At 37.0% G+C, this 72,089-nt stretch overlaps 1 protein-coding gene across 1 annotated transcript; it reads left to right on the top strand.

Moving 5' to 3' along the window:
* The first annotated feature begins 9,593 nt into the window (after positions 1 to 9,593).
* RORB (RAR related orphan receptor B) lies at positions 9,594 to 49,724 on the top strand. The gene is made up of 9 exons (XM_032213839.1): positions 9,594 to 9,707; positions 11,004 to 11,145; positions 16,713 to 17,114; positions 43,082 to 43,203; positions 45,146 to 45,278; positions 45,766 to 45,873; positions 47,069 to 47,179; positions 47,821 to 47,933; positions 49,569 to 49,724. The coding sequence occupies exons 1-9, from the start codon at positions 9,594 to 9,596 to the stop codon at positions 49,722 to 49,724; spliced, it is 1,401 nt and encodes a 466-aa protein (XP_032069730.1).
* The last annotated feature ends 22,365 nt before the right edge of the window (positions 49,725 to 72,089 follow it).

Consider the following 72,089-nt stretch of genomic DNA (forward strand, 5'->3'; position numbering starts at 1 on the left):
TAGATCTATTTCAAGCTATTTAGCTCTCATTAGCTAGCCATACCCTTACTGGGAATCGAACCTGGGCTGTATTACATATTAAGCAGTTATTGTATATTAGCCACTAAGCCACAGTTTCACATTTTTTTATGTTGCCTTGTTCAATTTGCTTTGCATTTGTGCTAATAAATAAATAAAGGGAGACTAGTATAGGTCTATTTCAAGCTATTTAGCTCTCATTAGCTAGCCGTACCCTTACTGGGAATCAGGAAAAAAATGGCTTTCTGCCTGGATGGCTCCCAGAGTGAGCCAATAGACAGAAAAGTGAAGCAGTATGCTCCCTCCCATATTAGGGCATACCAGGGGTTGTGACACAATACATACCTATTTCCCTGGCTTAGCTGATAAAAGAGGAGAGCTAGTGGCTAATATAACTGCCTAATATGTAATACAGCCCAGATTTGATTCCCAGTAAGGATATGGCTAGCTGATGAGAGCTAAATAGCTTGAAATAGATCTATACTAGTCTCCCTTTATTTATTTATCAGCAGAAATGAAACACAAATGTAACAAGGCAACATAAAAATAATGGCTTTCTGCCTGGATGGCTCCCAGAGTGAGCCAATAGACAGAAAAGTGAAGCAGTATGGTCCCTCCTATATTTGGGCATACCAGGGGTTGTGACACAATACATACATACATACATACATACATACAAACATACATGTTTGATATTATGTCTTTATTTTTCTATACAATATATACCATAGGTTTTATATTAAACTAGCCAGATTTTTTTTTCACACATTCTGAAAGGTATTAATTTTATCACCAGTATAATGCATGCTTTCCTTAAGGTTAAATTAAATTTATTCCAATTTGCTTTGCTTTTTTCTGGCTGAGCATTCTTTTTGGAGTGTGGCCCCTGGCCATTCAAAGGCTAAGCACAGCTTTGGTCTTAAGAAAACTGAACCCATGGTCTGGATCCAAAGAAATACAATAGACCCCAGTTTCAGATTGACAAGTTGCTTTAAAGCAATTTTAATGTGACTTGGACTATGTGCCATCCAAAGGAAGAAGAAACAGCTCTTTGAATTTTAGTCTTTTCTTCTTACCTGTCATATTTTATTTCAGCAGCACTTCACCAGCTGTCATTGTCTTATATTTTGATCTGCTTTTCAAAATAATGATATAAATAATGATCCTACAAGGTGCAGTTTTCCAATATGTTTATGTTGTGCACTGGATGCTACAAAGAAAGGGTTTTAATATGAGTTATGGATGCATTTTCAAAAGGATTTCAGTGGGACCCAAATATAACTATCATAGCATGGTAAAGATTCAACCTATGAAGTCTTGCTATATATTACTCCAAACACTTGAGACTAGATAGGGTTTTATAAATAAATAAGTTAATTCTCTATAGTTTTTGTCCAAGGGGATATATTCTCTTTCACACTGGAAGCTATTATTCAGTTTTACTTCCAAAAATAATATCCAATCCCAAACTAAAAACTGTATACAAAAGCTCTCCATAGACTGATTATGTTTATGATGGAAAAGTGAGCTGTTCTTTTTTTTAAAAAATAAAATAAAATAAGCAATTACTGGTAGTCTTCAATGTTACACTGCAGTTTAATTCTACCAATTGAATCCACAATGAAAAAATTTAAATACACAGATATTAGAATCCCTGCATTACATATTGTTAACTATTCTGTTTCCATTGTGCTTTATAAAATGTATTCATTTTACTTTATACAGAAATATATAAAGCCTTTTACAGACTTTTCCTAAAAATCAAATTGATACTTGGGATTTTTCCCCTTTTTCTTTCTTTCTATTTTCTTTACAGTTCTGTAAATTACATTTAACAATGGATTAATATGAAATATTGGAATTGTAAGCCATTATCAGATAAATTCCCAAAGAAGGCCTGATAATCAGTGACATGGATGATAATTACTGGTTCTGCAGTTATAACATCTAGTAATTTACTCAGTTCTGCCTATCCTGTAGAAAAAATTAAATAGCTTCACAATTCTGCAAAGTTTCGTGGGTTTCACTGGGTTAAAAACATAAAAAGAGCCCAGTGGATTAAAACACCAGCTACTAACCAAATGTCTACTCAAATAGACATATGAAATATGGTCTATGTTGCCTTTGAACCTATTGGTAACACCTTGATAAGATGTGGATAAGATTGTCCTCTGTAAATCTACCAAATATCATTTATTGCCCATCATGTACTTTGCCTCAGATTCTGGAATTCTGAGAAAGAAAGAAAAAACCCTTGCATTTTCCATTACCATGCATAATCTTATATATTTATTATATTAACTTTTAAAATGAAATTTTGCAACCTTTTCTTGTAGGGCAGATTTTCCAGTCCCCTGATAATCTGCCTTTTCTTGTATCTTTTCTAGTCTATGCTTTTCTTCCTGAGAGAAAGTGACTACAACTAAGCCTGCTACATAAAAAGACTTTGCAAGGAAGGCAGTCTCCCACAGTGATAACAAATGCTGAAGGAGAAGCATCCCATTACAAGCTAAATGTGGTATAAAGATGGTTCCTGGTGTGTGTATCAAAATACTATGTACTATCTTGTCATGATATTTTCAAAATCTGTATTTTTACCAAGCAATCAGTATTTCTGACAGGGAGACTTGAACTAACAGGGCTTGTATTCTCTTGAATCTTATTTTTTAAGGACTTCACCAGTAGATACCCTAAGAATTGATTAGAAGGCCCACTGATGCTATCATCATATCCAAACCTTGCCCATTTTGCTAGGGCAAAAGATGATGTTATTTTAAACCTTCTGATGGGTCATAAATGGGTGAAAATGAATGGAATTATTAAGTCTCTTGCTAAATGCAGCTATCTGTCGATATCCTTGGAGCAAGGAAGATCAATGAGACAAGAAATAATTCACTGGCACACCCTAATTCAGCCCATGATAGAGCTGATCAGTATACAGTGGATGATCTTTAAAGGCAAGTCTTTGTTAATGTGTTGTCCTTCGGATGTGATAGGTGTATGTGCTGGCTGGCTGAGAATTCAGGAACAGAAGCTCCAATAATTCTGCAAGTGGTGGATTGCAGAAAAAAATGATTTAGGTGTTTGATCTTTGTGGGAAATTAAGGCAAAATTCTTTCTGCCAGTTGTTCTATTTAACATTCTGTTCTTTAATCTTAGAAATATTTTTCCTGATTATATTCCAGAATTGAGCTGCACAAGTTGGATAATGGAGATATGATGAGCTAGAGATTGAAAATGTAAATGTTGTAGATCAGTATCCAGACTGGCTTAAAGACCGAGATTTAACATATTGTAAAAAGGTCATACTCCCTAAAATATTTTGAGTTTGGAAGTACTAACTGATCCCACACTGGTTCTAGATTGTTAATAGTGATGATGGCGAGGATTATATTTGTACAACTACATTTTGTTTTGCATAGTTTTGATTTATTACACCTAGTTACATCCCGTTCAGATATTGGAATGATTATATATCCTCCTGAATAAATAATACATTTCCATTAGGTTGCTTATTACTGGATGATAGATCACATTTTACCAATTTTGTAGGGTGAACTTTGATAACTTATTGTTCAAGATGAATTGAAGATATATGTTTTGGTACCAAAATGCTGCAACATTGAGAAATATGTAACAAAATGTAAATTTATATTAGGAATTCATAGAACTATTCTACATAAGGGAGTTGACAAGCTCCAAAACCATAAGTTAATCACATTTAGGAATGATCAGTTTCAGAAGAAGAAACTTAACACTACATATTTAATTGTTCAAATAAAGCCAGTAATAATAGGTGGTAATAAGCTTTATTGTTGTTGACCAATATAATAAAACCAATAATATTTTATGTGATTACAGCAGAAATTAATCTCTGTAACTCTGGGAAAAATTAGCTCCTACTAAACCATTTCCTACTCCCATATTCCTATATCCAAAGTATCATAGGGCATATTAGCTCAGTTTTGATAAGCATTCAAATTGCAACTGCATGAAGTGTAGGAATATTCTGCAATCTATCCTTGTTTACTTCAAAATAAATCTCTCTGTATTTAATAAAGCTTGCTCCTAGTAAGCAGCAGAATGTTCAGGATTGCAGTTTAACGCTGTTTGAATAAAACAGAAATTTCTGGCGGAACCATTTAATCCCAAACAGTTAACATCTGCTTGTCTGCAAACAGTTCTGGTTAGATTTCCCTTTTCCCGTCTCCCTGAACAAATCATACTATGTTAAATGACAAAAAAAAAAAATCTACCAAAAACAGTGCTGCTTGTGAGCAATTCTGGTGCTCACATATGTTCAGCAGACTCCAGCAGTTGATGTGTTTTTCTCCTTTTGCTTCTTCATTTTACAAAATGTGATAGGCCACCACATCCACTTTTACTTTGTAATTTGTCAGTGGCGACTCCTATCCCAACATCTTTACAGGAAATCTTAAATGGTGATAAATTGTATCAAACAGCATTCTATTTTTGTTCATACTTATTTCTCTTCCATTTTCTGGTCTCTAAAGTCTATTACAAGTACATTTTAAAAATCCAGAATATGGACAGTGCTTAGTTTTATCCTCCTGAATAAATAATACATTTCCATTAGGTTGCTTATTACTGGATGATAGATCACATTTTACCAATTCTGAAGGGTGAACTGAGCACTGAGTGTTTGTTTCATACTTGAACCCTTGTTATTTGATTGCCCTAGCTTGCAAACAAAGACTTAATTAATGATAAATTGTCATTCCATTTCTATTTTGAAATGACAAAGGATCAGTATACAGACATTTCATTACCAAACTAGGAAACATCTCCAGTGTTAGATGGGGTTTGCAGAGTGGAAAAAAAAGAGAAGGAGGAGGAGGGAGAGGAAGAGAAGGACTGTGCGATCCATGATGCTCTCTGAGCTCGATGGTTTTCTTGCAGACGTTTCATTTCAAACTAGATAACAACATCAGCACTTGGATATCTTCTGCATTTTTAATATGCAGGGAAATATTTTATATATATATTTTTTATTTGTTAGACTTATATACCGCTTCATAGGGCTTTCAGCCCTCTCTAAGCGGTTTACAGAGTCAGCATATTGCCCCCAACAACAATCTGGGTCCTCATTTTACCCACCTCGGAAGGATGGAAGGCTGAGTCAACCTTGAGCCTGGTGGGATTTGAACAGCTGAACTGCTGAACTGCAGTCAGCCTGAAGTAGCCTGCAGTGCTGCATTTAACCACTGCGCCACCTTGGCTCTTGTGGGTGTAGGTTGTGGGTGTGTGAAAATACTATAGGTACACAATGTTTGCTGTATATTGTACAAAAAAAGGAAATAAAGTTTCCTGGAAATAAAAAAACCAAAGAAATATTTTGCGTTTAGTGAAAATGTTTTCATTTACAGTTATGTAAAGAATCTTTTTTAATATACTGGTAAAAAGTAGAAAATGGAATATCCCTCAAGATAGACTTACTAGTTTTTTTAATCCTTGAGGCACCAGATAAAGACTTTTTAGTCTATAAATATTTTAACCTTTTAGTTTTTACAATATTGACACTTTTTAAATCTTTGAATTTTGCCTACCTGAAAGTACAGGAAATACCCTTTGAGATATGCCTGCTCAGATCCTATTAGATATCCAGAATATTCTTAGATATCCAGAAACATTCGCTCTGTCTTTGTCAAATAATTTTGAAAAGAGTCTAATGATTTTTGCCCCATTAAATATTTTATTATTTTCAAATTTTAATATTAATTTTTTAACTTTTTTATATACTGTTTTTGTAGTTTGATGTTTTATTATATACCACTCACAGACCTTCTTTGAGGAAGATGTGCAGTTCAGAAATGTGAAATATAAATACATAAAAATTGACTCAGGCAATTAATAAATTGAATTAATTAATGTTGCTTTGAGTGAGGAAAAAAGGCATGGACAGCAACATGTACACTTCCATTTATAAAACAGTATGCACTATATTTTAATACAGTATAATCTAAATTGGCCCTTTCTGTGTTATGATATGCAGGAAAATATAAGAATATTTTTTTAAAAGAATTATCTAGATCTCTACAGAACCAGGCACAGTAAAGAGCAAAGTGCACAAGTGATGAATGCATACTTATGATTTAGGTACTTACACCACATTAATGACGTTACCGTGTCATTTTTCATAGTTGTAGTTGCTAACAGTTACTTATGTCTGATTGATTGACAAGAGGGTTTAAATAGTAATCCAATTTAATCAACATGGTTTAATTCAATTCAGGATTTTGGATTGGGTTATGCAACTTTGCTTTACATTTTTCCTACCATAAAGTACAAGATAGAGACATCTGGGACATTACATAAGATGACATAGAAGGCAACAGTAAGAAAACTAGAAAAACGTTCCTTCTCTATTATTTTAGCAGATTGCATTCGCCCGATAAAAAGATCCCTATTCAGCATGCCTTCTTTATAAACCAAGCCCTTGTTCCACAAAACTTGTGCAAAATTTCAAATGTCCATGCTTGGATAAATTTGGAAAAGGGTATTTTCCTTTCATTTCCATGAATGGAAAGAAGCATAGGCTAAACTAATTTATCAGTTATCTGCCTACCTCCATGGGGGGGGGGAGCTGAGTTGGAGGGACACCTTGTTCTCAATTGTCAAAGCTGCAATGTCAACAACATGTAGGAGATGCTGGCCATCATTAAATCTGCAAAGGAAACCTGGTATCTTGTGTGTTAATTACAGTAATTCAAGATGGTTCAGGAATATGGTCACTTCTTTTTCTTTCAGCCGTTAATTGATTTAAGTTTCTGTTACAAGTCCTTAAACTGTGTTGCAGTCTTCTGGGGGGTGGGGGAGGCGAATGCTGCTGCCTGAATTTCCTAGCATATGTTTGTGATTGCAAAACATGAAGGCTGCCTATTTCTCTTTCCTCTATTGCATTAGTTGTCTCTAGAATAATAGAAATATGCTGTAAAGCTGCAGAATATGACTGTAGTAACATTTCCCATTCCTGCTGTCAAGAGCAATATAAGACATTTCAGCCAACCATTATACTGCTCTTCATTCATGGGACTTTCTGGGTTGAGACTTGAAGCTTGAGTAGATAATTAAGTTCAGATGCTATGGTGTCACAAAGAAAGAGAGAATCGTCTGATGGCACTAATGTGAACAGAGCATACAGTATATCTGATGTAGGAGCTGGAGATAAGAGACTCAAGAAACAACTTTTTGGTTCCTTTCTGGAAGGAAATAAGCTTTGGTATCTATCAATCTCTATACATTAGAGGTTATCTCAAGAAAATTCACGATACTCTGTAAAACCCTCATAGGTCTCTCAATATGTATTGTGTACAAAAGTGTACTTTGTACAATACAAAATTACAAAACTGACTTACAGAATAACAGAGTTGGAAGAGACTCTTTGGAGGTTTTCTAGTCCACCTCCCATGCTCAAGCAGGAAACTCTATACCATTTCAGACAATTGGGGGTCCAATCGCTTCTTAAATCTCTTCCTGGTAAACCTCCTTCTTGTCATATTCAAGATTGCAATGTGTAATTCATTTGTTCATAATGAATGCATTCATGCATGTACAATGTGCGCATATAAATCATTTGTGACTCTAGCTTATGAGTTAGTCCAAAAGCAATCATTGCTATACATTATCATTTTATATAGTAATAAACCTTCCCCATACATCCTGATTGTCAGGCAATGTACTTGCATAATTATTGGATTTTTTTTTAATAGGCATCATTTCCTGAGTAGTCTATTAGGTAACTGTGAAGCATGGCACCAGGAGATTTCTTCTTTATATAGCATGTACACAAAGGGCCTTGATCCATATTACCTTTGAATGCCTTTGATTGAAGTCCTTAGGGCTGACTCGTAAATGACTTTTTAACAGGATAGAATTCTCATGTGATGAGCTTTATCATCTAATTATGCCTGTTTGTACAAAATAGTCCCCAAATGGAAAAAAATCAAAAGTTAACAGCCGAAAATCCAGCTTCCAGCTATTTTCTCTAGCACATTATTTAATTTTTCTTATTGGAAACAATTTCAGATAGGGATGCACAAACCACTTGAAATCCAGCTGATGATTATATACCTTTTGAAAAATCTTAATTTGTTAATATTCAACACGTTCACTAATATCAACTGTTTTGTGCACATTGGCTCCTAATATATGGAGCTTTGCAAACTATTTTATGAATTCAAGTAGTGTAAATAATGTCTCCTGAAATGCATATAAACACTTCTTCACAAGAACATTTGAATGCAGAGGGAAGAATACTTTATTCATTATTGCCTCATAGATCCCATATTTCTTTTATATCCTTAACTCCATTCAGATGCCTCATAAAGATGTCCTGAACCAACTTTAGAGTAAATATGTTCTTGTTGCCATGGCTTTTGGGTTTCTATGAGTAATTTTATGTCTCCATGGACAATACTTGTGATGCTAGAGTAAAGATTTTTTTCCCCATTAAAACCAATTAATGGAAAAATGTCTTAGAACAATCTTATATGGAAAGCCATGGTTAGGTTTTTTTTTTTTTAAAAAAAACTACAATAAAATAAAATGTGAATCTGAGGTGATCTGGCAACAGTTTCCATTGAGATGCAAATTGATACACTACTGTAGTGGCTTGTTCGACAATTCCATTTCCATTATTTAGGCCTTACATAGATCTCAGCTTTCCTCTGAAAAGCTGAACACTCTTTATATAAAATCATCCCTCATTTAATCCTCTGATCAACTTTGTGGGATGGTTTGGATTGAACGCTAATGATTGGCCCGAAGTCCTTCAGTGAGACCCGTACAAAAGTTCAGGAACCAAAAGAGGCCACCAAAAACTAAGGCTAACAATATAATGGCTGTTTCATTATACATCACATTATACTGATATTTATACCAGACTGGTAAATTATTATAGGGTGGCTTTAATGCAACTCTTATCCTTTTTCTTGATAATGCTTAGATGATCATATATAAGAAAAGAAAGAAGTATGGGCAAATAGAATTGCACTGACTTCTCCTGTACAAAGTATTGCAGCTAGGGTAAACATTCACAGAAGCTTATAAATAGATTGGTGTCTTATGATGACCTGGATATCTGTATTATAATAGTTTATGGGGAAATTGTAGGTCAATATTGTGATCATGATATGAACTCTACTGTGCCAGGTGCAAATGAAAGGAGTTGTTACTTCTCTACTCATCATCCAGGGCTGTAGGAAAAGTCAAGATTTCTGCCTAAAGATTATTAGAAGGTTGACAAGAAGCAAGAAGCTAATTTCTAGAGAAGAATATCATTTTCATATTCCCATATATCATCGTAATTATCAAAAAGAAGAATTTAGACTTATGAGCAAGACAAGTAAATGCAAGATGAAATCTGTGGAGCACGCTGTCTAGAGAGATGAGAGTAGCTTGAAAAAATAAATTGGATTAACCCTACATTATTTACAGTGAAATTGTGTTTGAAAAATCACAGCACTAGAGGACAGAATTCCATAGTGTCGGGCTGGGTTTCCTCCGCTATCTATTTCATGATGCAAAATTAAGGAAAAAGAGAGAAATGCAGAAACATGCACCAACTCTTTCTTTCTTTTCCAGCACAAATTGAAGTGATACCATGCAAAATTTGTGGCGACAAGTCCTCTGGAATACACTATGGGGTCATCACCTGTGAAGGCTGCAAGGTATGAAATGTTTATATGTCTGTGATGTTACTGCATTCTGCGGCAGCTTCCGTCCTATTTGGATTAAACGCAAGTCATTTCAACAAGGATTTTTTAAAATGGTACAAAAATGTCAGCCATTCTCCATGATTTCAAACTAAACACATGTGATTTTTCCGAAACGTTTGAGGACATGTACAAGAAGCGCAAAAAGAACTCGTTCTCTGTAAATATAAAACAGCTTCTCAACAAATATAAATGCATACATCTCTTTAGCTCAAGTCTTGCTTCCAGCTCCTATTTCAAATGAGTGAGAAAAAATTATGACATTTGAATGAAAAAGACTTGAGTTCCCCTCTGTTTGGCTTAGTCAGGGGAAATAAAAACTGCCAGCGCAGCAGGATGTTTCAGTTTGCCATACTTGCCACAGATTGCGGGGAGCGAGGGGGGGGGGAGCAAATGTGTTGAATATAAAATAGAACAGAAACATCTATTTAAGAAGGCATTGCATAGCCTGTACATATTCTGAAATATCATTCTATTGAATAGGGTTTACTCCTGGTAAGCATATATAAGATTACAAAATTTTAGCAACTCATATTATTTACCTCTGAGTAATAACAGTTTAAGATTTGAACAGTACTTCACAAAGCTGAAAAATACCCTTCTCTCTTTCATAATCAGATCATGCTAGTTCTTCCTTTCTTCTTCTTTTTTTAAAGGATATCAAGTTTTCTAGAACTCTGAAGATATGGTTAATAAAAAAGGAGTAGCTTCATCATTTTTATAGATTGTACAATTGAGCTCTGCCAGTCAAGAGGTTTTGGAGATAACTCTTGACTGGAATCTGTTACTCTACATTAATGTTTCTCAAACTCGCTGTGTGATTTCAATTCCATGCTGGCTGGGGAATTCTGGAAGTTGAAGTTCAGACATCTTAAAAGTCCTATGGTTGAGAAACCCTTTTCTATATGACATCATTAATTTCTCACTTTTGTATCCTGACAATCCCTCCAAAATCTTTGGAGCTTCTAGGGGAAAGGGTGTGTTTAAAATTATCCTAATGTAACCTTTGCAACAACTGTGAGAGAAACTTTTAACTTGAGAACGCAGGTGGAGTAGCCTTATTCAGAGTATCGTAGCTTAGTAGAAACTTGTGTTAAAGCACTAAGGCTAACATTCATTATTATCCTAACTTTATCCGGACCTGGCAAAATTTCAAAAATCATAACACATCCAGACACTAATTGCCAGGATGGTTCTGAGATGTTGCCTTAAATACAGAGATTTAGCTGTCTTTCTTTTTCTCCTCACTAGGGATTCTTCAGGAGGAGTCAGCAAAACAATGCCTCATATTCCTGCCCAAGGCAGAGAAACTGTTTAATTGACAGAACCAACAGAAATCGCTGCCAACACTGCCGACTGCAGAAGTGTCTTGCCCTGGGAATGTCTCGAGATGGTAAAGCCCTAGCTTTCTGATTCACAGATCAGTCTTTGGAACCGTTCTTCCTTGCAGTCTGTTTCCCCTTTCCCAAAGTAATCTTTCTGTTCGGTGACATGGATCCCTGCTGTTTCCCAAACAGAAGCCTTTGTAACTAGAGGGGTTATGATGTCAAACAGAGAGTAAAATTAATCCAAGTACAAGATGTCACAATAGAAATTTGGAACAGAATTGCTGATAAGCATTAAGCTAAATTTCTCCAATCACTATAATGGGATTTACCAGATCTTGGTTTAAGGAGACTTTGGAATACAGTGTTTGTTATTTTATGCATATGGCATAGGTCCCTTCCCATGCCCCCCCCCTTTGTCTATTAAACTGAGAAAATTTCAAAACACAAACATTGCTCACAGCAGGCCCAAGAGCAATGTATGATGATGAAAGTTTTTTTAAACTCCCTAAACAATTATTATTTATTTTAACTATTATCTAGAGTCCACATGTGACTGAGATGGGAAGCTTAAACATATATATATATATATATATATATATATATATATATATATATATATGTATGTATGTATGTATGTATGTATGTATGTATGTATGTATGTATGTATGTAGAGAGAGAGGGGGGGAGAGAGGGAGAGAGAGAGAGAGATGGATAAGGCCACCAAATCAAATAAAACTCAGAATTAAAAAATACTGTAAGGAAGCACAACTAGAAACAAAATACTAGTGCACTGAGTAAATGCTCAAAAAAGAAAATTTCAGCCCCCAATCATAATCATTGCAATTGACAATGTGATCAAATACTTGCAGTGTCTGTGCATGTTTCAGGGACAAATGCTTGGAAATAGTATTGGTGAGATGGGCAGCATATAAATTTAATTAATAAATAAAGATATTTGTTTATTTCCTTCTGGATTTTATGAAACAAAGGGTAAAATAACATTACTAACTGGGATACAGAATGTTTAGTAACTGGCAAATTTAAAGAGGAGAAAACAAGCCTGGATTGGTTGCATTCTCTGCCCAGCACAGGAAACAACAGGCTGAAAGTGCTGTCAATCAGAAGCATTTTTCAGAACTCTTTAACCCTGATTGGTATCATAAGCACTTTGGACGTTATGGAAGGAAGCAAAAGCAACTTTATGTGAGACATCCTTGAAGAACATTCAAAAGTGCAGCCGTTCCACAGTGCAGTAGTGCAAGCAGTAATGGACATCTCTCCATATGCCCAGGCAACTCCTCTGTTTTACAAGCTGCCCTGGTTGCTAATAAGATTATGGCCATAATTCAAGGTTCTGCTTATTATTTATAAAGCTCCATAGCATGTACTGTATGTGTTGACCTTTGAGTCAATCCATGCAGTTTTCTTAGCAAGATTTTTGCAAGTGTTTTGCCATTGTCTTCTTCTTCCTAGAACTGAGAAGGGGGCTGGACTAAGATCACCCAGCTGGTTTGATGCCTGTCAGAAATAGAATCCAGTGTCCCACTTAGTGCCTTAACCATAGACCAAAGTGACTGCTTGGTCTAGTGCAGCATTGGACTTAGTTATTTGAAGGACTGCCTGTCTCCCATCCTGTCTATTCAGACAGAATCATCATGCTGCAGGTCCATCCATTAAACAATGTCATCTGATGGAATCACGAAAGTGTGCTTTCTCTATCACAATATCTGTCATTTGGAACAGCATTCCCACAGAGATTTGTATAGTCCTAACCTTGATCTTTTTCAGACAAGCCTTAAAGACTCAGCTATTATGACACAGTGATTCAATGGCTAAGATGTAGAGCTTGTCGATCAGAAAGGTTGGCAGTTCGGCAGTTCGAATCCCTAGTGCCGCGTAACAGAGTGAGCTTCTATTACTTGTCCCAGGTTATGCCAACCTAGCAGTTCCCAAAACATGTAAAAATGCAACTAGAAAAATAGGAACCACCTTCGATGGGAAGGTAACAGCGTTCTGTGCACCTTCGCCATTTAGTCATGCCGGCCACATGACTACGGAGACATCTTCGGACAGGGCTGGCTCTTCGGCTTTGAAATGGAGATGAGCACCTCCCCCTAGAGGTGGGGCACATATGTGTGAGGGGAACCTTTACCTTTACCTATTCCCTTGGACTAGAATGAAAGGAGGACTATTTTGTGAAGCTGGGTGCACAAGGCAAATAGTGGTTGCCTCTTCCTGGTTAACCATTGCTTTTTCATTGATTAATTGTTTCCATAATTTTATTTTACTGTTATTCACCAGAGTCCGTCTTTTGCAAATATGGAGGAAGAAGAAAGATGATATGAAAATCAGTGTGGTTAAATGCACATTGTAAAAACAACTTAGGTGGAATTACCAGCTTGTTTGGGACTTTCCTTTTTTAAGGACACAGGGCACTGAACTAGAATGCAATGCATGGGAGAAAGGCGTCTACTACAGTGAATATATTTTGCCTTGAAAATAAATGCAATTTCTTGAATATTTTCAATAACCCTTTAGGAAAAATATGACTGAATAACGTTAATATATAAGAAACTGCATTTTTTTTCGATAGAAATTATGTTGTTAAAGGTTTCCTCCATTGTGTTCTTAAGGGTTCCAATATGTAAATATGAAAGTTCTTGAGTGCAGCTGCTAGTGATGCGTCCTTGCTCTGTTCCATTTTTTTGCAAGTGTAAAAGCATTTATCCTGCATATTTTATTTATTTTATTTTAATTAAGAAGACCAAATCGCTTACCACATTCCAGCCCTCGTAATGGCAGCGGCTCAAATAGTGACAATGAAATGAAAGATCCCAGAGAATATCAGAAATAGTCCCTTTTCAAGTAGTAACATGTTACTTCCTGAGCATTCCCCAGAGAAAGGACATGTAACTATGCACCTTTGGGACAACCGTGACCTGGATGATTTCCATAGACGACGTGAACCTATCCAGTGTCATGTCACTTTTGTGGCCAAATATTATCTCAAGCTTGAAAGAAATATTTATTTATACAGGTGTTTTCTATAGTGTCTATTGTGGATCAGGGGTGATGCCTCCAGATGTTTTTGGATTGGACATCAAATGAATCCCAGTCAAAATAGCTAAAGGTTTGGGTTGATAGGAGTTTCAGTCCAGCAATTTCAACATTTTCCCTGGTCAACAGCAGTCCCCCCACTCTCCCTCCCTTCCTCCCTCCCCCTCTCTCTCTCTCAACAAAGGGGGTCAGAATGATGAAAGCAACGTTGTGGCACACAACATGAGCTCTGACCCTTTGGAACGCGGGTCGTGATGTCACTCACATGTCGGAAGGCAGCAAAGCTTGCAAAGTTTGATACTGCTTTCATCATTCTAACAAAAACAGCAAGCATTCCTGCATGATGCTGTCTCCAGCTCTGTCCTGGCCTATTGAAAAAAATGGCTAATGAAGATGGTGATATTGCTTTGCATTATGACTGACAGTTTTCTCCCTTTTCTTGTCACAAGAAACGAACCCTTTTATTACTTTAAGGTTATATGTGACAAATACTTTTCTGGGATGTAATCCACAAATTGTGCTTCTTTAGAGGAAGTATGATTCCTGTAGAGTGTTTCCTTTAGTCTGTTATTTCCCTTCCCTGTAACCTGTATAACATTATCTCCCACCTCCCCGAAAAGTGTATGAAGATAACAGCCCCGTTGACAGATTGTGATAATAGGGAGTTGGGGGCTTGTTATCTTCCAAAAGTACTAATCCTGTTAGTGCACAGATTGAAGGTTTGGAGAAAATTGATAAATCACCCAGGATATAAATCTGAAGAGAACGTTTTTAGAGAGACCTGGTTTGTGGCACAGTGAACACAGGGAGATGAAAAAGCAATTGTGAGGCTGCTCATTATGCACGGCAGGATGGTGGTTGCTTGGCACTCTAGGAAGAATATTTTCTTGGTTTCAGAGGAACTTAGGCTAGGGTGAGCAATTGGAGTGAGTATCCTGGGAGACTAGGCCCTACAGCTCCCTTATCAGCAAAAGACAACCAGCAAAAGAGTAGACATAGGGCGCAAAAGGACAACAGGTTTGGGTTTGGGTGACAATATCCTTTGGGTGACAATATCCTATGGTCTAACTGTCTCTGTCAGACTCTATCTTGGGGTGTGTTTTAAAATAAAATATTTAAAATATTCTTTGTTTCCTCCAGAAATCTCAAGTTCAATTAAAAAAAACATTTAACTCAAAAAACTGAGTTTTTAAATAATTTGGAATTATTACAATTCTAAATTTGCAGAAAGGTATATATCACATCATTTTCTTCCACTGTGTTAGTGGAAGCCAATCAATTAAAAATTAAAATAATCTCTCTTTATAGTGACCAACTTTAATTGTTATCCTAAACATTGCAAAACCATCAACAGGCTGATTTATTTGGGAAAAAATATCATCATTGTTTTACTAAATCTTTTTTTAATGAATGTATATTTCATCTACAAAATGGATTTCCAGAAGAATCAGTCAGGGCAGAATATTTTGATTAAAATTTACCGAACTTTGAAGAAGAAATCAACTATAAAACAATCCTGATAATCCTGATATGTGAATCTATGACAACAATTAATATGGATCTTTTAAATACAAATTTCCATTAAATCCAAATTACCTAATTTGCATACATTTATATTATATCTGTAATTATGTAATTGACATAAATGGTGTATGCAGTAAAACTTCAATTCACTGTAATGGATAGACCATTAATTTAACTAACAAAATGGAATGAAGTTAAAGCTAAACATTTCTTGTTGCATCTGGAATCATTACTTTAGTCCATTGCTTTCTAGTAGATTAATCTCATGATTACTGGTCTTAAGGTAAAGTTGCTGAGATTTCCAAGGGAATGGTGCAGAAACATTTTGATTCTGTACTTTAATAAGTATATAAAAGTAAAGCTTTTCTCACCATGAAGTTAAACAGGCAGAAACAAAACTGAATTCCTTGAACAATTATATGAACAAATTTTCTCTTCCATTAAAAATATATACGTTCACAGTTGTTCAATATTAATTCTCTTTGAGTTCCTGTACAGGTTATTTCAACCACTGCACAGTAAGAATCAAATATATAGGACTATATTCCTCTTTTGGTCTAATTGGGACAAAATAAGAGATTTATATGCAATGATTTTAAAGAAAATTGCATACTGAAAGTAATCTCCCAGGTACCACGGTGTTTATACTGAATGAATGAATGAATGAATGAATGAATGAATGAATGAATGAATGAAGGCAGGCAGGCAGGCAGGCAGGCAGGCAGGCAGGCAGGCAGGCAGGCAGGCAGGCAGGCAGGCAGGCAGGCAGGCAAGCAGCCTGGTTTCTAGTGATGGACATCTTCTATTCATATAAAAATTCTCTCAACAAATGTGGTTTCTTAAACTCCTTCACTGCCTTATATATGGCCTAAATCCATTCAATTGTACTTTATCCAATAGCCATTATTAAACTACAAATTGACACAGTCTTTAAAGATTAATAATCTCTAATCAGTTTGAAACACTTACTACCCTGCACCTGGCATACAAGTCAAAGTGATATTCTAAAAATAAGAACACCAATGTATTTTTGAAATTGTTCTTGTTTCAGCTGTAAAGTTTGGAAGAATGTCCAAAAAGCAGAGGGACAGTCTCTATGCTGAGGTACAGAAACATCAGCAGCGGCTGCAGGAGCAGCGCCAGCAACAGAGCGGCGAGGCTGAAGCCTTGGCCCGAGTCTACAGCAGTAGCATCAGCAATGGCTTAAGCAACCTGAACAATGAAACGGATGGCACTTATTCAAATGGGCACATTATTGACCTGCCGAAGTCCGAGGGTTATTACAGTGTGGATTCTGCTCAGCCCTCCCCAGATCAGTCTGGCTTAGACATGACCGGAATCAAACAGATCAAGCAAGAACCTATTTATGACCTCACTTCTGTACCAAACTTGTTTACCTATAGCTTTTGCAACAACGGACAATTAGCTCCAGGGATAACCATGGCAGAAATAGGTAAGATAATCTTGTCTTTGGTGTTCAATGTAATTTTCGCAATGGTTGTGGGTCTATCCCTCAAGCTGAGAGGTTGTATTTGAAACGGGTTGATCCTGTCTGACTAGGTTTGTTGTAGAGTCAGTTTACGGAATTCTAAAATGTTTACATTACTTAAATGGAGCAATTCATGATCTGTTTATGAAGCTGAACGCCACAGTCAGTGATAAATCAATCAAATGATAATTACTAAATAGAGAGCTTGTATCAAAAGAGCTCATTATCATGAGGGTTTAATGATCTTTTTGACAACTATACACATTCTTGTCAACAAATCGCTCTGCAAGTGGATCATTAATAGGACTGGCATGAAAATTAATTAGAATGCAGAACTTTGTGATCTTGCATTGAAGACTCAAGATTTACATCAGCATTTGGCATAGATGACTTCACACTGTCCCTGTTAATTCGTTGGAGAATTTTATTTCAAGTGCTAGGCATAATTTCTTCAGTTGTGACTCTGATAATTGGTAGTGTAACCTCATTGTTAGGTGTCTTGTATAGGGAGGAAGGTGATGTCTTTATGATGACCAATATTTTCTATTCACAGCTATGTTAAAAGACATAATTAGTTTTCAACCAATGATTGTTGTGTTTGTTATAACCATAATTTATTCATCTTATATGCCATTCAGAGGAATGTGCGTTCTAAAAACTCTTCTTCTCAGGCCAAAGTTGACTTTCTCGCTAGAAAAATATAGCCATAAATATCTGTTCTGCTAGCATTTAAATATATTTATGAAGAGGAATAAAAATAGACTACTTCTGGGCAATTAGTCTTGGTTGGATTTGGAGATGTACATCTGCAAGTTGAGGGCAAACCAGCCTGATCCAAGCTACTTCAAAATTCAATTCAAAACAGATTTGTACATATTCAGTCATGGGCAAGCATCAAAAATGCCTGCAGCTGCTTTTGTTACTTCTTTTCTTTGGCAGAATAAAATGATAGACTTTTTAGAAGGAATTGACCCTGCCACGTTTCAGCCACATGCAGTCAAGGACTTCATTAAATGTTTGAAATATTTCCCTGATGGCTCTTTTAGGGCAGAGATTAACAGGGATGAGAAAAGGACAGCACAGCAAATTGTTTCCTAAAAGGGCCTGTAAGAGATAGGTTGAATTAATGGTGAAAGTATCCTATATCCAAATGAAATGTATTATTTTTCAAAAACCATTTAAACTGCAGGCCCTTCATTTTCTGAGATCCCGAGATTCACATTGTAGTGAAGCAATCCCATTGACTTGCCCTTCTAATCAATACAATTTCTGAAATACCAGGTGTGTTGGGATAGCTGGATGGCAAACATGGCTGCTCTTGAAAAGAAACCTCTCAGAATGGGACACCAGGCAGGACAAGCCCATTGATAAACTTTTAGAGCTTGATTGCCACTCAATCAGTTCATTATAACAAGTAGGCTGGGCCATTGTGGTAAAAAGCCATAGAGATATGCAGGCCGTGAACAGGTTGGCATTGGTAAGCTTGCTGTCATCTTATTCCTAAAAGCAGTGAGCATTTTGGCTAGCCCTTATGAATCCTGTCTTTTTCTTGATTTTTAAATTGGTATTTGCCCTTAGTCACTGAAAAAAGCTGGGCAGCTTTAGAAGTGGGAAAGAATATATAAATAAATGTTAATCCATTCACTCATAATTGAGAAACTTACACCAGCACGGATCATGCAGAATTTAAAAGTAAGATACGGCTCCAAAGGGCTGCTGGACTGGTCAGCTGTGAAACCATATTCAAAATGCTAAGAAACGAAGAGAGCTCTAAATTGGCTGCCAGGATCATCACAAATGTGTATTTTAATTCTGTTTGCACAGGAGAGAGCAGAGTTAAGCCTTCTAGCAGGCCACATTAATGAGCATTGAGTACTAAGAAAATGAAGGAAGCCTGAAGCACTGCCACCCATACCACCCCAAGAGAGCTCTGATAGGCAGAGAATTTAATGAGGCGATAAACTCATTGGCCAGTCACTTACTGAATGTCAGGGAAAATATTTCACACACATACGGACACACACACACACACACACACACACACACACACACACACCATCCGCCCCCAGTCTTCTCCATATATGGAAGTGAAAAAGCAAAATTGCATTTTGTCTGCAAAAAGTCTCCAAAGCAGCAGAGAAGCCATGGAGTCTGTAACCACTTTGGAACCATCTGATTCAGTTTGCTACATCAAAGCAGGTCCCCACTTCATTTTGTGAGGCTGCTTCCATGGGAATTCAACTGCATCTTTGTCAGAGTGAAGCACCCCTTTGAAGCTTTGCATAGCCTTGAGCTCCAGAGCTTTCCTAAAACCACAGACTAATTACAACAAAGCAATAGCTCTTTTGGGGCTGTCTTCTCAAATCTGCTGGGTCTTGGCTGATTACACTACACAGACTACACCTACCAAACTAAGCCAAAATATAATTTATTTCTTCTTAGCTTCACATGTGGATATCATAACTGGGCTGCAAAAATCAAGATGACCGCTAGCTGGCATCAAAAGGATGGTTAACTCTTTTAGTCTTTGCCACCATGTTGGAATCATCTGGATTTTTTTTGTCACCTGGATCTGGAAGTGCTACTAAAATCCTTAAGCTAACATTTCCCTTGCTTCCATCTCTTGAAACACACGAGTCAAAAGTGACAGAGCATCCCCAGCATCCCAAAGCAGCTCTTCTAATGGTCATCTGGAACTTTGCAGCCCAGATATGGTAGATCAAGCTTAGCAGTGATGTGATAATCCAGTCTTCATGATTTAGAAGCATTTTTTTTTCATTGGGGTGTGTGTGTGACCATAGTTAATCTTATAAATATATACATAAATATAGTGTGTGTGAATTCAACCAATTTTCTTGTATTTCTCATCATATCATGGGTTAATACAGTGTTTTTCAAATTTTAAGATGTGTGGACTTCAACTCCCAGAATTCTGGGAATTTAAGTCATGCACCTTAAGGTGGCCAAGCTTGAAAAACACTTAGTTGGTGAAATGTATAAATTGAACTGATGAATAAGAGATTGTACAGTCATCCGTAAGAATTGCTGGAACGGAGACAGATTCTATCTCTATCAACAGTGTTTTTCTTAATGGAATGTTGTTTTTTCCATATACCCCAACATCCTGGGGCTTCTATGCAATAAACAGATAGACACATAGACGCTGCTTTAGAGGTACTACCTTATCTATAGGGTGGGGTTTTTGTTTTTTTTGAGAAGCACTGTTTCTTGGTTACTGTATAAGATTGAAGGATCACTTTGTTACATAAAGCAAGGGGTTTGATATTTTAAAAAACAATGACTTCAGGTTGTAGACATAAGCCTAAATCAGATTCTGAAGGGTAGACATATACTGAGCTAAAGTTTGATTAACATGGTTTACTAAATAAACCATGCCTCTTTGCTTATAGAATTAAATAGCTGAGGTCTATAGCAAAGGTTAAGTTTTACCTAAGTAACTGAGTCCAAGAAATGATATCTGAATTAAGTCAGTAAATATTTCTCCTTTGTGTAAAAACCAGGCGGCATCCTCATAAATGTGTGCAACCCATGTGCATGCATGCAGCGCGTGCTTGCCTCTCAGCACCTCCGCAATGTTCCGCAATGCTCCAGCTGCTCCACAGAGCATCACACAGGCGCTGTATGCACGTGCGCGGAAGCGCAGAAGCCTTTAAACACAGGCAAGGAGCTCAGACAGACAAATGGGCCCTCTGGAGCACTGTACAGGAACAGTATCCAGTGCTCAGGGCTGGCTCAGGTATGCCCGTACTGGGGTGTACCGCCTGCAAGCCACCACTGGTAACAACCAACCTCATGAAGAATTCTGAACATCTCAAAATATTGCACTAAAGATTTTTGGTTGGTCCTAATAACGTTTCTGATTTTAAACAACACCCATTGGGGAAAATGGATTTGCTTAATGACCATGGTGTTTGTGTAAAGGTTGTCATAAAAACAGTCATAACGTTGAATGTGACACCTCGCCCTTTGACTGCAATGACTTACAGTCATAAGTCAAGGACTACTTGTATCCCATTGCTTAACAACATACCAGGATTAAGAGTTAGAATCAAAATGTCTCGAGAAAGATAATTGATCTTTTAACATCATTGCTGTTTTCATAAGAAACTAGAGGGAGCCAAGAATTGCACTATTTTTCAATCTTATGTTTTCACAGTGGCTTAGAATGGGGAAAAAATTAAATAGGAAAGATGATTCCAGCATGGAGACAGAGTTACTGAGAATGCTTTTCATGTATTGAATTCCTCTTTGCCCAGCGGTTTGTTAAAACTTCACAATGGGACCAACATTAAAAAAAATAGTAAAAATGGTAGAAAGCCCTGCAGAGAAACTGTGGTTCTAAACAGAGCATGAAAGAAAGGCAAGCATCTTAAAATGGTATAGTTATATTAATTTTTTTGTTGTTTCTGGTCCCACTAGCGATAAACAGAGAATGACTTAGTAATTAAGGGAAGAGTGGGCACACAATGGCAACCCTGTTAGCTTGAAGGCTATCCCATGAGAAAGAGACCATCAAGGGCTGAATAGGTTCTAACCACATTTTCCAGATTGGGATCACAGCACTCAGATCCTTACAGATCGAAACAAAGCTTCCTTATGCTTTAATGCTGCGGTGCAGCCTTGAATGCTCAGCTCACAATGCAAATTACTGCTTTTTAAGCAAACCCGCCAAGCGAAGAATGGGCTGCAGGGTTGCCAAAATGCAGAGCCACCAAGGGCCCTGTGCCTTGCTTTGTTATCCTTCGGTGTTTCGCAGGTATCCTTTTAAAAGAGAGGCCGGGCGGAAACATAGTTTAGTTGTACCTATATTTTTACCGAACCTAAGTTGCTTTTCAAACTCCTGAATGATTTAAAAAAAATCTTTAATGCACTGAATATCACTTAGGCTATTTTCATTTTTCCCGTGGGTCTGTTTGCTCTGGTTGGGGTCATACACTGACAAGAAAGCCTGAGCATTTTGCTAGCTTCCTAAAATGACAATATTAGAGCTCCTGTGGCTGTTCACAGAAACAGAGCTGGATTCCCATAGGAGAGAGATATGAAGGAGTCAGAGTTTTCACTTTTTGCATTTGTTGAACACGAAACAGAGAATCTTCTGGAAATCTGTTCTGATGTCAATGTACCAAGCTGGGCGTTCTCTGATTCATGGTCCTTTACAGAACTTTCCCAAGGGACAATCTGTCCCAACTTTGGAGTTTGCAAAGTATCACTGAGCTCCAAAATATCTCTCCCTCCCTCCTTCCCTCCCTCTCTCTCTCTCTCTCTTTTACTTTTATCCTAAACCTCTTCCCCATATACAAAATTATTTGCCTGGGGACTTCTTATGGCTATGTCCTCTTTTATCTTATTTGCCCACAACTAATTTTAAGATCCCTCTTAGAGAATCATATTTAATTATTCCGGCTTTAAAGATTGCTTGGATATATCTCAGTTATAGTTCTGTAGATCAAGGTTGCCATCTAGTGAGTATTGAAGTCATCAGATTCTTCAGAGATGCAGTTAAGACACTGCTTAATATGTGGACTACATTGTTTGTTCAGGGGTGAATACAACATTGTGGCTGAATCTGATATTGAGGGAAGATGGGCAACAGGTGAAAATCTTACTGACTGCTCCAAATTCAGTCCCCTTCATCCTTTCTCCCTGGGCTTCCTGTCCAAAGATTGTAACCTGTCCAGTGCACACATGTATGCAAACACAAATATAGGCACAATGCAAGGAGATACAGAAGTGCACAGAGATATACTATGAGACTTCACCATGCCTAAGAAAATGAGAAACTTCCTATGGCCACTCCGGCTCAAAGGTTGGAAAGAATTTCTGAAGCCATGTCATCCCTACTTTGCTCTAAATAGGTATTTTAATTAAATAATATTAATAGAAGAGATACTTACATTTTAAAATGCTATGTGTAGGACTCAAACACCAGTTCTTGTTTATAGAAATATTTCTGAGCATCTTGGTTCTTTAGACATTATTTATTCATTTTTATTCCAATTTATATAATCACCTATCTCAAAAACACAACTCTGGGCAGTGTTTAGAATATTCATCCTACTTAAATCCTAGTTATATCCTCCGTGGTTTCAAATAGCAAAGATTCAGAATACATAGAAGGGAGAGGAAAAATGTAACTTTGTGTATTTATCCTCTGGTAAATTGTTAGTGATGGGATTTAATATGACCATTTTTTGAAGGTGACCACAAACAAGGTTCACAGCTTGTGGATTAGTGATTCATAGAAAATTAGTACACTGGCAGTTGAAGTCACCATAAGCACGTTCAATTTTGTTTGAAGGATCATTAAACAAAGTTCTTTTAAAAATTACTTCACTGCTTTTCTTTTTTCACTAATTATAATATTTTACATATTAAAAAGTAGGTTAAAGCTTTATTTATGTACCTAGCTATAAATGTAGGTGAAAACTCCTTACAATATTATGATAATACTAAAATATTTAAAATAGTCAAATGAATAACTATTGTGACTTTTGAGGAGATATTTTATATAACCTGCAATTTTAGCCCTTTTTGTTGCTATTGTTTTGTTTTTATTTATTTTTATATCACATCACATTAAATTTTAAATAGAATAATAACAATACAAATTTTGAAAAAAAGTAAATAAAAGAAATAAAACTAGTGAGTAAATTTCAACAAGTACAAAGAAAGAAATAGAGATATTAAACAGATACTTTAGAGCAGCGGTTCTCAACTTGTGGGTCGTGACCCCTTTGGGGGTCAAACTACCCTTTCACAGGGGTCACCTAAGACCATCGGAAAACACATATTTTCAATGATCTTAGGAACCAAGACACCTGCGTGCCAGTGTCAGGGGAGTGGTGGCGGGGTGCTGCCTTGAAAAAGGGAGGGGCTACCTGACAGGAGTGCGGCGCAAGGACAGCCAGCCCCCAGCCTATTGTGACACGAGAGGCACCAGCGGGCAGATCGGATGGGTGCGCTTGATGAGGGGAAGGGGGAGAATGAAGTACCCAAGCACGGCGAGGCAGTGCTCTGAGAGATGGCCTGGCTGGGCTCGATCTCCCAGCGATGAGGGGAGGGAAGGGGACACTGGGAAGGAGCTGAGAACCGAGGTGGAAAGGATGGTGATGATGTCCATTCAGTCCGCAACCGCCTCCTCCTCAGAGACTCAGAAGTTCACATGGGCGTTTTGCAGCAGCTGGCTCCAGACGTTCGGGTTTTTCCTTTTCTGTAAAAACTTCCGTCCATTCACAAGGAGCCTTTGTTTCCTTCCCGCAATATCTATGAATGAATGAGTGTTTGGAAAACTTGGGAGCGAGAGGATTCCATGAGTTTAGGGGCCGAAGGGAAAAAAGGTAGCCGTCACAAAACATCTTCAGCAGCCGCTTTGAAAAAAATAAAGCACTGCATCTTTTTAGTTTTAAGTTTCAAGCTTTCATGCTTAGAATAGAATGGAATGAAATAGGAAAATGGAATGGAATGGGAATGGGAATAGGAATGAAATAGGAATAGAATAGAATAGAATGAAATAGGAATAGGAATAGGAATAGGAATAGAATGAAATAGAAATAGAAATGTTTATTGGTGAAGTGTGATAAGATACACAAGGAATGTGTCTCTAGTGCACCAACTCACAGTGTACATATAAACAGCAAGTAATAGGTCATAGGTCATAATAATAGTTACAATCATTAGTTACAAACAACAATTGATAAACCATAAGGAACCAGTAGGACAAGATGAAAAAGAGGAGGGGATATCCAACCTAGTACTGTATTTCTCTTTGACCCATTTTTTTTTACTGTCTTTCTTCTGTTTTATTTTTATTTTGTTACCAACTGAAATGTTTCATGGACTTTTTGTAACAAGGTTAGAGTTTATATTATGATAGGATAGGATAGGATATTATTACATTACATTACATTACATTATATATTATATTATATTATATTATATTATATTATATATATATTATTTTCATTAGCAAACCATTTCACAATATATAATTACATATTGTTTTTGTGATTAATCATTATACTTTAATTTTGTTCAATTTGTAATAATGAAAATACATCCTGCATATCATATATTTACATTACGATTCATAACAGTAGCAAAATTACCGTTATGAAGTAGCAACGAACATAATTTTATGGTTGGGTGTCACAACAACATGAGGAACTGTATTAAAGGGTCGCGGCATTGGGAAGGTTGAGAACCACTGCTGTAGACGAAGTAGAGTATCGACTTTCTGCCATCTAGTGCTTGTGCAGAAAGTTGCAGTCAGTTATCAGTCCTGCCCTGTCTATTATTCCTGGTCATAGGTGAAATGTGCACTGAAAAATAAGAGAGACATATTAGAAATTCATAAAAAATCTTGACATTCCTTCCTTCCTTCAGAAGGCAAGCTCTCTTTTTCAGTATGACTGCAAGAATCCTCCCAGCAAAGGCTGCCACCTCTTTGCCAGCCATTTCCTGGCAGCAGCAGCTGGCTGGAGGCTGCTAAAAACTACCGGAGGTCTCAAACACGCTGAAAAAGCCATTGCCATTGTCACGCTGTTCTTCATGCTGGTTGCGCATGTACATCCCATTTCCTGCTGCACTGGAGGGACTTGCCCAGGCAAGTCTGAGCAGAGCGTCAGAGCAGGCAATGCACATGCGCTGCTGGCATGAGGAATGGGAGTGATGGCAGCAGCTTTTTTGGCGCGTTCAAGATCTCCGGTAGTTTTCGGTGGCCTCCAGACAACCGCTGCTTCCAGGAAGTGGCTGGTAATAAGGCGGCAGACCAGCTGCCGCAGGAAGAAGGTACACCTAAAGAAAGTGGTGGTGGTTGGGTGGATTCTCGCAGTCACACCGAAAAAGAGACCTTGCCTTCTGGAGTCCAAACCAGCCGCCGTGGGAGGAAGGTAAGCCCAAAGAAAAAGATGGTCATGGAGGAGTAAGCAGGGCTAGGGCTGGGGCCTCTGAAGGAGCAGAAGTGGGAATGGCAAAAGGAGAGCAGGCAGCATGCAGGAGGAGGCCTTTGACAGATTAGGCCAGGCCTGGTCAGAAAATAGGTAGAAATTTTTTTTTTTCTACTGGGTTCTGTGGGAATGGCTTGGGGGGGGGGTTCATGTGACTGGGTGTGGGCATGGGTTATGTCGAGTTGGCCACATCCACCCAGTCACATGACACACACCCCCACCAAGCCATGCCCACAGAACCAGTAGGAAAAAAAATGAATCCCACCAAGGGCCATTTTCCCCACAGTGATTCACCCAGACAATTGAACAACCATACCAACAAAGCAATGGATGTCCCTAGACTAAAATGAAGAAAGGGGAGGAAATCAAATCAAATTTTGGATCATGCGTGTTCTTAGCACGTTTCCTCTGTATGTTTGTAATGTCTCAGTGTTTCTATTCCAGAAATAGAAAAAAAGGGAGGATGGGGAAAGACTCTTTTTTGGGGAGAATCAACAATAGTAGGTGATCATGAAGAAGCATAGCTAGGATTAATAGGTTGATCGTACTCCTTCTCTGACATAAGATCCTTTGGAAGTTTAGTTACGTATGTACATTGTCAAGACCAATTTATGGCAGCCCTGCATGAGCTAAAATCCAAGGCGCTCCCAAGTAAATATAGAGAAATACTGCATGTCCTTCCAAGGTTTATTCTGGCAATGACAGGCATGTCCAGAAGAATCTATGCAGGAAAACTTATCCAAAAGAAATCAGTTTTAATTTTTTTTAAAGATTTCCTTTTCCCTTCTTTATTTAGACAATGAAATTATAAATTGCTAGGACTATACAAACTACAAAGGAGCTTCATTCGATTAACTTTAAAACCAAATGTACCTTCAAACTTCATGAAGTAACAGAATCTTATCTATCTATCTATCTATCTATCTATCTATCTATCTATCTATCTATCTATCTATCTACCTACCTACCTACCTACCTACCTACCTACCTACCTACCTACCTACCTACCTACCTACCTATGAGATACACACACACACACACACATAAATACACAGACATATATACACACACACACACACAAATACACAGACATATATATACACACACATATACATACACACACACACACACACACACACACACAGTTTCCCTGAAAATAAGACCTCCCTGGATAATAAAAATAAATCTAAAATAATCCATGTATGTATGGATGGATGTATGTATATGTATGTGTATGTATAAATACACACACACACACACACACACAGAGAGAGAGCCTGAAGATGGCGACTGAGACCTCGCCGAAATGTTGCCAAAACAATCTCAATCTTACATGGGAAAAGACCCGAATACAACAAGACCAGCATATCTACACCCGTGAAAATCTACGAATATATATATATATATAATCTCACCTAAATGACTCTGGGCAGCTTGCAAATAGAAACTGAAAAAACAGGCACAGAAAAACAATAATAAAAATGGAGTTTAAAAGAGAATTAAGGATTACAGATGTTTCAAAGGTTGAAGCAGTTCCCTCAAGCCACCAACCAACTTCACTCTTAGATCCCCATGCCAGCCAGATCTTGATATTTCTTTTTAGAGCCCAGAAGACTGGGGACCCATCTCATCTCCAGGGGCAGAAAATCCCTTCAGTATGCCCTGAGGGCACTTCAATCTGACTTCCTGCTGCAGCCATTGCAGGCAATTCTAAGGCTCACACCAAAGGACTTGACAGTACTGCAGGAAGCATTTCAGGAAAGGAGCCTTCTCCACAGCACTGGTCCAAAGTTGTTTGTAGACCCATGAGTTGCTTTATGATGGTAAATCACCTCATGCTTTCACTTAAATCAGGGATGTCCAACCTTGGCAACTTTAAGACTTATGGACTTCAATTCTACGAATTCCTTAAAGTTGTCATGATTGGACACCCCTGATTTAAATGAAGCATCACCACATACTAATTTATATGAAGGTCATTTTGACATTTTTCTGGCAATGTGGCACACTGGTGATAGGGCAAGAAAAATATACATTTGCATAGGGTCAGAAAGAGAAGAACAAAATTAAAGATGAGGGGAAATGAGAAGAAACACATAACTGGGCAGAGAAAAAATATCTTGTTTAGTGATTATTATGAATAAAATTAAAAAGGCAAGCAATGCTTCAGAGACACTTCTTTAGGCTTAGATCAGTTGTCAAACTCCTTTGTTATAACAAACACACTACTTTACTTACTTACTTACTTACTTATTTTGCGCCTTTATTATTTTTATAAACAAGTCTAGACTGCAAACCTATCCAACAGATCTTTCCCCCCCCCTCCTATTTTCACCAACAACAACCCTGTAAGGTGGGTTGAGTTGAGAGAGTGTGACTGGCCCACAGTGTCCCAACTCACATGGAACTAGAAATCACAGTCTCCCACTATCTAGCCTGGTCCCTTAACCACTAGATTAACCTGGCTCTATATGACATGCATCCTTGTCAAATATTTACAGAATTCATTAAATCAAGAAAAATGGCAACACTAAGTCATGAGGATTGATTGCTTAAAGCCTATGAGCCTGAAAGTACTCGGCTCCATTCTTGATCATGTAAGGTCCCTACTGGATTACTATCGCCAGAGAGAGCAACTAAGCATTGACCTCTCCCATCATTGTGAGGCCATCTAAAATGTTTGGCAGGTTTTTAGAGTACTCTGCTAATACACCTGATCAAGAAAACAAATCCCTCAATTCAATCTTGCTTCTTCTGACTCATCAATTTCTTCTTTTTTTTAAACATATTTTTATTTCCATTTTCATAACATACAATCACATGTATACTATACATAGCCAGTATCATAAAATAATAAATAATGATTACATCAGTTCCTCTTGTCATCAACGCCCCCAAAAATAAAAACCCATTATTAGCTCTTCTGCTCTCCATGCACCTCTTTCTTCTACCTCTCTCCTACTTCCTATCTTCCCTCCATCATCCTTTCCTACTCTACTTCCCCTTCCCTTCTCCTTCTCCTCTCTCTACATTCCATTCCTCCTTATCCTCATCCTCCTCATCTTCCCCCCTTACCCTCTCTCCTATTCCTCTCTTCCCATATCCCTTCTGTTTCCCACTCTTCCTCTCATTGGTGTATTTCCGCTTCTGAGCAAACTCCAATCTATGTTGATAGTATTTATACTTCCATAACAATATACTTAACATATCCTAGTTTTAAAGACTCATCAATTTCTTAACTGTTGTAAATATAAGCCAGTGATGGTAAACCTTTTTGGCACTGAGTGCCGAAAAAGTTGCACGGAAACATCGCATGCGCACACATGTGCTCGTTGGGGCTGCGCTCCAGAAAAGGTGAACTTCTGGGTTCTAGCGTGCATGCATACCTGACAATCAGCTGGGTGGTGCACATGCACAGACCGGTTTTTGGCACTGCCGTGCACAGACAACAGATCGCCACATGCGCATGTGTGCCAGAAACCTGGAAGACAAACAGGCAAGGCTGTGAGTGCCGGGCGACATGGCTTCATGTGCCACTGTGGGCATGCATGCCATAGGTTCACCATCATGGATATAAACCATCTAATTCTTTAGACTCAGAGGGGAGTCTAAAGGACTTAAAGCAGAGGGTTGGAAAAGGCAAATGAGCAAAAACCCCTAGCAGAATTGATGGGGGGGGGTGTTATACTTTTCTCCAATCGCCACCCTCATGCTGCAGAGATCCATAAAGGTTTTCAGGCACTTTACATGCAAAATCCCAAGGACAGCAAAAAGAACCATACTGGGGAAGCTGAATTAAAAATGAACTTAATTAAAATACCCTAAAAATAGTCAGAAAAAAATTAAGCCCCAAAGACATCATGCAAAAATTAGTTTCCTAAAAGTCACCAGGACCTCAGGGGACAAATTATTCCATAGAGATGGGGCAGCCACAAACATTAACTTGCAGTGAAACTGAAAGAGAAAAAAAAAGCCTACTTTGCTATACCAGACTGTTCCTCTTATCTTGAATTCAGCAACTTGAATGATCCAGTTCTTTGACATGAACAATTATTGCCATGGTTTTGTGATATCCAACCATCCTTCCCTGGCAGGAATCACTAGGAAAAATGAAAACCCTATTAAGCTATTCCTAAAATGATACTTGAATTAGAAGCCTGGAACAGCACAATTTTTATTTTTAACAAATGCTAGAAATGCTGTCAATACAAAGAAAAACCACAACTGCAAACTATAAGGCTCAATAAGGTAAAGGTAAAGGTTCCCCTCACACATATGTGCTAGTTGTTCCTGACTCTAAGGACTGCTAGGTTGGCAGAAGCTGGGACAAGTAACAGGAGCTCTCTCTGTTACGCAGCGCTAGGGATTCAAACCGCCAAACTGCCGACCTTTCTGATTGACAAGCTCAGCATCTTTGTTAAATTATTTTGCCACCTATCTTGCCATGGGCTACTCTAAGGTGACTTGCAGTAATAAAAAGGAAGAAAAATGAAGAGAGAGAGAGAGAGAGAGAGAGAGGGAGGGAGAGAGAGAGAGAGAGAGAAAGAGATGAAATGCTCCAATCTTCACTACCGGTTCAGAACCGGGAACATTCGCATGGTACTTCTGCAGAGCGTCTGTGATGGTGGACGGAGCCTCCCGCCACCATCACTACCGGTTTGTGTGTGTGTGTGTGTGTGCGTGTGTGTGAATACCATGGATGAATACCACCTCTGTGCACCCCCCACCCACCCACCCCACACACATTTTATAATAAAAAAAGCCACTTGGGAAGAACATTTGCCTTCTGTAAATGTTATCCTGATAGATCTTATCCTGTTCTAGGACTCTTTCTCTCTTATCTTGTCCGACCAAGCTCTTAGAAAAGATGATGATCAATTGATAGATGGATAGAAGAAGGACAGAGAAACTAAAGAAAATAAAGGTTTATCCATATGGCTAGAGATTATGTTACTAGATGAGACAACAACCATTTTTTTTTTTAGTGGAGAACCTCACTGAAAATTCAGCTTGTGCTATGTTTTGTAGGTGTTTCTTAATTATTTATTTTACACATCAAGTGGACTTAGCCAGATTGGCTGGAGTGCTTATTTCTATACAGACTCGGTAGAGAAAGAAATACCCCATTGACTGAGGTCTTTTCTTTTACCATCTGCATCATAATTGCATTATGTAAATTTACATGAATGTTATATGAATGCAGTTTATAATGTAAGATTGTTTGCTTCAGAAACAATGTTAAATTAGTTGTTACACCCAAGAAAAAATAAGGAATTGAAATGGGGTGCAGGGCAAACTCTAAGTACTGAAAGAGGATTGGTACAGAGAGGTGTCTGTAAAACTATTTGACCTAGGGGTACAAAGGAAAAAATAAAATTAGCAGATGAGTTTAAAAATAACTCAGTTAAAATTTTAGTAACATTATTTCTACATGGTTAATAATGCACTGCCCGTTCTTATGTAAATAAAATTTCAAAAAATGTTATACAATAGAGTGAATTTAAATTGTGTGCACTTGCTATAAATAAATCCAGTTCATTATATCCCATGGCTATCAAATAAGGTCAATGTAAAATTGGCAAATAATGACTTTTGGCAGAATTCCTAATTGAGGGCTTACCAGTTTATGCTGGCATCAAAGCCCTTCAAATATCCCCCATTTCATTTTGAACAATAATGACTATTCCAAGAAGTGGATCAGCCATATCCTTACTGTGAGCTGGTTTTATTTTCCCCTAATAGTTTTGTATTTTTTGTGCTGAATCACCCTGAGGGCAAAAATTTAGTGGGGGGTGGGATCTTATGACAGTATTTTTGGAAAGCAATCAGAATAATTCCCCATTATTTGGCATGATGTATATGTGAGTCTGGGTGTCTCTCTGTGTGTATCTATGTTATACACACATACTCCTACGCTACTGAAATCAAAATTACTTCTCAGCAGAGTTCTCATAGAATAGAAATAGAACAATTGAAAAAATGCACCGTCAGATATAAAATAAACAAAAGCCAAAAAAATAAATCATAATGCTTAAAACCCACATCGTCACAAAAGCAAAAATAAAACTATAAAAAGGAAAAAGAAAGTGGCGTCCCATAAATACAGAGGAAAGGATAAATCCTCTCTGGCTGATCTAATAGGTTTAAAAGAAGATGTCATTGCAAAATCATTGCAAGCCTTCTGAAAAGAATTCCTTCTTCACACATTTCCAAAAAGGTAGTAAGGAGCAGACCAACACAATATCCACCTGTTCCACAGCATTATTCTTGCCACAAAAAAGCAGCATCTTTTTTTAATACCCCCCCCCCCAGCTTCTAAAAATGTCAGATTTACAGAAGATTTTTGGCTGTATTTGTTCTAATAAGTTGGACCCAGAGGTGGTATTCAGCAGGTTCTGATCAGTTCTGGAGAACCAGTAGTGGAAATTTTAAGTAGTTCAGAGAACCAGTAAATACCACCTTTGACTGGCCCTGCCTCCATCTATTCTCTGCCTCCCAAGTCCCAGCTGATTGGGAGGGAATAGAGACTTTGCAGTAACCTTCCCCTGCCACGGCCACCAAGCCACACCCACCAAGCCAAGTCAAGACACCAAGCCTGATGGCTTTTGCAATGAATTATTTCCCTTGCTAGCTTTCAGTAATTGATATCTACTCTCAATAGTATATATTACTTGATTGTCAATACTTTCTAGTCACTCAGTATCTGTTGCTTCAAAGCCCCTGTAAAAGTGGTACCTTTTCGGAGGATGGGATTTATGTGGCCTTCAACCTGTCATTGTTTTAAAACCTATCACTTCCAGATAGGATGATGGAATCTGCAGTCCAACAAAAGCTGTAAATATGTATGCTTCCACCCATATCCTATTGCATGAAATCAATGCAAAACTGGAATTTGATAAATTGTAAAACAATCCCTTCTTTCTAGATGTATAAGATTGAGAATACAGCTGAAAATAAAATTAGTTATATAGGTTGAACTCGACAATACACTAAAGTGTAACCAGTACGGCAGGTAAGTAGTCTAGTCTGAGCAATTTGTACTTCTAGAACCATCATTTCAAATAAATTGATTAAAATTTATGAACAGCAAACACGACCCATGGCAACCTTTTGTAGACAGTATCCTTAGAAAGTTTGCTTAAAATTACATTAAATGTCAATAAAGATGGATCAATGAACCAAAATGAACCATATTACATTAAGTTCAGTTCTCATACATAATCAGTGAGCTATTCTAACATAAGAAAATAGCAAGTAGTTATATCATCTGTTGAAGAAAATTACTCTAAAGTTGTTTAGTATTCTTTACAACAGGATGCAGATTAGATCCAACACTTCCCTCCCCCCTCCACACACACACTCTACACAAAATGAAAACATATTTTTTTTATTTCCTGCATAATTTGATGCATTTTGAACAAGTTTCTTTATCAAAGGCATTATAAATCACAAATAGAAACATTTCTACACAAAGCAGTCAAAAGTTCTTTACATTCTAAGACCACATATAATACAAGATCAGCATACAATGTAATACATATAAAAAGAAATTTTAAAAATGAAAGAAAATACGAAAGCAATTAGTAGCTAACAATTAATAGCACAAGAAAGGAACCAGACAGTTTTCTACAGCTATAACTCTTGTTAAAAATTTTAAAAACCTCTTAGAGGTTTTTGAAGTTTTCACACAGAAGAAGGATAATAGCCTCTTGGTCACAAAGGCAATTAGAATTATTGACAATTGCAAGTATTAAAGTTGATCACTAATGGGTACACAATGGCTGTTTTAATAGCCTGTGTAAGACCGATTCTATTTCTGAGTGTGAAGAGAAAGAAAGACTTTCATATGGTAGGCTTATAAATTAACTGATTGGTGCCATATCAGTGCCCAAAAACAGATCATGTCACACTTTAGAGGAAAATAGACATGTAATATGTTTTTATACATTTCATGGTCTGTATATAAATGGAATGCTTCATATTTTATTTACATTTTTTTTAAATCATTTAGATTGCAATGCCACTACCAAAGGTTAGAACTTCATAAATACTTCTGATAGGTTATTATCTTCTTAATCATTCATCTGTAATACTCATCCAGACTAATCCAGATAAATTGAGGGAATAATGTCCAAACATAGTATATCTTTGGTATAGTATATCTATATATATAGTATATCTATATATACTTTGAAATCCTGACTGGTTGATTATGTATGTGCCACCATATTGTATCAACTCTTAGTTCCCAGTTAGATATGTATGTTGTCCAGGAGGAACTTTCTCCAACCTGGTCCTTCAGATCTTCCAACATCCACCCATCACTGCAGTAATTAAATCCACCCACCTGACTGTTGATTCCCCCTTTTCTCTTTCCTTAAATTCTAATTCTGTAAATAAGTGCAGAATTTTAAACAACTTAACAATATCTGTCTATATTACGTTAATATTAAGATTGTGATTGTCTATATGGAATTGGTTCCCTGAATAAGTGAGAGACAGAATATAATTATTCCCCACAATCACCATCACTGCCAACCCCAACTCTAGGTTTTCATTCTGGGTGACAAAATTGTAAAATACTTATGCTGGAAATCAGAGGTGGGTTGCTGCTGGTTTGGCCCGGTTCGGTCGAGCCTGTAGTGGCGGCAGCAGAAGGTTCCACCCACCTGCCTGGATGCTTCTGTGCATGCACAGAAGCCTTGCACACGTGTGCGAGCGCGTGCTCATGCACGAGCAAACCAGTAGTAAACCCATGCCTCTTGATCTCAGATGCTGTGACTGACATCATTTCATAAACCCTGATACATAAAAATATTGACTAAAATTGGTGGCTATAGAAATTGAATAAATAAAATAAATGAATAAATAGATTTTACTTTTTACTTAGATCCTTTGGATCTGAGGAATTCCAGAAATTTCATTTTTTTTGTTTTTAAAAAAACTTTTCAACTTTTAGGATTATTTAAAAAAAGATGATTGTTTTGTTAACCCAAGATAAAGAAGAATATCTTTATCTCGTTAAATGGGAGACATTCTTTACCCTAAAATGTGAACTTAGAAAATTTTGAGAAGAAAAAAAATGACAAATATAACCTGTGAATTTTATAACAAAGCCAGTTTTATTAGAAAGAGAAAGGAAATTTGTCTAAGGAATTAGATTGTTTGGCTTGAAGCATAGAACCATAATCTCTAGAGGTCAGGAGAAAAGAGAACCACACTGGATGATCAAGAAAAGGATCTTGGAGTCCTAGTGGACAACCATTTAAATATGAGCCAGCAGTGTGCAGCAGCTGCCAAAAAAGCCAACACAGTTCTAGGCTGCATAAACAGAGGGATAGAATCAAGATCACATGAAGTGTTGATACCACTTTACAATGCCTTGGTAAGGCCACACTTGGAATACTGCATTCAGTTTTGGTCACCACGATGTAGAAAAGATGTGGAGACTCTAGAAAGAGTGCAGAGAAGAGCAACAAAGATGATTAGGGGACTTGAGACTAAAACATATGAAGAACGGTTGCAGGAACTGGGTATGTCTACTGGGTATGCCGCGCGAGCGATTGTGGGTGCACCTCGGTACACCCACGTTACACCTATCCTCCGCGAGCTGCACTGGCTGCCTATTGGACTCTGGATGCGCTTCAAGGTGCTAGTCGTTACTTTTAAAGCCCTACATGGTATCGGACCTGGGTACTTGAGAGACCGCCTTCTGCCAATTACCTCCTCACGACCAATTAGATCCCACAGATTAGGCCTCCTCCGGATTCCATCAACTAGCCAGTGTCGATTGTCGACCCCCCCGGGGGAGGGCCTTCTCTGTGGCTGCTCCGGCCTTCTGGAACGATCTCCCCGTGGAGATTCGGACCCTCGCCACCCTTCAGGCTTTCCGCAAAGCCGTTAAAACCTGGCTGTTCCGGCAGGCCTGGGGCTGATGAGTTCCCAGCCCCACTCAAATTGTTGTGGTTGTTGATGAGTTCTTAATCTGTTTTGTATTTGTCTGTCTTTTCGTTTTTTGTACTTCCCCTTTCCCTATTTAGTTTGTTAGCCGCCCTGAGTCCCCTCGGGGAATAGGGCAGCATACAAGTTCAAAAAACTAAACTAAACTAAACTAATAGAAAGAAGGACTAGGGGAGACATGATAGCAGTGTTCCAATATCTCAGGGGTTGCCACAAAAAAGAGGGAGTCAAACTATTTTCCAAGGCACCTGAGGGTAGAACAAGAAGCAATGGGTGGAAACTAATCAAGGAGAGAAGCAACTTAGAACTGAGGAAAAATTTCCTGACAGTTAGAACAATTAATCAGTGGAGCAGTTTGCCTCCAGAAGTTGTGAATGCCCCAACATTGGAAGTCTTTAAGAAGATGTTGGATAGCCATTTGTCTGAAACAGTATAGGATTTCCTGCCTAGGCAGGGGGTTGGACTAGAAGACCTTCAAGGTCCCTTCTAACTCTGCTATTGTATTATTAAGTAGAAGGATTTGAGTTGCTTCACTCTGTATGGAAATATTGAACAGAATTCAATAGTCATAATGGGAATATGACGCTCTTGCCCTCAGTAAGAAGTAATAAATGCAGCTTCAGACATCAATCCCAAAAGAAGACATCATCATGAAATCCTCCTCTTATTGTTTGGGAAATGAAAAGATGAAATATCAAAGTGATAGAAGAATGTGTAGTAGGAAGTAACATAGCAGCAGCACGTGCCTCATCGTTTGTAAGAATAAAGTAGCCCAAACCACGGCCTGAAGAAACTCTTAAATAGTAAAATGGAAAAGCACAAGCTCATTCAACAGGACAGAATACGTGTAAGAGACCGCAAAGCAGGTTTTAGCAGAGTATTGATTTAAAAAACACTCTAAAAAACCCTTGAAGAGATTCTGCATGTATGGGGTCTAAACAAGTGCCTTTGTGAAAGTACATTTATGTGCAGCCCTTGATGATCTCTGAGCTTGGCTGTTTGTTTGCAGACATTAATGAATTGTCTACAAGCAAAGAAGCTCAGAAAACACCGAAGACTCCACAGTTCTGTTGACCTGCATTTAGAAATGGTTTGAGAGGACTGAGTAATTGGCCCGAAGTCATCCAGCTAGCTTTGTATTTAAGGCAGAAGTAGAACTCACAAACTCCCAGTTTCTAGCCTAATGCCTAACTACTGCACCAACCTGGCTCTACTTTTAGAAAATTTGATTCTCAGAATAGTATTTTTTTGACCAAATCTTAAAATAGTAGCATTGGTGGTAGCTGTTATGAACGTGCACACATACATACAAACATTCAGAGTTGTAATAGATGGTGTGGTGTGCATATATCCTGCTTATTTAGAGTGTTCCCCAACAAATAAAATAAATTCAAGAGCTAATCCTGAACCATCTATCTTAGAGCCTACTACTCTAGAAATCTATATTAAATTGCATAGAAGTTTAGATTACTTTTTTTAATCTAAGGCATGCATGTAGGATAGATGTTGTTTTAAAAAAGATTATTTATTGAGAAATGCCTTTGAAAACCAAGGAAGGTAGATATACATGTATATAAAACAATTTAGATTATTATTTGGGGGGAAAAAGGAGCATGATGACATGATCAAAATTCAGATGCTTGGCAAATGATTCATATTTATGACTGCTGCAATGTTCAGGGATCATGTGATCATCTTTTGCAACCTTCTGATAAGCGAAGTCAGTGGAGAAACCAGTTTCACTTAACAACCATGTTATTAATTTACCAACTGCAGTGTTTCACTTAACAACTGTAGCAAGAAGAGTCATACAATGGGGCAAAACTCAGTTAACAAATGTTTCACTTAGCAATAGAAATTTAGGGCTCTATTGTGGTCGTAAGTTGAGGAGTACCTATATGCTGAAATTACTTTTAGCAGTATAAACCATATCCTATGGGTAAATAGTCAATTAAAATTCATTACCAATTTTAACTAAGATGATTATCAGCATTTTTCAGCATTGGCCTACTTCAAACTTCTGTTCTTCCCTGTGGATATGAAGTGGATGCTAAGAAGGCAAGATTCTCTCAAGAGGAAAACAAAACCGATTAAAGAGAAAGTGCTTCAGAGGAGCATTTAGGATACTATTGATAGTATCTGTTTATTCTTTAGTTGGACAAAAACAATAATTAAAAGACATCATGATCCTAGGGCAAACTGCATTATGAGAGAAATTTATCCTCTCTGCCTCACTCTTAGAGTCAGTTATCTTTTTCTTCTCCTGAAGGTCCTACTAGTGACCTGTGAAAGAAAAACAAAGGGCTCTTTCACATTTTATGGACACATCCTTCCTGTACAGCAAATTGGTTCCTTTCTGGTGCAGAAATAGAGGGTGGATCCTGTGTCATTTCTATTCAGCTACCATTACATACATAAAAGAGTTAAATTAGAATAACTGAAAGCCAGTCCCTTGGGGAATCTCCATACTACTTACCCACAATCAGAGGTGGTATTCAGTAGGTTCTGACCAGTTCTGGAGAACCGGTAGTGGAAATTTTAAGTAGTTCGGAGAACGGGTAAATACTATTTCTGACTGGCCCCACTCCCATTTATTCTCTGGGTCCAAAGTCCCAGCTGATCAGAAGGAAATGGGGATTTTGCACTAACCTTCCCTTGGAGTGGGAAAGGAATGTGGATTTTACAGTATCCTTCCCCTGACATGCCTACCAAGCCATGCCTATCAAGCCACGCCTTCAGAACCATTAGTAAAAAAAATTGAGTCCCACCACTGCCCACAATGCTCTTTCCAGTAGCTCTGGAAAATCCTGTGTTTTGTGATATAGATATAGATACAGCTATAGATGTAAAATAATGTAAACTTGCTTGTTCATGTCTCCCTCTTTCTTCCTGGTTTTTGTCCACCGTTTGTCCTGTTTTAACTGGGTTAAATAAATATCAAGTTGTATATTTGCTAGCTGATCAGAGGGATGTGTGTGTTTGCACTGATCTGGAGATATGGGTTGATTTTTTGGGGTGTGTGTGTGCTGGAATTGAAAACTGTCCATAGTAATTTTCCGGAAAAATACCTATGGGCCCAGCAGGGAGACAGATCACCCAGAGACTCTATGTCAGAAAACATCTCAATTTATCTTCACACATTTTGCAAAGCATATCAGTAAACCAGCATTCAAAAGCTAGACATTATGGATACTGCTCAGGAATTAAACCATCGTAACCGAGAAACAATTGGTTCACACCTACAAGGCTGGCATAACGTGCTTGAAAAGGGCACAGTCATTGGGACCAGAAAATCTTCCATGTAAAGATGGGAAGGAATAATAGCATCTCAAACTTGAAGTTGAAGGCATTGTTTGAAAACTGTGTCCTCTCAATTTCAGAGATGCCACACCTAAAGGAAGTTCAAACCAGGATAGCTTAGATGAAGCAGAATATATTACATAATATGAAATAATTCTGCAGTTGGACTTGACAAACTTTTGATTGATTCAAAATTGTGCCTTGGAGGGTGAGGGGAGATTAGAAACACACTAAGATAGACATGCTCACTCAGAAATGAACTTGGTTCTGAAAAGTTCTGTGCTTTTTAACAGGTCTAAATGTTAATTTTTGCAAGTTGTCTTTCTCCCTTCTTTTGCCTGTCTTCTGTCTTTTATCCCAGTTTTGCCAGTTAGTTGTTTTGATATTTATATATTTGACATTTATATAAATAAATATCAGCTCCATTTTTGCTAAACTTGAATAGATATGTGTCCACGCTCTGATCAGTATATAATAAGTGACTGCTGGGTACAAACGAAATTGTACATTGCAATAATTTAGTGCCTATTTGATGCCTCACTCCCTCAAAAAAATAAAAAAAACCCAATGTGAATCTGATCTACAATTGTGTTTCCTGAAATGTAGAGGTTTTTTTTAAAAAAAAGTGAGGGAAAGAGTTGTTGCCAGTTGGAAAACCAGAGGTGGCATAACCTTAGAATTTCTAACACTGAGGAAATAAACTGTAGTACTTTAAGAATAAGAAAATCAATGGCTTAGCTTTGTGATAGATTCACCTACATCATACCTAAAGTAGTATTAAATCGACACTTTCCCCAGATTCTGTAACACTGTGTGGATGGGTAGGTCCAAAGCTGATATCTACCTGTAGCTGCTAAAATGTTGCAATGTTTTAAAGACTTTCCAATTTTCTGTTAATTTCAATGTTTTAAAGGAAAATGTAATAATCCCATTCACTTCAGAAGGGATAAAGCCATGGCCAATAGAATCTATCTTTGTTAAAAATTATAATTCCCGCATTCTAAATTTCTTCCTTTTTTAATCACGTGTATCCAGGAGTTAGTTCCATTCTGTGTTTTCTCAAAATAACTGTATTCTGACACATCAGAAATTTCATTTAATTTTTATCAGTTAGTCATGGTTAAGACTCCTACCCATACTTCATGATTACCAATTTAAAATGGAAGTATCAAATTGAACATAATTTTAGCTGACACGTAACAACAATTAAAAAAATAAACCCAAATGTTTGAAAAATCAGGACCATTTAATTTCATTTTCTTCAAAAGCCTTCATCCATTTAATTTATAAACTATCTAGATTTCTTAATTTAGGAAGTTTCTACAACTATCGGTATACTGTCTGAATTGAGAAAAAAATAATATCGATGAAAAGCTTTTGATAAATGTTAGGGAGTCTATGACAGGAAATGAGAGAGACACACACTGAAATAATGATTTCAACATACAAGTCTCATTTGCACCACTTTCTGTTCTCATATATTTTAATCTTAGACTATTTTCACAATCTAAAACTCACACTACATATTGTATAAACCATATATATTTTGAGATTAATCAAGATCGTAGTACGCAGAGTGATAGTAAGACAGAAAGCAAATAATGCTCTCGTTGTGGCATTTTTTCATGTATTCATTTTTAACTAGAATTTTTTCACCTGCATGGCTCAATTCTCTGAATTCTTACAGCAAAAAAAAATAGATAAATGTTAGAAAGAAGGAATCCTGTATCCTTTCTCTATTCAGCCTTTCTTCTCATTTCAAAATCTGACTAGGCTTATGTTATTTTAAACAAATATATAAAAAGACACATGAAACTCTATTTAATGTGGATTTTCCATTCATGCCTGTGTGATCATTTTGGTTTCCTAGTTTAAAATTGTAAAAAAGGTATTATTGTTCATTTAAGAAAAGCATGTCAGTTGCTTCCTTAGAAGTTTGTAAGGAGCAGACTATCTTTGGCAAAACCATTCACACTTCCCAAGAATTAAAAAATGAGAAAGTTAAGAAATGAGCAGCTGATACTTCGTAAAGCCCTTTCCCTTTCAGGGAAAAGGGCGGCATACAAATAAATTAAAATGAAATGAAAGCCAATAAAAGAGAAAAGTGAAGCATAAAAAAGAGAAATAAGGAATATTATGGATCAAGATTCTCATACTAAACTAACAATGTTTTATTTTACAATATTTTAAAGTGTAACTTGGCAGCTCCCAACCTTTTGGGGAACTGGGCTTCACCCAGAAAATGGTTCCGTGGAGAGAGGTTTTTCCATGGACCGGATATTGCATTGTTTCACATGCTGCCTGCATCCTGCGGATGGGGCTTTGTCTGTCTGTACAGCCCATTTTCTAGCATGCTGCGATCCAGTGCAGGTTCATGGACCGGTGTTGGGTACACCTGGTCTAACTGATTCTACCTCTCCGATATTTCCAAGCATTTATTTAAAGTACCGGAAATGCTTTAAATAGTCATAAATTACTTCTGAGGATATTATTGTTTTGAAAATTATGCCTCAATTTAAAAATAATGTCTTGTAATATCAGGAAAATAAAATAGGAGAGGAGAGATGAGTTGCTATTTTGAAAGTTGTGTGCTCCCTAATTCCACCTTTGTGATATCAGCTCTGTAAAGGATACCCTGCCATTTTCCCTAGCAAATCGTTTTATTATTAATGAAGCCACTCTTACAAAATAAAGTGCAGATTTTAGCAATCATTGGAAATGTAATGAATCACAGTGAATTGGACAATAGACGCCTTTTTAATATTGTAAAGTGACATTTGCTATATGATTACATTGAGAAATCCTTGTTAAACTGGAACACTTTTCAGGGAAGTCATTTCTATGACACAATTGTAACACAAGTATGATATTTGCTAAATCCACTGGAAATTCAAACAAAAGCCAGTGTCCCAAGTAAGAGGCCTATCAAAAGCTCTAGATACACCTTAGTCCTATCATAATACAGATACCTGGTTAATATGTATTTCACATGACATGGAAATGTTCTGGCAGCTGTATATATTCCAGCTGTCAATTGACACTTATCTGAGAAACTCCCTTTTTATATGGACTGTATAGCATTATGTATGTGTACTTTAAGGTCATGGCTGTGCCAAAGGTACTTTTTTCAAGAGGCAACTGGACTTTCAGATTATTATTTTTTTTGAAGACATTTCATTCCTCATCCAAGAGCTGAAGAAGCTTCTTGGATAAGAAGCGAAACAAGTTCAAAGAAAAACCAGAAAATCCAGTTGCCTCTTGAAAAAAGCCCCTTTGGATGATTACAAGGAACTACTGCTAGAAATGTTCAGGTGGAAGACAGTGATTCTAGCCATCCACATATAGATTTCATAAAATTATTTAGTATTTTTATTTGATTTTTATCCTGTCTTTCTAACCAAAAAAGTGTATATTATGACATGATTAGAATTCGCATTTGTAAATGTAGGGCTGTGTGTGTGTGTGTGTGTGTGTAAATTTCCTCCTCACTGTAATGGGTGGTCTGTGACTTCCTCAATCTCAAGTCCTCTACCAGAGGCCTGGGTGTTTGAGGGTCCAACAAAGGATCTTAGCTGTACCTAGCATTGCACTCTTCTGGACAGACAGCTTTGATGTTGTTGCTGGGATCCGATATAAAAAATTACACATATAATTATTTGTAAACCAAATGTTATGAGTTATATCCTATTTGTTCCTGTCTCTTAGATCGAATTGCACAGAATATAATTAAGTCCCATTTGGAGACGTGTCAGTATACATTGGAGGAACTACATCAGCTAGCCTGGCAAACCCACACATATGAAGAAATCAAAATATACCAGAACAAGGTACAAAACAAAAAAAAAATGCAATAAAATGTCTTGTTTTTTTCTTACCACAAAGAAAGCATTTCCTCTCTGAATTCATGATTATAACCATAGTGACTGCAAAATTGAAAAAGAATGTTTTAAAAGATGGAGCAAAGTTCTTAATCTCCATCGAATTTTTTGTGCTAACGTGTTGTGTCTGTCACTTTGAGTACCTACCCTCAGTTCTGTTTCTGCAGTTTACTTATGCTCTGTGGGAACAAAAATAAAACCTTCCCCTTATATTTCCTGAATTTAATTTACTGGATGATCCAAGGCACTAACTTGATTTTCTTTACACAATGCTTATTGTACGTAGGTACAGCAAACATCCCTTTCTTACTCACCTTTTATTGTAAGTGAGACGGTTAAAACCCCAACTACTACAACTCTTCCTTTGAATAGATTTACCTCTTTTCCCCTGTCTAAAAATAAGCTCACTACAAGCAGAATGGAAAGAAAAGGGTTTTCAAACAAACCTAACCTCCTGTCATATGGTTATAAACTCTGGCATTCTGTGAGTTGTTGAAAGCACTGTTACTTGTTTGTGTTACTACAAGATTTCTGTACACAATTTGTAAGTTTAGTACCCTGTATTTAATTGTGTAAATTTTCAGATGAATGTGCACTTAGAACAATGAATAAAGCATGCCCTACTGAACTTCTAATTCTTTATTCTTTTGTGATTTTCCACCTGTAATTTCCTCATTAGAGAAATATCAAAAGCGGAGCCAGATAATTTGATTGTGTTAAGAATCTGGAAGAACTAAGTTATTATCTGCATATTCTAAAACCCAGACTTGTTCAAAAACCATTCCTGGGTTTAATTAACGATGGGTATTCCTAATATAGGACCTTTCTTGTTATGGGTCTACCCTTCTAGAGAAGATGGTGATTGGAATCAAAGTACTAGGAATATAAGCATAATGAGAGTGAAGCTGACACCTTAATTAAATAAAACATTAAATATCCAAGGGTTCAAATCGTGTCCCTTGGCGTAAAATCAAGATTACCTGAAGTGTTAATACCACTTTTTAATGCTTTGGTAAGGCCACACTTGGAATATTGCATCCAGTTTTGGTCGCCACAATTTTAAAAAGATGTTGAGACTTTAGAAAGAGTGCAGAGAAGAGCAACAAAGAAGATTAGGGGACTGGAGGCTAAAACATATAAATAATAGTTGCTGGAATTGGTTATATCTGGTCTAATGAACAGAAGGACTAGGGATAACATGATACCACTGTTCCAATATCTCATGGGTGCCACAAAGAAGAGGGGGTCAAGCTATTCTCCAAAGCACCTGAGGGCAGGACAAGAAGCAATGGGTGGAAACTAATCAAGGAGAGAAGCAACTTAGAACTGAGGAAAAATTTCCTGACAGTTAAAACAATTAATCAGTGGAACAACTTTCCTCCAGAAATTGCGAATGCTCCAACACTGGAAGTTTTAAAGAAGATGTTGGAGAACCATTTGTCTGAAATGATATAGGGATTCCTGCCTAAGCAGGGGGTTGGACTAGAAGACCTCCAAGGTCCCTCCCAATTCTGTTATTCTATTCTATTCTATTCCATTCGATTCCATTCCATTCATGATTATCATAGTCTAAATCAAAGATGGACAAATTTTATGGAGCTGGAGGTTGCCCATTTGGGGAATGAGAATATTTTTTTAAATAACCAAGAGCCAAAATGAATGGGACAATGACATTATGCAAACAGGTAAACAGATTCTCCAATGTGATCCCTGTGGGGAGTGGAGGAGGCAGAGGAGGAGGGGAACTGAGTTTTAGGGAGGGAAACCTTAGCCAGATGTATTAAATATTAGATGTTTTGCAATCTGTTACAAATTTTCAACAGCATATTCTCTGACCTAAAGAGCATTCTTTCTCTGTTTTCCTTCTTTTTCATGCAACTTCTTCTTGAAGTCAAGAGAAGCATTATGGCAGCAGTGCGCAATCCAGATCACACATGCAATTCAGTATGTGGTGGAATTTGCAAAACGGATATCGGGCTTCATGGAACTCTGTCAGAATGATCAGATTCTACTTCTCAAATCAGGTTTGTGGAAGAGATTACATTACAGTCTACTAATACTTAACCAGCATCAATATTTGATCAATAAAATAAGATAAAGATACAAGACCTGCTACACATACTAAAAAATTACACATTCTTACCATCATTTCTTTTTCTATATCAGAATGCGAAATAGAAAATTACACAATGTCTGTCCTGTGGAAACACGAATGTTATATGTTTAACTGTACATAATAGTGATTGAAAGTATGATGTTGTAAGCCAATTCAACAGTGAGATGGGTAGCATATAAATTTAATGAATAAATAAATAAAACAATCATAATCCTAGCGGGACAAAGTTTAAAAAATTATGTGATTCAATATTCTTCTAAAATAAAGCTTTAATATATCTTTTCTTACAACATTCATCAAATATCAGAGATAGTATTTTTACAACACAGAACTGGCTATATTGTCTTGTTGGGATATTTCTGTGTAATATTTCAGGACTTTTGTTATCATTTCAGGCTGCTTGGAAGTTGTTCTAGTGAGAATGTGTCGTGCCTTCAACCCACTCAACAACACCGTCTTGTTTGAAGGAAAATATGGAGGAATGCAAATGTTCAAGGCTTTGGGTAGGCGGGTTGTTTTGTTTTTTTCAAACTGAAGGCTTTGTAAATAATTGGGATTCGTTTCAGTTCATCACCATTTGTAATATTTGGGGGATCAAGAATTTGCTAGATCTATTTCCTCAGATGAGAATTAAAATCTAGTTCATATCAGGACATTCTGTTTATGTCCTATATAATAGCAGCAAACCAATTTTCTTATTCTTGAATCTCTGTTTATTGAGTAATTATTTTACATGCTTTGGCTATGTAATCTGGCAGAATTGATATTCATTTCTCCAATAGATTTATGAGCTACTGCCAAATTAAAAAAAAAATACAGGCTAAAAACTTGTACTAGATTTGGAAAAGGTACAAACTTGAATTTTAGATCAGAATAAGATTCAGGTGTAAGGTAGTAAACATACATACTGAAGTAGAACTGTAAAGATTTAGGGTCAGGGAGTCATGCATTCATAGTAGGAATGAGGAGGGCAGGTTGATCAAACATGTATCATAACATCATGAATGAGCAAATCCATGATTCAGCTTTTATATCTGACCTCAGGATATAAGTATGAAAAGGCAGGAGTTATTTTGTGAGATCACAAATTCTACTGTGTTCAGAAAGTTTTAAAAAGTGACTTCAGTTTTTTCGTAGATACCTAACCTGAAAGGTGAAAATTACTTCTACGTAGATTATTATAACTGAATGAGCCCATTAGATTTATAATAAGTAATTGAGTGACAGGTCAAAATTTGCCTTCATAGCCCTAAGTGGTTTAGATAGGTGAATGGCTAGCTGCTCCATTACAAACCTTATAGCTATTCACTAAAGTTCCTCTTTCAGGTATTCCATCTCTAAAGTTGAGGTGGCTGTTTAAGACAGCAGCATGCAGAATTGATGGGCAAATGACTGAAAAGCTCACAACTATTGTTCTCATGGTATTGTTCGCATGACTCCCTTGAGTGGAGTCAGGACTGAGAATGATTGAGCTGTTGATAGAGCTGAATGGAAGCCTAGATCTCTTTAACCATAAAGTATACAAGCTTAACCAAATGAAGCATGCGAGTGTGAGATTCATTCTTGCTACTATCAAACTCATACCCAGAAATTTCATGTAGGAAGCTGGGTAATAACTTGACAACAGTGCTGTATAAATCCTATACACACTCAAAAGATATTTCCAGAACTTGACTTGATTATCTGTGTTGCCTGTAGGTTCTGATGACCTTGTGAATGAAGCATTTGACTTTGCAAAGAACTTGTGTTCTTTGCAGCTGACTGAGGAAGAAATTGCCTTGTTTTCATCTGCTGTTCTGATATCACCAGGTGATTTCCTGCAACTGACTTTCCTTTTTTTTAAAAACTCATCCTATGTTCAAAATCTACCACTGTCAGTCTTTCTTATCCTGTAGCACATCACCCATGCAAGCATATTAACTTAATTAAGGAAAACTGAATTTATATAATCTGTTTTGTGTTTTGTTTTCAATGTGGTATAAGTTATAAATTCAGAAGCTAGGCCCAGAAAAATGTCATGGTTGAGCGTCCCACAGATCTCATTTCTTGTAGCTCAGGAACCGTCAACATGATGTGTGAGTGAACTGTACAGATTGTTACCTGGAGGTAGTTTGTCAGTATTACCCTTTCCTTGGAAAATTCTTTAAATTCAATGTCCTTTAAATTTATAGATCAACTTCTGAATTGTAATCTGTTTTCCTTTAGAAATGATAACATTGCATGGCACAGCTTTGGGATTAATAGATTGGTCCATTAGAGAAGTGCATTGAGGATTTCACATGTGCAATTCAAAGTAATTAGATTTTGATTTGAAACTGAATGAATGCACTTCTTTCTCAAACCCGAGATATTACATTGCTGAAAATTAAACTAATTACCATGAAGCTCCTTTCCACCTTCTAATGACGTATATTTATGCTTATTTTAATTTTGTTGTCTTGTTTGGCCAGATCGAGCTTGGCTTTTAGAACCAAGGAAGGTCCAGAAACTTCAGGAAAAGATTTATTTTGCACTTCAACATGTGATTCAGAAGAATCATCTTGATGATGAGACTTTGGCAAAGGTAGAGCATCAATACAAAATGACATTTGCAGATAATCCAATATCTAGATGTACAACTATACTAGGATATTTGCTTTCCCTCATTTGTAATGGCAGTTTTCCCCAGTAAAGAAAGCAGTTACTCAGATATAATGATTCCCAAACTTACTTGGAAAAGCACTGTCAATGACCTCAAAGGAAAGTACCGGCTTGCAGGTATATAGACTTCCATGGGGAAGCTTGCTTAAACAGCAGGTTAATTTAGTCATAATGCTTAATTGGTTTTGGGGCCCAATTCTGGCAGAAGCTAGTTGTTCCTGAATTAACTGTTTTTCACTTCTAACAAGCTATTTCCCACTATATTTATAGGCCTTTAGTAAGTTCATGTGGAAGAGTAGATGACATAGTTGGAAATGTGTTGAATTCCTCTATAGCTCAGAAGCACCCATGGGAGTCAAACCTTGAGTTGCAGAGGATCTTCTCTGCAAGGCCCTTCTCTAACAATGCCTTCATTAGTTCCCATCTATCAGAGGCAGTGTGTGATTGGTTAGGCCAGGCGTCAGCAACCTGCGGCTCTGGAGCCACGTGTGGCTTTTTCATTTCTCTGTTGCGGCTTCCTGTTGCCAGTTGACACCACAATTTTGAGAGGAGCTTCCAGTTAGGGGGAAAAGCATGGCACACCAGGAGGAGACTCTATGGCAAGGAGTAGGTTTTCTAGTCAGCTCCACAATTGATAGGGCTTTCGGTTAGGACAGGAAGAAGTAAAAGGGGCTGTGCTAGGAGGAGACTCTATGGTGGAGGAACCGGACTTCTGGTCGGCTCCAGAATTGAACTGGAACTTCTGATTAAGACCTTTGTGGCTCTTTCAATGTTAAAGGTTGCTGACCATGGAGTTAGGCTTACTAACTAAACTTTGAAGGGAATGTTACTTTCAAAAGCTGCTCCAAGAAGCAGCCTTGACTGCAGTGTAAGTATATTCTTCTACAGTTAGATAAGCTGGTAGGCTTGACCTCACCTCCTTGACAGGTGCAGAGAGGTGAGAAAAAGGAGATTATGCAAGTGGGGAAAAAGTATTGAAAGTTGAGTAAGCATTGTGTTGGCCCAGCCAGCCAAGGGAGTCCCCAAAAGTCATCTTGCCTCTGGTCCCCTCAGAACTGATGATGTCCTTACTGCAATTTTTCTCCTGCTGAATGGAAGGATGCAGAGCTACCCTCTCATGGGAGAAACAGACACTCATCTTAAAATGAGGTGTTTCCATTTGAGTTTTTCCACTTAAGCTTCTCAAGTGTATTAAGAAGGCCTTAACTGATTAGCCTAATTGACAGGATGTCTGTCACAGAAGTTCTGGCTTTGTCTTTCTAGCAAGTCACTTTTTCTTCCCTAACATTGAGTTTAGTTCCTCTTTGGTTCCCTAAAATGTATTTAAATGTTTTTAAGCAATGTGTGTTTTGTTTATGAACTGTTTAAGGTATGGCTTTAACTTCAGTTGGCAAAGAAAAGTCAGAAATTTTATTAAGCAGCACCAAATTAAATTCTACTGCCATGTTTTTAAGTAAAAAAAAAACAATGTTGGAAAAATTTGAAAGTATGCATTTATGCACTCTTTGATTTGGAATTAAAAAAAATATTGGTTTATCTTTCTCTGTCTGCCTTCCAGTTAGTAGCCAAGACACCAACCATTACTGCACTTTGCAACCTGCATGGAGAAAAACTGCAGGTATTTAAACAATCTCATCCTGATATAGTGAACACACTTTTTCCTCCGTTATACAAGGAACTGTTCAATCCAGATTCTACCACTGGTTGCAAGTGAAGGGAAAGTGAAAGCTCCTGGAACGCATTGCTGATCAGGCAAAGGAATTGTTGTCATGAAGACTTTCTTTAAAACTTGTCACTACTGCAAACCTAGGAATGTCCTGCACTTAATAGAATTATTTTTCACCGCTACAGTTTGAAGAATGTAAATATGCACTCCTGACTGGAGCCTCTTTGGTTTCTCTTCTTTTTGTTAATTTTTTTCCTTTGTTTAATTTTTAACTGACCAGAAAATTGCAAGTATAGAATACTGAGTGTGATCTTTATTGTTTATTTTTATTTTATTGGGGCTATGCTCTGGGAGACCACTGTTTATAGATGTTTATTGTAGATATAAAAGAAAGCAGAGGAGTAATTTGCAACATTACTCTGTTTAGTCAAATATAATTTAAGGAAAATCCACTAAACTAGGCTTACCTACTTTCTATGTTTTAGCTAGTTAAATGCATGTGGCAATTTGTAGCTGTCTTGAAAACAGGTGTGTATGTTTATGCAAAAAGTCATGGACTTTCCCTTTGTGTGTGCGGCATCAATGCATTGAGGGCTTCATACAGACTTTAAAAGACCCTGCTTTCCCTGAATTCTTGACACAAGAGTGGACAAAGCACATTTCAAAGCAGTAGAGTGAGTATTTCATGTCTTGCCCTATTGCTTTTTCCCTACTCACTATACAAAGATGGTTGGGGACTGTCCATTACCCTATGTGTTAACCTGGGGAGGGAGGGGGAATAAGGGAAAATCTAGAATATTGAAATCCCATATGGATTCTCTGACACATGGGGAAACTTCATGTCCTATTTGTATATGAGCAGTATATATCAGGGAAGGCCAACATTCATACTTTTCAACCTGTTCTACCCTTTAGACCAGTGGTTCTCAACCTGTGGGTTGCGACCCCTTTGGGGGTCGAATGACCCTTTCACAGGGGTCGTCTAAGACCGTCAGAAAACACATATTTGTGAAAAAATACAGAAAGCATATAATAATTTTATGGTTGGGGAGCACCACAACATGAGGAACTGTATTAAAGGGTTGTGGCATTAAGAAGGTTGAGACCCACTGCTTTAGACCATGTTTAGAACCAGGAAAATATTTTTACGCACCATTTGATCTCCTCTCCACTATAAATCCTAATAAAATGGAATCATCCAGGGGAGTGTTTCCCAACATTGGCCATTTCTAGGTACGTGGACTTCAATTCCCAGAATTCCCCTGCCAGCATGGCCATTGACAAGAATTCTTGCAGTTGAAGTCCATATCCCTGGAAGTAGCCAAGGTTGAGCACACTAATCTAGAGGGTTATTTATTAAATAAAAAAATAAAAAAGAGAGAGATGCAATATGAAATCTCTCATACACAGAAGGGCACCACCTAAACTTCTTTAAACAACCATTTTTTTCCTGTTTGAATAAAATTGCAGGAAATGTTTTAATCAAGATTTAATTCACATTTGAACATACCATCGGAGAGAGGATAAAAGTGCTTTATGAGTCAACTGTTAGCCATCCCTGAAATGTACCAAATACTTTATATATATAAAGTATATATGTACACACACACGCACACTTGTAGCATAAAATAAGATCCCTATTTTTAAGGACGTTCTCCTGTATTTTTAAATTTCTCTTTGTAATGTGTTAGGGTTATGTTGGGCAAGTAGAATTTTGCTCTGCCATCCATATATAATTATAAGATGGTAACGTTTCTGATCAATTTGTATATAATGTTTATGCGTACTCAGCCAGTGAATGAAAAGTCAGATTTGTGTAATTGGTGCCAAAGCCTTGTCTGGATAATTCAATGGACAGAGAGAAAATTAATGGGAGATTTTTCTTTTCATCAGTGATAGAGCTGAAGTCTATACTAAACGTACTATTATCAAATATATTACCAATCCAGTGTTTAAATTGCAGAGTACAACATACAGCACCCCAAACAGTACATTTGTTTTGTGTGGACCAGATAATTTATTGTATTAATCTTTCCTGAAACAGGAACAATTAGAAATTTAGTTTGCTCTGTTATCCTTCAAGGGCCATTGGAGCAGGTCCAGTAAGAGATAGCTTTGAAGAATGAAGTAAAAGTCACAAGGCCATCCAGTCACCAGCTAGGATCTTTTGTGAGAATGCAAACTTCTCATATGCATCACCATTATATAACTATACTGCAACCTTTGGATTACCATGTCTTTCATTGGTTCATTGGTTCACATCCAGAGCTCTAGTTGATTAGTTTCTAATGTGCAATAAAGTTGAAGATCAGCCTTTAGGTCTCCCCCCCCCCCAACACACAAATGAGTCTTGCTTAATAGGGAAATGGTTGTTCTATGAAATTTTATTCCTTAGTTCCAGGAGACATTCTATTAAAATGTTTTTTCCATCTCCCAAGAATTTTAAAGAGGAACTTATAAACAGACACAATAAAATTGTCTTCTTCTACCATCACTCTTTTTCTCTTGGGTTTGTCAAACCCATACTTTTGAATGACTCCTTTAGGATTCAAATTCACACTTCAGAAGTATGCACATACAGTTATTAAAGGTCTTACAACGACACAAGTTCTCCCATCATTCATCCTTCCATTAATTGGGCCTTCATTATTGCTCTGCCTTACCTTCTTAGAAATTGGGAGAACTATAGAGTGCTTCCATTATTTTGCATTCTACCTGCATTCAGAAGTCTGCCATTCTGCAAAGTCATTGTTTTGAGCTTTTGACATTAATGTTCTCTACAGATTACAATGTTCAATGCTATTCTTTTAAAATTGCTTTATACACACAGCATTCTGCACTCCAGGTTTTCCTTTAGAAATACATAGCAGAGCTGTGGTACAAATAGTTTTTTTTGAAATGTATTCAACAACATCTCTACCTCTGATTTTCCGAACCAGAAATACATTTTTTACAGTGCTCTTGAAGCTATCCTTCCCTAAAGTGTTAAATTAATCCATTGAGCCCTGAACAATGTAGTGAGAAATCTAAAGAAGATGAAACTTGGAGGTACATAAGCAGACTCCCATTCATATAATACAGCTTCTCTCTCTTATACAATCCCTCAGAATTTGCTAGTTAGTCCCTAAATCATCCATTAAGATTTTGAAAGTGCTCAAAACGTCAGTGGGGAATGAAAATTACAATCCTTGTTTCTGCTAACAGAAGCTTTTTGCTGGAAGGGATTAATTAGCTACTACTCCTAATTTAGAGGTGCCTGTCATCTGTTACAAAAGGATGGAATGAAGAGCACATACTATTTCCCTCCCTCCCTTCCTCGCCCCCCTCTCTCTCACACACACACATACACACACATCACTACCATAATAAATTTCCAACTGTTTAATTCTGACACCTGTTGCTTTTTCTTATAAGGCCCCAGTGCCTTTTAAATATAGGCAGAAGCTGCACCTTAGCCACTACCACAATATTGTCATTCTTACCAAAAAAAAAAAAAAAAAACACCTCATGTTTTTAGTGCAACTGTCAAAGAAAACATTTCTTGGGTCAATGTTTGCTACATCCTATTTTGTTTTGTTTTAAACTCTACTGATTTTCCCCTTCAAGGAATGGGATTGACAAGAGACACTGTCCCAGTAAATGATATCTCTCTTTTTTTTCTTTAGTTGATTTTTCTATTTTGGAACCAAGACAGCAATAACACTTTATATTGTATTCTGATAATGTACAAGCACTGAGCCACTTTATTCTCAGTGTCTGAGCAGACAGATGTAGACTGCTTGTTACACTTCTACAGGGACTTAATTTTGTATAAATGTCACTCCTGCTGGCGCTCTGTATAAAGAATTAATTCCAAGAGTCATATTTCCTTCTAATGGAAAGATTACTTTACCAATTGCTAGGAAAACAGGGTAATAGAAGACACTCAATTAAACCAGGCTGTTTCCAAATGCAATATATATTTGATGATTGGTTTGCATAAGGGGCCTTGCAGGACCTGACGCTGGGAGGTCTTGATCTCTTCCAACTCTCATTTAACACAATCTTCTTGATTTCCTTCTTTTTACTCCATCTTGATTCTATATTGTGGAAACATTGGGCAGCTTCCTTTAAAATTGTTTTTATTCTGAGAGCTACATATACACAAATAGCTGGTCATGTTAATCATTCCTTTAATTCCATTTCCCTGCACTCTGCCAATATGTTGGGAAGGAAAGAAGGAAGGAAGGAAGGAAGGAAGGAAGGAAGGAAGGAAGGAAGGAAGGAATTTTTTTAAATTAGTAAAATTGGTAAATTGGTAAAATTGGAGAATGCCTGGGGGTCAGATTATGTATAGGTTCCGTTAAATGTTTGCCTTCTTCAGCAAGTCTTTATGGAGAATCAGACTGATGACATAAAAGTAAATTCACGTAGTGATTCCTTCACACACAAGAGTTTGTCCTCTCCATTTTGAAATAACAGGAGAAGCCCATATACACCATGGAACAAATGTGGAACTGTAGATTGGGCTGCAGTTATCGTCCCGACATGGCAATATGGGAGCAGTGGTGAAATGCATATGGACTTGAAATGTCGAAACCTGAGACTTTCTAGACACTTAATTGTATGTATGACTGTGATGACCCAGCCATTTTGCCTCATTTCTATAAGCTAATCAATACACATGATGTACCCCAAACACTAATGCCATCCTCTTCTTTTTTGTGAAACCTTCACTCTTTGTAATTGACAATCACTGCTTAAAGCAGATGTTGCACTGTATGCCACTCAGGGATATTATTACCTTATAAAAAATAATATATAATGACATTAATATGAAATAAAAAAAACTATTAGAAAATGTGTTGAAAGGCACAAATTGAGATGCCAAAATGTGGAAAACCCAGACAAGGCTTTCAAGCCAGCTTTAGAAATGAATGGTTAGAAACTGAATTCACTGTTGTTATTCTTGAGCATCATTCACCACTGGTTGTACATTTTCCTTTAGAGCACAAAAACTTAAAGTATATCCTTTGGAGTCAAATTGTTGTGCATATAGGCAAAAATTTCAAACCATTTGGCAAAAAATATTGATTTGAAAGATGGAGAAAGATGGATTTATTGCACTGCTATTGTATATGCACTTACTTGAACATACATCACCTATAAATCAGTGAGACTTGGGATTTAACCTAGATCAATGAGTTAGAATCAATGTCTTAGACTCTGAACATTTCAATGTATTAACAGTTAACCGCCATAGTTTTGCTGATTTACCACATGGAGAAATATGTCGGATAATGCTAGAAAAAGTGGGGACAAGAGGTATCCATAGTTCCTTCTTATTTTCATGGATTGTGTTGGAAATCCAGAATTTTCCGTGATCTTAAAAAAACAGATATAGCCAGTTCACAAAATTACTTTTAAAACCAAATATATTTTGGGATAACTACAGTAATAAGAATTAGTGGCATTTTTTGGCACAATTTGTGTATAGGGAGGGGGCGGGGAATGTTCCAAGATTAAACACCTGATAGGATCATCAAGAAAAAATTGAAAAACTGTTGTCTATAGCCATAAAGACTACTGTAAAAGCCAGTAAGTGTTGCTAATGCTGGGATAAATGAAACAGTGATCTCCTTCTTAACTTCCTATATTCCAGGATGCTTCCTTTTCCTTTCTGTAGCCCATAATTTAATCTAGGTTAGATCACAAACAACTATTGCTGTGTTTACTCATCAAACGCCTTTAAACTATTTTGTCTTTGTAAAAAAATTACCAACAGTAACGTGAATGATAAAAGGTGAATATCCCTTCAGTATTTATTGGCTATCCTATACAATTCACCCATTATTTTAGCTAGTCATTTAATTCATAACTTTCAAGAGTGTAACTCCCATGATATACTCATTAATTTGTTGGACTGTAGTCAAACAAACCCAGTTTCAAGTCTATCCTGGGTATAGGAAATTGATTGGGCTAATCATTCTCTCTTGGTCTGGCCAAATTCATTAGTTCATTTTGACCTGCTGGAAAAATGTGGGATATAAATCCAACAAACAAAATAAATGACAGTACATTTTAAAATAGGTATAGAACCTCAGTAGTGAAATACTGTAAAATGTGTTCTTAAATGTGGAATTCCACATATTATATAAAAATATTGTAAACATAATACCATCCATTATTTTAAAATGTCCTTATTTTAATAGCTCACCATGTCTCTTATGTGAATAAAATAAAACTTTAACATCCCGCTCCCTCAAATCCATTTAGTGTATTCCTCGCAAACTAACCCTTTCTAAAAAACTAAGTTCAACATGAAAGAAAGATAAATAAAAAACAATTCATTTGGTTGCTATTACTCGGTTTGATAATTAAATATGGTAAATATAGAGCAAGTGGGACATGGTGTTATTAAGTAATTTTGGAGGGATGGAGGGAGGGATGGAGGATTTCCTTAACTCGCTGTGTCTGAAATATGTAATACACATTTCAGGGGGGTTTCTTAATCCTATCTGGGTTGTCCAGCATGCTTTGTGGGACCACCTCCTCCAAAAGCTTGCACAACCAGAAATGCATTCACAAAGCAGCACATTAGAGATTCATGTCTTACAAAATGAATTTGAATTACATGTACATAATCTAATCTTCAGCCCTGATAACACTAAGACTATGCTATCATCTTGAAGAAACTGTTTCATTATTCAAATATTCCTACACTTGTAAAACTCTTTCATATATTTAATTCTGGACCACGTTTTACTTTCAAAATAGTTGTTTCTCCTTATTTAAAAGATTCCCAATAATATTTCTCCAGTGGTAACTTCCAGAACATTCTTTAAAAACAGCAATCTGAATGTATAGTGACATGGACTGATTGTGCTCATACATTAATTTTAAAAGAAAGAAAAAAAATCCATCCTTTCAGTTTACATAAAAAGAATAAAGAAACGCACAAATATTTTGGAGGACTATGATGTGGTGATCCAAAAAATTCTTTCTAGCATCACTACAGGCCATGAGGCTAGAATTCACTGCATACAGTGAATTTAGTACCCTGAAATGTAATACTTTGTTTATTTTCTTTATCCCAGTGGTACCACCACTCATAGGATGAGGAAAAAAATTGGATATAGCAGCAATAAAATCTAAAATTTCTTTTTTGTAAGCATATTTGCAGAAAATGTTTGTTTTGCACGTTGTCTTCTGTAAACTTTCAGTGAGAGAGAAAAAATCATCTACTGTAGTGTTGGTTTGTTGTTATTTTGGCATTCTGTTAGGTCATTTTTGAAAGATGGAACTGTTAATATGACTGAAGATACTGCTGTTGGTTGAGGGGGAATGTATGCTTCTTTCTAGAAAGACAGATAAGTTTTATGTAAGTAAAAAATGGCAATTCAAACATGTTCAGCAGGAAAAGGAATAATTTAAGAAGTTATTATCTTGGATATATTTAAATTATATTGCCTCATTGGATTCTTTGTTATTCCAGAAGCAGAAATTCAAATGATTGATAAAGTTAGGTTGGTGTAAAAAACAGATTTTATCCTGAAGATAAAATTTAAAGATTTTATCTTATTAAAACGGCTTATTTTTTAAAAAAAAGCATTTATATTTGTCTTTGATTAAATTCCTGACCTAAAGAATCAAAGCAAAATAGATTAGTATGCCAACTTCTAAGGCTCAAATGCACTATGATTGTGTCTTTTCAATGTATTACTTCAATGTCTGAATCAGGCAAAACCTGTGTCATAAGATGTTCTACAATCTTTTGAAGTTCCATCAAGCAAGCCAAGCGTTCCCCTTTTGGGGATGGGAATCTGCTCCTGCACTTATTCTGGAAAGCCATCAAATGGCATAGCAGATATACTTCTCTTTATCTCACAGCACAACCTATAAGTCTACAGGAGACATAGAGATACAAGGATTGCACTTGTGGCCATTATAAATAAAGCACAACTGAAATATATTGAGCTTTCTGAACCCCCTTTAAAACATTGGGTAGGAATGATGTGATGCTTTAGAATATCATCTTTTTCCTAGGACTGCTTTTTGCATTATTTTTATGAGGCATTCATATTTGCCCTAAGCTATCACCTGTATTGCACAGAAAAGGAATAATTAACAACATTCTGCCAGCAATGGACTCTGCCACGTCTAGTAAGGATGGTGGGTTTGGGTTCCTTCTCCAGATTAGATGGATTCAAAAGTCATGCAATTTTAAAAAGTTAGTTGTTTTACTATTTTGATAGCCTTTGCATCAGACACATGCCTAAATCTGAAGGCTATGTCCATTTCTTATTGAAAAGCCATGCATTCTTTCAATGCCTACTAATACACAAGTTGAGATGGTTAACAAAAGGAAGTTATTATGGTTACATTTTGCTCTGTAAAATGAGCTTGAATCCACAATGCTGAGAGAATTCACCATTAGAGTCCAATACGATCTCTGCAATCTATCAAAGGAACTACTTAATGAATACATGTATCTTGGATTCAGGCCTCATTGGCAATCCTGAGGTGGCATAAACCCATTTTCCCCCTAATTCAGACTCTGTAATATTATTTGGGGACAATTTCTTGTATTGATTTTGGCAGTGATATCATGCCATCTCTTCATTCAAGCCAGGCTCTGCCTTTTGACAGTCATAAAACTTGACATTTCATTATAGGATTTCCTTTGAAATGTGGCTAAACCAGGACTTATGAGAGCTTTTCTGGCACATGAGAGTATTCACAATAAAACTATTCATCTCCCCCAAAAATTTCCATGATAGTTTTTCCATTTCAACTGAGTTTTTTTTTTAATTGAGCTTTTCCTTAAAAAACTTTTTGCAGGCCTGGGCATCACCCGAAGGGAACTTTTGAAAAAATAATGCAAAAGCTATTTTGTGTTACTACCTTTAAAGAACTAACTTATTCTGGCTGTATGTGAGAGAGGCAATTTACATACATCAGGAATTTAAATATCTACAGAACCTCTGTGCTTATCATCCAACTTTTAATATCTGCCTCATTTGTTCAACACTGAAAAACAAAATCACACACATATACAACAATAAAGCCTGAGTATGTATTGTAGAAATGTAGAAGACAAATACAATATTTTTTCAAATGGAATTACTTTTAATATATACTGGCAGAAGATCTAATACTATGTATGCTGTCTCTGTAATTTTTTTTTCCTGTAAATAATCTTTGGGACAGTTAAATACACTTGGTTTTTTTTTTCTATGTCTGTGTTTAAGCATAAGACTTTGTAATGCTTTTTTAAGGAAAAAAAATAACATCAAAGAGCAAATTATGTACTTGCTTCCTATGAGTGTAATGTACTTCTCAGTTTTTTTATGGAAACTGATTGTAATAGATAAAGCCTTTTGAACAGTCTTGGTGTTTAGTGTCATATTCCTGTTTTATAACAGGGAGGGTGGGAAGAGTTGTCAGTAAATCCTATTTCAAGTAAGAATGCAAATTGGAAAATACCTAGTGGACTAGAAAATCCCATTTGCAAAATAATTGCTGACTTATATTTCTAGACAGTATACGGGCAAATCCTTTGGGAAGTTTTCCTACAGAGATCTAGCTGACAGAAAAAGAGTTTGAACACTCAATTCCTGGACCGATCTGTATTTGGTTCAGTAAGATTTGGACAGGAAAACCTTCTCACGGATGACAGTTCCTGTCTTCCCACAAACCCTTCCAGTGTAAATTAGCCGAAATGAAGTTTTCTCTCAAATGAACTAAAATATTTTTGTACATTTTTTTTCATTCATTTGTTATTTCAATCTGAGGTCAGATCACTCTGTAGCTGCAAGATGAAGCCATAACTGACCTTCTCCAAATAATATTTGAAGGATCTTAATGGGGGAAAATACCTCTGAGGTCTAAACAGCTGTGAAAGAAAAGCAGATGGGATCAAAAATACAAATGATTTAGGCTGCCTTTGCCGGTTACCTAAATTGAATTTTCATGGGTAGCATTTTATGATGACCAATTTATTTTAAAAAAAATATATTTAGATTTAAATAAAACTTTCTAATATTTTTTGGAAAAGAAAATAAATCCCTTGAAATGCTTCCTTGCTTTTAGAATGATGAGATAAACTGATTTTCGTATACTTCCAAGTTTCAGAACTTTAATATTTTTATTCTATTTCCAGTAACTTTTATTAAAGCGAAGTGAGATATTACATCTCTGATGTGCTGTTGGAGCCAAAAATTATTTGGTGCTTGGATGTAGCTATCATTGTTGTAGGTTTAAGTTATCTCCCTGTATGGATACTTATCCGTTTTGATCAAACATTAATTGCCACTGTTTGGGTTAAAAAAAAAAACCATCAAATTTGTGTTGTTGCCTAAAAATTGGCACAGGAAAAAAAATCTAGAGGAATGCACTTCATAATCTCAATATTAATTTTTCCCATGAAATTTAATTGTATAATATTGATAATAATTATTGGCCTGTAAATGCAGAATAAACAGGTGACATAATGTTTGTTTGATATCTGCAGTTTCTTTCTGACCTCTCTCTCTCTCTCTCTTTCTGCTTTCTTCCTTGTTTAATATTTATGTGAACGTGAGTAATAAAAAAACAAGCAAACTACAGCCTGATTTATTTAGAAAGTGACCATTTTTTTTCTTACAAATGTTTTAGGACCAGCATCCCCACCTTCCCCCATTGAAGTTTTTAAAAGATTTTATATTTCTTTAGAATGTATTAGCTTTTTGTCTTATTTTATGTCCTGTAAGTTATTAGTTCAATACTGTTAGCATTCCATAATAATGCACTCATGATTTTTGAATGTTTTCTGTAAATGACAATCAATGTTAATGAAGTTTCTTTCTTTAATGCTGAACAAAATTAAAAAAAAAACCTATATAAGAAAATACTCCGGAATGAGTGTCCTTTGTGATTGAATCAAGCCTTATCCTTCAGATAAAAAGAGTTGTGTGCCTATTGTAGTTTTACAAGCTTTTTCTATAATTCTGCTTTTTTTTTTCATGATCAGTAAGCAGTAGGTAGTGAAATTCTCTCTACAAATAAAGGGGCAACTAGAGCTAGATTTGTAAAAGACAAATAAAAAGACAATTTTTCTTACAATAATTATAATATTATAAGGACAATTTTGTTTTCTGGAATGATAGAAAAGAATATTGGTAGCTCAGAGTTGAGCAGTGGGGTTCTTGTTGCTTTCTGAGTTTGGTAATGAAATATCTGCAAGAAAAGAACCAAACTATGTAACAACATCAATGCTCGTAGGGAATGAGCATAAACTATACTACTTTCTATACTAGTATATCAAATGAGAGCAAACTCCACTTCCTACCAGTACTCATGATATTACCTAATTTGCAATGAAAGGGCTGCATGAAAACAAACAAACTCGGAGAGCACCAAGGACGCCACAATTTCTGGGAAGTTGATCAATAATCAACTTCCTGCCTGAAATCGACACTATATATTGGACATTAATATAATCAAGCGAGTCCAGATGTATTTCACGAGAAGAGTACTTCACTCCTCTGCTCATTATAGAATACCTTATGCCACCAGGCTTGAAATTTGGGCTTGGACAACCTAGAACGATGCCAACTATGGTCTGACCTGAGCATAGTACACAAAATTGTCTGCCACAATGTCTTACCTGTCAATGACTGCTTCAGCTTCAACCGCAATAATACCCGAGCACACAATAGATACAAACTCAAGGTAAACCTCTCCAAATTTGATTGCAGAAAATATGACTTCAGCAACAGAGTGGTCAATACCTGGAATGCACTACCTGACTCTGTTGTTATATCCTCAAACCCCCGTAACTTTAACCTTAAACTGTCTAGCGTGGACCTCAGCCCTTTCCTAGTAGGTCTGTAGGGGCGTGCATAAGCGCACCAGCGTTGCCTACTGTCCCTGTCCCACTCTCCCCCATTTATTCGTACCCATTTCCTGTGTTCATGTCCATGTTATACTTATACCTGTTATCTCGTACATGTTGACAACTACCTAAATAAGAAGTACATAGCTGCTGCTGTTGGCTTTAGCTATTTTTCTGTCTTTAAACAGAAATTGTGGGCAAGGATGCATCAATGCCAACTCTCCAGAGATTCCCATCCCATGTCAAGAGCACTTTTAAAGGGAAAAGAATATTTAGGCTAAAACTTCTGAAATGTTGCTTCTTCATTTCAAAACAAAGACAAGTAACACATGTACAAAGCTTGTTCAATGTTAAGCCATGCTCCATTTTCAGTATCTTTGCTTGCACTTACTCTGGTTTTCTGCACTGAGCACAAGTTTTGAAGGAGAGCTTTTGTTTACATTATTGACTGTGATTAACTCTACCATATTATCAGGGACTTTGCTTGAAATGCCTTATTTGGATACAACTGGAGAGACCTCGAGTCATTTCAATCAGCTTAGGGACGCTGAAATCAGCACTGCTGATTGTGCTACTAGGGCCAAATCACAAGGGGACACTTTTGGATGATGAACAGACAAAGGCTATTCAGAGAATGATGCTTCATATACACAAGCTTCTTTCTTATTCTGAATTAATGACGTTTACTTTATTAACTCCAACTAAATACTCAGTCATTTTCATCACGATTCATGTGGGAAGAATAAGGGTTAAGTTGCACACAGAATTCAAAGTATTTTGAATATTAAGACAAATAAATACATCTTCCAATAGATAAATAACATTTCACAATACTAAAAGCTGCAAAAGGAGAGGCCCATCTGAGCATATTATTCAATATTCTTTGTTATGTATTATTTATTCCATCTCCCAAGTGTGACTCTAAGACCCCTACAAGGATTAAATATAGCAATTTTGACCAAACAACCATACCATTCAATGTGAAAAACAGTCCTAACTCATACTAGAACATAATCTAGCAAAACTCCATAACCATATAGCCTAACACATGTTTATCTATATATATATATATATATATCTATATATATATATATTATATATATAGATATATATATATATATATATATATAATATATATTCAAGGTTGGGCATCTGGATTTCTAGGCTAGAAGCTATTACACACGGCAAGCATTCCCATAGAGAAGAAGGCATGACTCCAGGGTCCAATAAGATGACACTGTTTAATGGAAGGGGCCCAGAACAGTCTTGATGGGATAAGCAGAAATAATAGAGAAGGCAGCCTTGCAAATAACCTGACCTTATGCCATGTAACAACAATGCATCATGAATCACACCTGGAAACTCTGTGCAGCTCATAGTGCTACATGGATTTAACCCTCTCATAACACTGTATTCTATTCCAGTTGTAACTTCTGAATGCTCTTAAGGGCAACCTCATGTAGACTGCATATCAGTAATCCCACAAAGAACAAAAGAAAAAAGAAAAAGAAAGAAAAAGAAAGAAAGAAAGAAAGAAAGATAGATAGATAGATAGATAGATAGATAGATGATAGATAGATAGATAGATAGATAGATAGATAGATAGATAGATAGATAGATAGATAGATAGATAGATAGATAGATAGATAGATTACAGTGTGTAGGATTACCTGATTCCAAAATGGGCACAATTGACATGCCAGATTAACCTATGCAAGGGCCTTCTTTAAACAGAAGTCATAAATCCAGGAGGATCCCCAAATTGTGCATCTACTCTCACTGGGGAAGTGCCACCACAGAATTAAAGATGGAAAGTCTCTAAATCCAAGGGACTATAAACTCTATTGTTACTCAATCTTCACAGACCTATCAGGCATGGGAAACCAAGAATGACACATGTAAATACAGAAAATAATTCTATTGCTGTTCACCAATAGACAGAATTTTGCCAACGTACTGTATAACACTTCTGATAACAGCAATGAGAATTAAGGAAAATCCTGTCTGTGCTACATCCTGCATAGCAACAATTCACTTTAGTCGGCCACAGGTTTCAGCTTGTTCTCCCCCATCCAAACCTCTACAGTCTCCTGACACCAGGAAAAAACTTAATGGCATCACTTGGTTAGCCCAGATGTAATTGTAATTTGAAAAAACATCTCAGATTTCATCCTCACTAGTTCTCACAAAGAAAAAGGGAGGAAGGGAAGAAGCATTTTCAGACTCTCAAGATTTTGTTACTGTGAGTATATAATAAAAATAGAATTAGAAGTCATAACTTTACTTATTCTAGTCTGGTCTATTTCTACAACAGGGCAGAGATATATGACTGGGTATAATCAGCATGTTGATGATACTATATTTTATGCTGATGGATGACCTCATCGAACAGTTTCATATAGATGTGAAATAGGAACAGGGAGAGACTAGATTCCTGAGATGCTACTAGATACCATGAAGTCTGAAGGAAAAGAGGGATCAGCTTGGGAGGAAATAGGTATTTAGAATAACAGTTGGAGGGACCTTGGAGGTCTTCTAGTACAACCCCCTGATTAGACAGGAAATACTACACTACTTAGGACAATGGTAGCCAATCTTCTTAAAAGCTTCCAGTGTTGGAACATTCACAACTTCTGGAGGCAAGTTGTTCCACTGATTAATTGTTCTGTCAGGAAATTCCTTAGTTCTAAGGTGCTCTCTCCTTGTTTAGTTTCCACCCATTGTTTCTTGTCCTGCCCTCAAGTGCTTTGGAGAATAGCTTGACTCCCCTCTTCTTTGTGGCAGCCCCTGAAATATTGGAACACTGCTGCCATGTTCTCCTCTAGTTCTCCTTTTCATTAAACTAGACATACCCAGTTCCTGCAACCGTTCCTCATATGTTTAGCCTCCAGTCCCCTAATCATCTTTGTTGCTCTTCTCTGCATTCTTTCTAGAGTCTCTGCATCTTTTTACATCGTGGCGACCAAACTGAATGCAGTATTCCAAATGTGGCCTTACCAAAGCATTATAAGTGATCTTGATTCTATCCCTCTGTTTATGCAGGCTAGAACCTGTGTTGGCCTTTTTTGCAGCTGCTGCACACTGCTGGCTCATATTAAATGGTTGCCAATGGACTCAAAGATCCTTCTCACAGTTGTTACTATTGAGCCAGATACCACTACACTGTACCTGTGCATTTTGTTTTTTCTTGCCTAAATGTAGAACCTTATTTTGTTCACCATTGAATTTCATTTTATTAGATAGTGCCCAATGTTCAAAACTGTCAAGATCCTAATGTATCTTGAACCTATCTTCTGGAGTGTTGGCTATTCCTGCCAGTCTGGTGTTATCTGCAAATTTGATCAGTTCCCCATCTATACCCTCATCCAAGTCATTGATGAAGATGTTGAAGAGTACTGGGCCTAAAATAGAGCCATGGGGTACTCCACTGCATACTTCCCTCCATGTAGATGCAGTTATTTAGGTTTAATAACTGATTATTTCAGCAGACATGCTTTCATTTCCATTGTTTCAACTAATTTAAAGGATGATGAATGAATTTTAGTCCTCCAGATGTTGTTAGATATGAAGTTCACCATGGGATAACTGTAGCTGAGGAAAAGAGGAAGAGAGGCGGGGAGGGAGCAGGGGAGGAGTAAGAAAAGGGGGAGAGAGAAGAGAAGAGACCTGTTTCTTATACTTTCAATATAATATGCAATTTGATTGTTAAAAGCATTTAAAATAGGCAGGTACATATATAATTACCAGTGTATGGTACTATATGTTAAATAAGAATGTGTAATTACATAGTAAACATAATCCTTTCTTTGTAACAGAATCTCTTGTGATTGGATAGAAAAAAAGTAGTTCTTCATTTTAAAGAAATAGAAAAATGACTCTATATGGAAGGGAGGAAAAATCCTGAAAGAGAATGTGTTTGAAGCCACAAAAAATATTATACTCTGTATAATTTATAGATATTCAATTTACATAAACCAAGCTGTTCAGCATTTAAAATTCAATCATTGATTTTCTAGCAATTGTTGATTACCATAGCAACCAATATAAAAGTCTACAACAACTCACCCAGTATGTGCAATTTAAAGTATGTGCCCCTTACTTTCTTCCATCTCAACACTACAAATGAAACAAAATTATAACTTTTTTGCGGTTCTGTTAAGAAGAATATTTTCTTCAAACTACAATTTGGGTATATTTTATTAAGGATTTTGATTCCAATAGTACAAACTAATACCAATTAAACAAAGAAGAAAGAATGGTAAGAAATAAGCCAAGAAAGAGAAAAAAAGAATATCATAAAGAGAAGAAATATATAAACTTCCAACTTTTCAATACAACAATTATAGACATACTGTATTTAGTAACTCTTCAATCAATCAAAATAGAGCTGGAAGGGACATTGTAAGTCTTCTAGTCCAACTCTATGCTCAAGCAGGAGACCCTATACAATTTGACACAAGTGTCTGTCCAGTTTCTTCTTAAAAACCCCCAGTGATGGAGAACCCACAGCTTCTGACAACAAGCTGGTTAATTGTTCCCACTGTTAGGAATTTCTCCTTAGTTCCAGGTTGCTTCTATCTTTGATTAGTTTCCATCCATTGTTTCTTGTTTTGCCTTCCGATTCCAGGAAATACTAAGGATTTATAAAGTGGTACTAATATTCCACATGATTTTGATTCTATGTCTCTGCTTATACAACCATGAATTGTATTAGCTTTTTTGGCTGCTAGGCACACTGCTGCTTTATATTTAAGTGATCATCCACTAGGACTTCAAGCTCCCTCCCACAGTTACTATTTTTGAGCCAAGTTTCACCTAATTTGTACCTTTCTTTTGTTTAGAGTTGAAACACACACTCACCCAGAACTTTTTCCAACATGTCATTCTGTGGGTGTCTAATTTCTGAAAGTAACTAGAAAATGAGGCTTGAAAAGTTGTTCTTTAAAACATTCTGCCATGGCTGCAAGCAAAATGTTTAATCCCTCTGTCTCCCAGCGCTCAAACTCATGGAACACAGCTGCCCTGTGGTCTCCTCATGAGGATCAGTCATCTGAAACACATGGGGGTAATCTCCCATCCTCTCGTTATCCAGAGAGATTCTGAAAAACAGTCTACTCCTAAGTTTTTTGCTCTTTGCCGTGGTTGTCATGTTTCGCTTTTGCAGAGATCTGTTCATTTTGTCAGGCCTCTCTCAGAAGTCATCAAAAGTTACAATATGTGAAGACAGCTCACTAACTTTTATTTCTGAAAATGAAACTGTTTCACATTGTCTATTTTTCACTTGGTATATTATTATTGTCCATTTGGGTCAAAGTGTTATCATTCTGATTGCTTATCAATTTAGCACCTATCCTGCAATTCTAATTCTGAAGTGTAAACAATAGTCATTCCCCACTTGAAATACCTGCTTTCTGCTATGAATTCATCACATATTTTCCAGTATTGGAAAATTTACAGTATTGTAATTACTTGAAAAGAAAATAAGAGATTACCTTTTCTTCCCTCAAAAGTTTATCTTTTAAAAACAGAAGCGTCCCATTAGATTTGCTGAGAAGGCAGTAGTGGGAGTTGACAAGTTTTTCCTACCTAAACTTCTGTTTGGAGAGAGCTTTTTTTAAAAAAAAATATCTGTTAAATAAGCAGTTATATTTGCCCAAATTTCCCAAGTGAGAAGTTCCAGAGTCAATAGAATGTTGTTTGAAACTTAAGAAGTATTTCTGATTTTGTTGTGATACTTGTTTTATTTATAATTATAAAAGTGGTGCCTAATTGAGGGAACACGTGAGCATTATTATAAGCTCACAGGTTCTTATTGTACCATAGCAGATTCACGGAGAAAGCCCAAAACAACACTTCAGCAAGAAAATGGGAAGTACGGAGTCCTTGGTGGTCTCTGATCTTGGCTATTTGCTTGCAAACATTTTATTACCCAGCTAGGTTATATCAATGCTAGTAAGTGCAGTGTTTGCTCTCCCTTTTTATACAGTAACTTATCTTGCCTGTGTTGGTGGGGTATGAATTTCTTCTTAGTAGTTCCTTGATTAGAATTTTTTTTTTCTGCTTGACATTTGCCTGGTGTAAATCCCTGCTTATCTGGGTATTAGTTATTGAAGAGGATGTGTTCTTATCTTTTTGGAATCTTTCGTAGTATTTTTATTGTCCCTTTTGAATGGTGTGTAAATGTGCTTTGTCTCTAGTTATATATGTTTATTTATGGCTGATAAACCTGAGTCATAACCTGCCAGGAATTCCCTGGAATTTTTGGTTTTAGCTTGGTTTAGGATGCTCACAGTTTCCCAGTTGAAACTATGGTTGAATCTATTCATGTATTGTGAGATTAAGGAGTTAATCTTTCATTGTATCTTCTGATGCTAGTTGGTATTCATGAATGCGCTCTGCTAGTCTTTTGCCTATCTGTCCTACATAGTGGCTTTTACAGTCCTTCTCTAGCAGTTTCTTTTTTTATTATGATGAAAATGTTGTCTACATATCGGATTCATAATTTTAGTTGCATATACAGGAATGCTATAGTTTCTAGACACTATATTACAATTTCTTCTATGAGTCCTGACAATGGTGATCCTATGGGTATTCCTCTGATTTTTTTGGTATATTTGTCGATCAAAATGAAAGTAGGTAGTGAGGCAGAGGTTACTGAAGTCCATGATTCTAGGTTAGGGCTGTCAAACTCACGGCCCACAGGCCGGATGCATCATGCACTGGCCACACCCATGCCCGGTTTAGCAAATGGGGGGGATCCTAATATGTCACATGACATCATGAGTTTGACACCCCTGTTTTAGGTAGTTAAATCTTATTGTATATGGATAAGTTTGCTGTTTGTGTAATACTGCTCCATGGATTCTTTCACAAGATCTGGGTCAATGAAAGTACAGAATACTGTAGCAGCAAACAAAACCATAGTTTTATCTTGTTCTGTTTTTAGGTCTTTGGTTTTCTGGAGGCATTTTAGTGGAGACTGATAGAGTATAGCTTCCTTCTGTGAAATGTCCAAACTCTTTTGTAAGTTCTTTCTTTATCTTGTATGACACAATCTTTGGTAATGATATGGTTAGACAAAGAAGTATGTCAGGCTTGTGTATTTGTGGGCATCTGTAGAAGCTTGGAAGGATGTGTCTGCAGTGCAGGCTGTCTATTGCTCCCAGAATTGGAAAGGATACCTGGACAATGCCAAAATGGATACTGCGATCAAAAGATATCTGGTGTCCTTCTCCCTGTTGATTCACATCTTGCCATGGTTGCAAACAGCATAGCATGGCTCTTCAGAGAAATGATGGAAGAACTTCTCCATCATACTATCCTTGAATGGGCTGGCACACCTGAGTAATCATTACATACCATGAACTTTAATTCAGGAGGTGGCAGATATTGCATAAGCATCTATTACATAAAGTTAATGAAATTCTTAAAGAAGCAGCAGGTCCTGTTTCAGATTTCTACAAATTTCTGTAGAAATATTATCAAAAACAGATGTTTAAAAGAGTAGCAGATCACATGGATTCATGCAAAGTCTAAATCCCTTCCAAAGCAGAATATCTACAGGGGGTGTAAAAATATTAAAATGGCACTGCACTTTTTTTTAATGTGCAAGGATCATCTTTTCTTAGATGCCATGATGCACAGTTTTTGTAAATTGTGACTCTCTGACCACTCAAACTGTATCTCAAGTCTACTCTCACAACCCAACTCCACCCCACCATAGGACGTTTCAGGCAATAGGACATCCATAAAAGTGGTAACCACTTCATATCGGTTCATTCCAATTGTAAAAAAAAACACCCAACTTTGATGGTCAGGCATACATGTGATTATATTCTTTATTTAGGAAATATATACTAGGCTTTCCTAGAGTGGTGTGGTGGCCTAGAGGTGGAACTCTCACCTCACAATCTGGAGGCTGTGAGTTCGATCCTAGGTAGAGGCAGATATTTCTCTCTCTGGACACAATGAGTATTTTCAATATCTGCCGGACAAAACTCTGCATTGGCAACAGGAAGGGCACCTGGCCAGTAAACACTCAGCTCCATTCAGTTGTCCACATTCCACCCCACAAGGGATTATGGGGTCATTAAAAGAAGATGATACTAGGCTTTCCTAGATTTCTGATCTTGTTTTTCATCAGAACAACCCAGGGGCTAGCCTTTCTGAACAAACGTTACTAACTCAAAGTCCCCAGGTGAACTGCTGTCTGAAGGCTGATTAAACCTTAAATGGGTCTCTCCATTCATAATCTGGGAGTTCAAGCTCACACATCTTAAAGTTGAAGCCCTACATTATGCTGCCTTGGTTTACTCCAGAGTTGGTTTATGCATCGCAATCGAAGCAATGTCTAAAACAGAAGTGGGAAAGTTTGAATCTATGGATATATTGCAAATATTGAGCTGCACCACTGCGTGCAAAGTGCTCTTCTCTTTCTTCCTAGATAGCACTTCTTCCCTTTTGATATTCATGATCACTAGTACAAGTCTGACTGATTTATTACTGAGACAGTTTATCAACCTCTTGTGAAGGAGTCAGTATCTCTTTAAAAATAATGACAATGTTTGTCTGATTCCTTTCAACAATGGCCAGAGGATAACAGCCACAAATTTATTCCACATTAGCTGGCACATTTCAAAACAAAAGCTTTATGAAAATTTGTATTTTTTTGCATTCAAGAAACCTTGAATGGTTTTTGCATGTTTTCTTTGAGTATCCATATTTTTGCAAGTGATTTCTTCTTAGCTTGGTTGCCCTTAATAGACTGTTTTTATACTCTTTTTCCTCTAATGTATTTTTTTTTTAAATCAAGGAATGGCTCATAAAATTCAAAGAATTGTAAAATTCCAAGAAGTGCAAAGACCAATTGTATCTCAGTAATTTGGAACATGTGACTTAGGTCAGTTCTTATTAAAACACAACCCTTCTCTGGCCTTATTTTTAATATGAGCAGCTTAGGATCACAATTCTTCCCCAAAATATGAATACCGCCACGCCAGCTCACAGACCAAACCAAAAGAGTCAAGTTAATTCCTAGAGTTGAAGAATTCCAAAATAAACTCACCTTCTAATGAATAAACAATTAAAGGAGATAATCAGGATAATCAAGCAGCCTGTAGGAACGTTAAAGGAACTCAGGTCCATTCCCAGCCCCGTTAATCAGGCTCAGACTATTTTCCCTCTTGCTGCAAATCACCAGAGTTTTCAACTAACAAGAATGGGTTGCCCTACTTGATCTGACAACCCCCGTAAGAGAGGCACTTAGCATAACATTACCATCATTACATCCCCAGGTTAAAGGCAATGAAACTCCAGGAGTGGCAAAGTCAAATCAGTTCAATTGTCTGATTGTTCACGCTCACCAAGTAGGAAGGCCGGCAGGGTTCCGGCATAAAACTTTGGGTTTTTATCAAAGAGCTCCTTTAAGGTAATTCATTGCCCTCTGCAGTCACTTTAAATCAGACAGAATGGAAGGGTCATGCCGAAGATGGCTCTCTCTGTTTTTGGAAAGCTGTGGAGCAGATAGCCAGCTGCTAGGCCAGATGTCAAAGGTGCATTCGGAGCATTTGCTTTGGATCCAGCCCACTCTGGAGAAGCCTTTTGGAGTTGGCTCAGAGTCCTCCCAATAATAAAAGATGGTGATTAATGAAGCAGCACAACTTAATACCGCAAGATGACTCCTGTTCCTTCTCCCAGGCGCTTCCCCGTCCACCAAGCAGTTCTTTTACTTACCAGCAGGGACATGTAAAAATGTTAATCATCAATCTGTGGGCCATTAACAAAGTTGCTTTCCCTCTCACAACTTGGAAAACAAACCAAGGGGGAGAAGAAAACGATAATAGGTTTGCTTAACAGAGCTCTTCAGATAATGGAAATGTGCAGAGGGAGCCCTGGTGGAGTCAACAAGGGAGGAGGGCACATTTATCCAACTTTCCCGGAGGATCTGGTAATTCAAAACGCTGGGCCTCGAAACTCAAGTCAAAGAGTCAGTTCCATCCATTGGGTCACTTAATAAAACCCTGGATTCTTTACCATGGAATAGAGGGAACTATATTGGTGCCATCTGGGATAACTGGAAACCCTAAGGCTGCTCCTTGGCTTTATAGGTGTCATCTCTTTATATGGGCTCCATATAACCTTCTAAGCAGCAGCAGCAGTTCTCTGATGAACCTTACAGCTTTAGCTGATAAAGTTCTTAAACTGAAAATGAGAGGCATGAAAACATTGGAGAAGTGTATGGCCAAGTATTTTTGGATACTTATTTACTGTCCATTTTAATTTTTGTAATATGTGTTTTCTTTTATGTTGTACGCCGCCCCTGGCATGTATACTGAACCTGGCTGGGCCCGGAGGAGGAGTCCCCCTCGTAGAGATGTGCCCAGAAGGCTTTCAGGTGCTTCATCAGCCGAGAGCCCAGGGAAGGGGTGGAGGTGTGTCTGTTATTATCCAAGAGTCTCTAGTACCTCGTAGGGTCCCTGCTCCGGAGCTTGTCGGGTGTGAGTCCCTACTGGTGAAGTTGGACCTCAAGGGTCAAGTGGGTTTGCTGTTAACGTACCTGC

The sequence above is a fragment of the Thamnophis elegans genome, chromosome 3 (genome assembly GCF_009769535.1).
Source record: "Thamnophis elegans isolate rThaEle1 chromosome 3, rThaEle1.pri, whole genome shotgun sequence".
NCBI classification, from domain to species: Eukaryota; Metazoa; Chordata; class Lepidosauria; order Squamata; family Colubridae; genus Thamnophis; species Thamnophis elegans.

What these genes read in the sequence shown, in the direction of transcription:
- RORB (XM_032213839.1), top strand. Translation starts at nt 9,594, where the DNA reads ATGCACCAACTCTTTCTTTCTTTTCCAGCACAAATTGAAGTGATACCA. An exon ending in TCACCTGTGAAGGCTGCAAG is followed by an intron (nt 9,708 to 11,003) that starts GTATGAAATGTT and finishes TCTCCTCACTAG; the next exon opens with GGATTCTTCAGGAGGAGTCA. An exon ending in ATGATGAGACTTTGGCAAAG is followed by an intron (nt 47,934 to 49,568) that starts GTAGAGCATCAA and finishes TCTGCCTTCCAG; the next exon opens with TTAGTAGCCAAGACACCAAC.